Source organism: Leptinotarsa decemlineata, unplaced genomic scaffold (genome assembly GCF_025532065.1).
Source record: "Leptinotarsa decemlineata unplaced genomic scaffold, Ldec_3_MD MMD2_tig00000133_RagTag_RagTag, whole genome shotgun sequence".
NCBI classification, from domain to species: Eukaryota; Metazoa; Arthropoda; class Insecta; order Coleoptera; family Chrysomelidae; genus Leptinotarsa; species Leptinotarsa decemlineata.
The window spans coordinates 6,159,560-6,231,648 of NW_027412542.1; the positions used below are offsets into that span (position 1 = coordinate 6,159,560).

The window sequence follows — 72,089 nt, forward strand, 5'->3', positions numbered from 1 at the left end:
CATATAAAGTTTGTGGAAATCAAATCGTTGTGTGTTGTTTATGAAATTTCGTAATTTCTTTGATAAATTTTTATTTTTGTTACGAAAAATTTGTTATTCAGCAATATCACGAGAACAAGCAGCATAATGAAACTTGACTACGTTGAACGAATGATTTTATCCTTTGCTGTTTGCTTAATCGTTATTGTTCAAAAATAACAAAGTTTGAGTTGAAAAAAAAGCACATTCATTTTAGAAATTTTTTAGGCCTGAAATATTTTCAGCTAAATGTATCGATATAAGAACAAAATATCAATTCTCAAATAAAATCGTTTTAATCACCTGAATAATAAGATATTTCAGCAAGGATATTTGTTTGAAAGTATAATTTTTATAGACACAATGCTCGAAAATGTAAACAGAATACGTGAATGACTAAACTAGTATATTTCAACAGTAGGATTTCATTGTTGAAATATATCGTGCTTTCAAATGAGCCCTTAGAGCCAGCACCTGAGTCACCTGACTTACTTGACGTGGAGAAATACAATAAATGTACGTCGCGTATTCTTTTCGATTTCAATGAAAATACTACTATTTAGAATAATGTTTTAGCACAAATGATTATGACCTTGAGATATCTGGATATCATATATGAATTGTTCTTATTCAAGGCAGAGTTTGAAATGGAGAATTGTTGTCTTATTCTCGTGAGGTGTGACAATTCGTTTTCCATTTCAGTCTCTGGTATCTGTTCATTGTATTTATAAATATTCATTTAAGTCATCTAAGTACACTTGGGGTCTAGTAACCATCATAATCATAATATACAATTAAACTTGTGAATATGTGTAGGAGCATTCATGCCAGGTTTCATTATTTACCCAAAATAATATTTGAATATTTGATTGAATTCTTTCAATTCGATTAGGACAGTGATAGTGTTCGAAATTATGGGAATGATCAATATTCGTACTTAGTCAACTAGGCCCTGAGAGTCACGTGTGATTCAAGAATAATGACAGCTAGATGTTAATTTCATGGTTTTCAATTTTTTCGCTGTTGGGTAGAGGAGTTTTATTGCTGTAAACGGCCCAGCCTTCAATTTTCCCATCATTTTATCGGCTTGAAGAAAATAATCGCTAAAAATGTTTCCCTACCGAAACACATAGTTACTCGTACCCCTCAACTGTCCATGAATTGAACAAATGAAAAATATCGCGCAAGTCTAGGCTCTGACGTATTGTCGATGAATATAGCACTCTTTATTGTCAGATTTATTTGTTTAATTCTGACAAATATTTTGTTTCAGGAGCGTTACGATGTCCTCAGTGTACCAAATCCTATACAAACTCAAACAGTTTAAGAGCTCATCTGTATCTCGATTGTGGAAGAGAAAATGCATACTCTTGTATGTATTGCTCTTCAACATTCAAGAGAAAACAGCACCTCTTCAGTCACATGTCTAGAAAACATCGAAAGTCTACATATCCCCAATGACTAGTGCTACATCAATGTATTTTCTCATAAAGACTAGCTTTTTTTCTGAATCTCTGCTGTGAAAGCAAACTGTTTGATGTTTTTATTGATAGAATAAATACCCTTATGAAATATGTTTCATTTATATTCTCATTCATGACCTGCAAAGCGCGACATTTCATTTGAAAGTTCTAGCATATGAAAAGTAGAATTACCCTTTCCTTTCCGTGGATCTGCGGAGACAAATCGGTTCTTGATCTTTTATATAAGCTCAATAATAAGTGCTGAAGAGGTTTCCGAATTCAAGTTCTTAATTGGACGCCATCCACAGAAGTTTATAGAAATATTGTCAATATTGAATTCCCAAGGGTCTGTTTATTTAACGGCAAAGGCAATTCACAAAAACATATTTGACAAAGTGTGAAGAACTACAAAGTATTTTTGAATGCTCATGTCTAATGTCTACATTACAATTTATAATTTTACAAAACTTTTAGCTAAGTTTAAAGTACAAAATATCAAAGAATCCTTTATGTCTCGTGACTACATTACTAAAAGATGAAATAAATCTGGTACTTACAAAGAAAATGGTAAGACAAAGAAAAGCTTCGGAAACGCTATAACCTTCTCAATTGATTTTCAAAGACCTGAAGTGACACATTAAAAAGATCTAAGTTATTATGATTTTGATTTCCCAGCTACAGAATACGAGGAATTGGACTATTCAAAGCATAATTGGTTTGGAAAAAATTTATAAGAAAAATGTCAAGATTCCTTGTATCATTTTGTTTGATATGAAAAGATATCAGTTGAAGTAGTTCTGGGCAGTTTATCTTACTATTTATCATTTTGAAGAGAAAACTCAAGTTCATAGAAATTCTCCTATCTTCCAATGATTTTATATTTAACTTGGTTTAGAGTTGACTGTTCTCATATTCATTTCGAAGAATACCAAAGTGAAAAACACAATTCTTAAAGAATTTCTTCTGAAGTTTCTCAATCAAATCGATATTTACATTATAGTATGTGTCCCATGTAACCGAACAATATTCAAGAATGGATCTTACGTTTGTAAGGTTGGATGTATTTAATCATTTAATCTTGGATGGAAATCCCATCCCTTCCCGACGGGCGCTTGATATACAAAAAATATGGCACAAAGCGCCCACGCTTTTTTCACAATAATACTAGTATTTTTCGTTCGTTATTGTTTTAAGCTTATTTAAAAAAATATTTTTGACTTTTCAGTTCGATGTTCTTAAAAGGCGTGTTTTTTAGTTTTTTTAACTATATTTATTTTTCATTTTTTAGTTTCGTATGCTATAAAAGCGTGTTTTTTAGTCTTATTAAACTATATTTATTTTATTCAAATTTGGGATCATCCAGCCGTATATTGTTTAGAAAAATGACCATTGATATTTTACGACTCCGGAGAGGGAGCTTGAAATCAGACACCAAGCCCAAGGCAGCAGGCACGCGTGTTAAAAAAATACTCTTTTCAAATGAAGAAATACATTTAAGTTGAGTTCAAATTATATCAAGGAGGTTACGTACCCCGTCATCTGCCCGCGAATAGATCAAGCAATAATGTCGATATATCAAGGAGGTTATGAACAGTGCCATCTGCCAGCGAGTAGATCAAGCAAGGAGAGTTACATACAAGCATACAAACATACAAACGTACATACACGCTTTTGCTTGTTAAAAAGCATCAGGAGTCTGACTGACTGAGCAGAATATAACCGCTCAAAATGAATGTTGGTGGCAAAATTTTCCAGTACAAGAAACTACTCTTTTTCATCAGAAATACCTAGGATAGAATAATATTGAACAGAAATATATCATGGAAGTTATAAAATTTTTTTTTTGGAATTTTGTATTTCGAAGTTCACCATATCGTTGAAACCAATAAACTCTTCAAAAAATCTGAATGTACTGGATTGTATCGCTGATTTTTGATTATTTGTGGTATTTGAAAACCCAATAATATATACAGAGTGTGTCAATACAAAAGAAATAAGGCTCATTTCCTTTAGTTGGCGTTAAAAAATTGTTTTGTCCAAGGCTTACTTTTATTTCGAGGGAGATATCTTCCAGGCACTTTTTCAACCTCCCACCCCTTCGGCGACTGCTGTATTACACCAAATTCTTGGTAAGTAACTAGATTTCGGTTGGAAATTGAAAAATGTTGAATGTCATTGACTCATCACAATTTTCGATATACACCACATCACATTCATAAATGAAGATAGTGTTGAAAAAAATAATCAGCATTCGTTGAAATGATTCATTACTCAAGACCTGATTACATTTCACATAAGAGGATTGGTTCGTACCCCGACGGGGGATGGAAATGCTAAGGTTGAAGATATGCCTGAATAGGAAAAATCGGCCTTCTTTCGTTTCCATTAGTCCACATTGTGAAATTCCATCCTCATTTTTGTGTAAAAGGCACACATTTTCGTCGTCATATTGCTTCACGTGAATCATGATCTGATGAGAAATAAAAACAATATTGTTTTTAACAAATATTCATATTTTTTTAGAGACTATTGCAATATAGACATATCATTGACGTTTCTTCTATAACTCAATTTTGTGTCGTGTAAAACATCTGAAAATGAAACCTCTCTATCCTTTGATTTGTTTTTGTGGGTCACTTTGTTTTCCGAAAAAATTAATCGAACGGAAAAGCTGATGAACATAATTAGTGTGCCATACGTATTAACAACGAAAAATTTCTCATTTGTCTAGTGTCTCACGCACATATCTTTCAAAAAATTATAAACAGCTTTGTGATTAGGGATCAGTTGCTAGAGTTATTCATGCTGCTGAAAGACCTACAACCATTAGAACCCGTGCTTTGGAGGGAGCAACATCCCTAGTACTAGAACTATTGCTACAAATCTTCAGTGCAGCAGTTAGTTGGGATAGTAGTAAAATAAAACAACAATTTCATCCCCTATCATTAACAGTGCGCTCAAGCAATGTGGCCACTCGGTTTCACATTAAGAATAACTTTTTGTAAGGAGATACGTGAAAGAATTGTGTCACAACTGGATTTCAGTGACACCATTATAAATTTCCATAAAGATCCTCACACTATAATTGAATAGCGCTTTCAGTTTCAGTTTTCCTTAAGTATTTGAGTTGAAATTATTGGAAATTTGTCAATTCCTTGAGAAAGAGTTACCACCTCTTCTTGGAGCAGTTCCACTTTCAGTGAGGAATTTTATGTTTTTCATGTACGTCATGTTTGTTTTGAGGTGTGTGAGTAGTCAAACTTGATATTTTTCAATAGATGGATTAGATGAGGCACTCAACTTCCAAGTCGAGAATGGCCTCCAAGGTCTCCAGAATTGAATCTGGTAGATTTCATTCTTCGTAGAAATTTGGCATTCTCAGTCTGAAGCTACCTTTTGGCTGATGAAGATGATCTAAGAAATCACATAATCGCTGGATGCCACAAAATACGAAATACACTCGGAACCTTTCAGCGTGTCCGGCAGTAATTCTAAAGATGAACTTATTCATATGTTATTGAAAACATATGGTATTCAAGTAACACTCAATTAATTGTGGGATTTTTACTGAACATTTTATGAAATCGCAAAATTTTTGCTTTTTGACTGAGATACCTCGTTACAAATGTTGGTCTTCAGTGACACAACACTATTTTTTGATGAGTTGAATTAGGTTTAAATTGAAGTTTTTATGTCCTGAATGTCCTTGACTGGTTCAATTGTGCGCTACAAAAAAAGCACCGTTCTACTCATATAATCTATACTTCGGATGAATTATCACTAAAGAAAGTTATATGAAAAATAAGAAATGAAACTTCCTATGTGTTTACACCACTTGTATTTGTAACCAATGTTACTGGAGTTTCGACCTACAAGGACATTTTCAAACTAATAGTTTATTGTATTAGTTTGAAAATATTCTGGAAGGACAAAACTCCAATCAATCAATTAATTTGCTTATTATCAAAACAACAGATTTAGCATCGTCAAGGTACAAAACATACACATTAAAAGGCAAAGCATTAAAACTTGCAGTGAAAAAATTCACTTACGTCATAAGGGCAGAGAGCAACCAGCAGCCGTAACGTCAGTTACAAATACGAGTGGTATTAATGAGATAAAAACGTAGAAAGTTGTATTTCCCATTTTTCATGATGATCTCCTACCACTTAAACATGGCTACATACATCAATTTATTTCATCAGTTCGGACTTCCATTGTCTAATATAATATAAATTGATTTGAAATCGCTGAAAAAAATAAAAAGATTTACCGAAAATAACAATTTCATTAAAACAAAAAACTGAAATTACAAGGAAATATCATACAAGCTACAACAGAAAAATAAAAAATTGAAGTAATAATAAAAGCTGAATTGAAAAATAAAAATTAAAATTAAAAAAATCCAAACCAAGTTACGTCATGACGTTTCGATTGTTAGTATACACATTCGTCTTACGGTGATAACTGGACTTATTCCTCCGAGATCTGACTAATTATAGGTCATTCGGGTGCTTTCACCTTCACCTATCCCCTCTTTCCTCTTTTCGCCTCATTGGTTTTAGAGGAAGATGACCGTTTGGCGGGAGTTGGTCGCGGCTTCCTTGAATTTTCTCCTAAACCAGTGTTCCTTTTTGTGGATGATTTCAGCTTGAGCCCATTTGATATTATGTTGATGAGTGCAAACATGCTCTGCTATTCCGGATTTGCTGGTATCTTCTCGCTGTGTGTGTTTCTTGTGCTCAGCAATGCGAATTCTCAATGGCCTCTTGGTTTCACCGATGTATGATTCTCCGCACTCGCATGGTATTCGGTAAATGCAATTCTTGGAATCGCAGTCCGCGTTTGGTGGCCTGGTTTTTGAGAGGCTGCTAAGGATAGTGTCCCCAGATCTGAAGCAGGTCCTGATGTTATACTTGGAACCAATCCTTCTCATCCTTTCCGATAATCCTCTGATGTAGGGAAGTACAAGTACTGGTTGTGGCGGCTTCTCTTTCTTGTGCAGCTCTTGCTGTCTTCTAGCTAAATCCTGTTCTACCATCACTCTGGAGTAACCATTCTGTTGAAGGTTGGTTTTGATAATGCCTATTTCTTTTTTCGAACCTTCCTTTGTATTACAGAGTTCGAAATCACGGTCTAGTAGAGTCTTGATGATTCTTCTCTAAGTCGATTGATGATGGTTGGATTTTTGGTTCAGATAATGTCCTGTGTGAGTGGGTTTTCGATATACAGATGTTTCCCATTTAGTGTCTGTCCTCTTCACAACTACGTCTAAGGAAGGCAATTCGTTGTGGACTTCCTTTTCCATTGTGAAAGTGATGAAAGGACTTACGTTGTGGATGTGCTTCAGGAAAATGTCTAGTTCTGCATTCCCATGGTTCCATATTATGAAGGTGTCGTCTACGTATCTCAACCAGATTCTGGGCTTCTTGTGGGCTTCTTCAATGGCCAGAGTTTCAAACCACTCCATATATATATTGGCTATAAGAGGTGAAAGTGGCGATCCCACTGGCAGTATGGGTAAGTTTGTTCTATCTTTCTGGTCCCCATCTTCGAATAGCTTCTTCTGTATGATTTGAAGTGTTTCTTCTACAGGAACGTTGGTGTTGAGGCTTTCCACGTCGAAACTGGTCATTTGAGCCGCGTATATGTTGTCCAACAACGCATTTAGTCAAGCTAGCGTAGAGATACGTAACATATGGAAACCTCTCAAGCGAAAAACGACCAACTCTCGCCAAACGGTCATCTCCCGCTAAAACCAATGAAGCGAAAAGAGGAAAGGGGGATAGGTGAAAGCACCCGAATGGCCTATAAATAGTCAGGTCTCGGAGTAATAATTCTAGTTATCACCCGAAGACGATTGTGGATACGAACAATAGAAACGTCGTGACGTAACTTGGTTTGGAATCTTTTGATTTTTATTTCAATTTTTCATTTCAGTCAATAATATTTTCTAATTTTCAGCTTCTATTAATATTTCAATTTTATATTTTCTGGTTGTAGCTTTTATGTTATTTCCTTGTAATTTCAGTATTTTGTTTTAATAAAATTGTTATTTTTGGTTAATCTTTTTATTTTTCTCAGGGATTTCAAATCAATTTATATTATATTAGACAATGGAAGTCCGAACTGATGAAATACACCACGAAACATTGTCAACCACCTTCAAACAAACATCCATCAATTTTATTGAAAAAAGTCATATTTCATGTAACTTCTGTATTGTAATAATAGTTGTCAATCAAACGTATCAGGAGCTGACCTGTGAGGAATACTTTGATAGAATTCATAATCATATTTAATTTTTATAGGCAACAGTTATGGGGTTCAATGTCCTAAGTGTTCAAGATTTTACAAAAATAAGAACTCATTGAATACACATCAGTCGAGAGATTGCGGACGACCCAAAGCATACATATGTCGAGTATGTAGAGCCGTATTCAGGAGAAGAGAACATTTACGGGCTCACTTATATAGGAAGCATCAGGTGTTTGAAATGTTAGGTGACTGATCGAAAAGCAAATGCAACTACGAATTGAGTTTTTACTGGAACAATTGTGGAATTATGGAAAATTTCCACGAATACTTTTGAAAATTTTTCGTTTTGAATGACTTTTTTTCTTTATTTTGAAATAAAAAAACCTTTTCATGAACATCAATCTATTGAATAGTTTCACTGAGGATAAAATCTTTCAATTTCAAATAATTCTGTCGAAATTTACCTTTTTCTGAATAGGTTATCGTGCCGAAAGTAGTACTTTTTCTCAAGACTGAAAAATCAGAATTATTCGTAAAAATTGATATTTTGTCCCCTTATCACGCCTCTAAATTTGAAACTACTCGACTGATCACAAAATATTGATATTGTTGGTCTCATACAAATTTCGACTCGGGTAAAACCGTTATAATATATTTGTATTACGCATAAGGAGGACTAGAGGTTATTTTAATATGTTGAATACACTGACTCGTTACCTGCTGGAAATTAATAATCCTACCCATGACAATAATTGAGCAAGCTCATGCCAGCTCGTTATCGATCCATGTAAGTTCATAGGTAGTCTTTTCGCAACTTCAGAGCTCTATTTTCTCAAAATGGTCGATTTCCGAACATGCATTCAATAATTTGTCACGAGTTTTCCGTAGAATTTTGAAATACCCTGTATAGAAAACAATAAAGTGGGGTAAAATATCAACGAATACTATTTTAATGCAAATACTTCACTAAGTCAACTAAGATTACAGAGTACAATTCGTGGGTTTTAACAGATTTCAACAGACTGCCGTCACCCTCTAGGTCAGGGGTCGTCAAGTAGTTTTAGATAGGGTCCGGATACTGTGGGAAAATTTTATTGAGGTCCGGAATGAGGTGCTACTTATGTATTATTTTGGTTTCAAATCAAATTCTTAGTTATAGAACACAAGACCTAAAATTAATGTGAGAAACTACACCGACGGTCTTGAGCCAATTTGGTTCTCGAGAGGAACAGCAAATAATTCGAAGTGAATCTTCTATTGAGCGTCTGTTGATCTCGAACGATATTTATTAAAAAAAGAAAAATTTTTGAGAAGAGTGTTTCACATACGTACGTCGAACCAAACGTAGTGGCCAAATTTATAGGTAGTTTCTTGTAATTTTCATATTTTTCCGAGACATGTTGGGTCCAGAATTCTCATCAGGATACCGTTTCATACATTTGCAAAGACCCATCTTCTATTTAAAGTGATGGCTTTGACAGATTGAATAAGTTGACAGCCACATCTATCCATTCTGCCGCTACATCGTTTCTAAGATCGGCCAGATTCTCAATAACTGAACTATGTCTTCGTAAGAGTTCTTTTTATATTCAAGAATTGTCGGAAAATTAATGAATTTTTGTTTTGCAATATCGTTTTCTAAGATATCCAGCTTGCGACGAAAAGCAGACACTCTTTGTATCAGATCATATATCAATTTAACGTTTCCTTGTAATTCTGTGTTGAGCACATTCAAATATTTCAAAATATCTTTTAGGAAAGCCACAACCAGCATATTGCGCTTGTTTGTTATGAATTCAAAGTGCTTTCTGCGTATCTAAAAAAAGGTTAAGAGGTTACTTGTTCTTCAATTAGCCAGGCTAGATGGGAAACTAATGAAACCGTATCAGTTGTAGGTACTTGTAAAACAGGCTAGCTAGGAAACTCAAAATAAAATAGGTTCTAAATAAATTTCTATGTGGCTCAAAATTATTTTTCTTAATTAATTAAGGTATTGTATACCTTATCTACGTAATAATTTATACTTGGTATACTTGGCGGTCCGAGGTTCGACCTTTCGCTGTACGCAAACGGACCGCGGCCCGCTTGTTGCTGACCGTTGCTTTAGGTAGATATTAATAAACTGGCAACACTGTCGTTTCGTCGAGTGCAGTCGATTTCGTACGCTGAACATCGGTTATATGAGTGTTGTGGAACGTGACCTGAAAGTATTTTAATACGTACTTATTTCTGTGAAAGTGAAGCGATTGTATTACACTGTTATGGCGTGGCATAAGTAATTATAATTGAATTGTTAGTTTTGAAAGTGCGTGAAATCAAAATGAAGGTTGCTGTCATTGTTTGTAATAGGTAAATCTCAAGTTGAATATACACTCTTCTTCGATACTGAAGATTTGTATTATAATAACATACCTACTTATATTTTCGTTACAAGGAATAACATAATATAAATCATCTTTGAACATAACACATTCCCTCCGACATTCTCGTTGATTCTCATTATATGTGTACATAATTTGAAGTAGATATAATTTTTGGTAATGTGACATAAGACCTTCAACTTTCCAGCACAATAATTTCGATTATCGAAATATTATTGTTCAAACGTTCAGCTTCAACTGATTATTCAAAAAACGTATATTCTTAATATAGGTAGTTTATAACGCGACACATAGGCTAAATTTAAGCTGTTAACGAGAGTCAACCGGCTTGAAGTTGAGGAGACGTTAAATGTTTGGCAAACATACAGGGGCGATTCAATATTTTTATGTGATCTGTAATAAATGAAAGTTATATGGTATCAGAATGTTCACGTTTTGTATATTGTTCCAGACGCTCATGGTGTTCAGTAGTAACAAAAATATATATTATTTTATTCTGTCATTGAACTGCTATTACTCAGCAATGACTTTTTATACGTCGATGACAAGTTATACATGTTTTCGGAAAATGAGGGTGTTGCAGGCTCTGAAAAAAAAATAGTAATGGATCTGGTTTCGCATAGATATGAATTTTGTTTGGTGGAATTGAAGAGAACACCGAGATGCGTGATATTCTCTGATCGTCATTAAATATTCTCTGATCGTCAAATGCTACTTTGAATTTTGTACAAACGTTAGGTTTTTCGAATCCTACATGTAATTGATATCAACATGTTTTGTGTTACTTCCAACACTGTTTTTCAAAATTATATCAGTAGGTAGGTATGACAATAATTACAGTCATTCGTAATCTATCAGCAGACAGCGTTGTTTTGATCATCCATAAATCTCATCAGTGGTGCTAGGCTAAATCACGATTGCATTGGTGAACCTTATTGTACCTACTCATAATTACAGTACATGTTCAAAATGTGTTTCAGCCTGTTCAATACAAATTCTGAAACTCTTGATGAACTGTATTGTCACGCGGCTCAAATGAATAGGAATAATTCGTTGAAATACTTAACGAATTCTCATTTTCATGTCATTCTGTTAAGTAGCAACAGTATAATGAACCTTCGATTTTATTGTTCCTCAAAAATAAAATTTCTGGATGTAATGTTCGCTAATAGCAAAGATTATATTCAACTCCACTCGTATTTTTCTCAAAAAATGTGCTGATGTCCAACCTTGCTGAAACCACATTTCGTACATTATTGTTAACATAAAGGTTATATGGATTTTCGATACTTCAATAATGGTAGTTGGGCCTACGAATCCGTTTCTACTACAGAAATATTATTTTCTGTAATTTAATTTTGTATCGTCCGACAAACCGTATGCGAACAAGTAGTTGATTTGTTTTCAAAAGTCACTATTGTTTCATTTTTTTTTCTGTTCAATGTGCATTGCCTGTTGTCTCAAATCGTTCCTTCAATATTACAAAGCATTATATAAAAACATACACCATTCGAGTTAACACTTCCTTTCCATAATGAAAAAACTCTCTTTCTAAACAACTACCACAAAACATTAGTTTTGCATTTGTATGACATCGATTGCTGTGTTGCCAAATTATTTCATATTCATTATTTTTTCATCTCATGTTATGTATTCCACTTTCATTAAAAAAATTCATGGTGTTATATAATATATTTATGTGGTTAACATCTTCTGCCTGATATCTTCAGTCCTGATATCTTCGTACTGTGGGAATTTTCAAAAATATGGTTCACAGTCAGTTTGTTTCCACATAACTCACACCTAAGTTTCCTCTCACCACTGATTATAAAAATGTTATTCAGATTTTTATGACCAATTCTTAAACGGATTATTATATATTGGTTTCTTTTATTCTTCATAATTCTTTTATGAAATTCTGAAGCTGTAGATTTTACTTCATTGAGTGTAGCATCCGTTCAATTCCACTCATTATGACACATCTTTAAGGTATCTTTTTATTCAGATTTTAATGTCCTGGAGTATAACAACAATGTCACCTATGTCTGAGCTACAATTCTTGCATTTCATCGATTCTATCGCAAATTGCACCACAAGGAATGTAAAGTGTCCTTGGTGAAAAGATGTTTCACTTCTAAACAACTGAGGCAATCTGTACATATTTGAACATTTCGGTTGCCACTACATTTGCAGAACCAGATTGTCTGAAGAAAAGTATAGAGTTCTGTTGTAGAAATACTAGCTTTGCGTGGCAGTGTCCATTATTAACAGGTTCCTTTTATTTATTATCGTGCTTCCCGCTTGTTTTGGGAATTACTGTCTGAGTAACTTCAATAATACGATTACTCACTATCTCAGCTGCCGATTGTACATCTTAAATTATTCAGGATTGAGCCCAGCTCCCTTACCCTTTCGACGTGTATTCATCGGAAAGACAAAAGAGACAAAACTAACTGGAAATTGATGACGGTATGAAGGTCCTTAAGACATCCGTACCGGCCTTCACGGTGTACCCCTACCTGGCTGAAGTTTTAGGTGAAAAAGTTATTCATCTGTTAACAAAGGATATGAGGGTCTCATTCGATTGAGAGTCGGGGCCATACTATATCGAAAGGGATCGTCTACAGCATAATCTATAGATTTCCTAACTAATTATCGAGAGTTTCCGCATTATCGAGAACTCGGCGATTCCTCGACTGAATGGACTGCTGGAAAGCTGGAAGGCAGCTACAAATCTCTGCGGGTAGCTTGATTTTTCCTTGATCAGAGGGTACAGATTTGCAATTCATTCGTCGATTCTGGACTTTACGTTTTCGAAGTGTGGAGTCCAGGTGAGCCTACGGTCTATTAGAAGACCAAGTACTGTTACCGCGCCTGCCAGTCGATCTCCCTTTCAAATAACCTCACTTTCATGGCCGGAGAAGATGTCGTCCTTCTCATGGTTATTGCCTGAGCTTTGTTCGGGTTCACTAGAATCTTCCAATCAAGGTACGAGCGTTCGAGGTCGTCCAATGCATGTTCTGTATAGACTATCCCGATGGAAGACGCAAGGAGTGTCATCTCGTCGACATATAGATATACCTTCACACGCTCGGACCTCGAAAGGTCGCTGGTGTAAAGGGAGTAGAGCGTGGGAGAGATTATGGTCCCCTGTGGCACTCCAGTGAGGATCTCCCTGTTGTCAGACAGGGAGCCCTCTACTTGAAGGCCTTCCAGTATCAGAGCCTATAATTCAGTGGAGTGTTCCCTCCGGAAACCGAATTGCTCGTCAGGCAGAAAATTTCGGTACTCGACTTCTTCGTTAAGCCTTTGCAGAATGAATATTTCAGCCAGTTTAGCCGCCGAGGAGAGTAGACTGATCGGGTGATAGTTTTGTGGGAACAGCGGGTCCTGATCCTGTTTTGAGAGCATAACGACGTCTGCATGCTTTCACCTTCTGAGGAAGTACCTGAGGGCCAGTGAGCTATTTATTATGCTCAAAAGCATTTGAACGTAGTTCTCCGGAAGCCTCTCCATCAACCTATAAGTTATTTAGTCGACCCCGGAAGACCTTTTACCCTTTGCCCAGCTTCGACAGAAGCTGGGGATGCAATGGACCCAATTTTTCAACAGAATATCGCGGTAGATGTCATCATCATCGTCGACGTTAAGCTGGAACTAACGTTCCATCGTGTCGGCAAAGGTCAACGCTTTGTCGGCGGGGGAGTAGCACACTCCGCGCTCTCCGTGAATGGGCGAGGGAGCAGTCTGAAGGGATTCCAAGAGCTCCCTCAACCTTCCGTTTCGGAAGTCAATGATGGCCAGTTTTACTTCGTTGGCTAACCCGTTTGCTGCAATTCTTATATCTCAACTGACTCATCAATATCAGTAAGCTGTATCGGAGAGTTTAGGTGATGTTTGATTTATCGTTTTCAAGGCATGCATGGGAGTTGGAAAGTATTCAATGCTGTGCTCCTTCAAGCATATCCGACGACATAGTTGACTGAGGGTCGGTGAGCAAAAACAAGATGAGTTAGATCTGAGATTTAGGTGGATGCCTGCTCTATCGTTAAAGCGGACTAAATCTTTTCAGAAGTGAAAAGTTTTCTTTTGCGAGTATCGAGTTCTTCTGAACCCCCGTAAGGGGTTTTGAGCATTGAAATTTCCAACAAAGGGATCGGTAGTTGAAAAGTGATCTCAATTGTTTCAGTAACGCACATTTGTTATCTGTCAAATAGGTTTTGCATTATGTGAGAAGGAGGGGAACATGGTGCAACAACTTCCAGTTCAGATTTGATACGACCTTGTTGGTTAGGAATATTTTCTTTTACTAATATTGCTACTCCACCTCTAGCATATGTAACCTCTCAGTCTTCTGTTCTTGATAATATATGCATAATTGAAGATGTACGAAATTAAATTGTATTGAGGAATGAATTTGGCCTATGTCTACTAATGATAATCTATTATGAAAATATTTGTCAACATATTATTGGGAAATTTCAACACAACAATGCCTTATGTCGAGTTAGCGCATCTCTACCACAAGAAAACAGCATGTGTAGGCATGGATTTTCCATTAGATATGTGTTTCATCTTGTCTTGTAAATCAAACAAATTAACCTTACGATAGTTTTCAGCGCAATTCCCAGTGCTGCCCTTGATACTCTCCTAAACAGTTTATCTTCACCCCCATCAAGTGAGGGTTCTCATATGTTTCTGCACCCAGGTCGGAAAAGAACCTCACTTACTAACAACCAGCAAACTATTTTGCAAAATGCATTTAGCATTGACCCATTTGTGGACAGAAGTCGCCTGCCTGAATTGATGGAGGAAACTGGACTGGATCGAAAATGTATCAAAATCTGGTTTCAAAACAGGAGGCAGAAGCAGAAGAAGAAGCCATCATCTTTCAAGGGCGACCAGGCCTAATGCTCATCAGTTAATGATCAACCATCCTTGAAGAATACTTATAGCATCTGTAGCCTATAGTGAAATTAGTATTTCCATTATTTGATATAATAACAGGTATTATTATCATTTAGGTATTCGTTGTTCTAATAATCAAGTTTACTTACTGAATAGGAGTCAGGACACTTGTAGTAAGTATAGATTTTTCTCATATCTAGAAATTGAGGAAATGGTATTTTTAAATTACTGAAATTACTTATCTATGTTTCACAATGGAAAGAATGATTGCTTTACCCGTGAGGAAAAATGAATTATCATCTGATTTACTGGAAGGAAAATGTATTATAGTTTTTAGAACTTCAATAAGTACAATTACATTGTAGTTTACCTTCCAACATTCGCCTTGCTGCGCCTTCAGTTGATAAGCAGGACCAAAAGAAAACTGAACCAACCAGTACAGTCCTTCATTATATCACTATAATGAATTGCATTTCCAGAATGAACAAAAATAGGTTGATTGAAGATAAAAATAAAATGTATAAAATACATAATTTCTTCAGAAAACAAATGTAAAAAATGGAGATGAGGTGGCGATGGTATAATCTCATACAATTTTGCAACAAGATAATCAATGTTCCTTACAGTAAGTCAGTTCATTGTTGAATTTTCCCCAAATTATCCTCAACTCAATAGAAGTTTGAATTAGGAATTAGGTACTTGACTATAATAAAAAATAATATATCGTAACTTATAACAGGAACAAATAAATAAGCGTCAAAAAATTTTGAGAACTCATTGGATTTCATTGAAATCAAACAAAAATAATTATCTTACATTTGAGGGTTTCTTCTGAATTGTTTTTAAGTATATCTCGAACGAAATCTGTTATTGAATAAAATGTTCTTAATTTGGCCGAATTCAAGTACTATTTGAGCTTGTTTATTGATGACTTCCAAAATATGACTTTGGCATCTGTTTTTGCTTTGATTGAGATGAAAAATAATCAAAAAGGTAGTCACATCATCTATTTTCTATAACTTTTTTCGGTGTCCCGAAAAATAACCCTACTTCTGATTTTTTTTCAATAAAATTTAACAGTTAATGCGAATCACGTGACTACTATTTTTTTATGTTTTATCTTAATCGAAGCGAAAACCGATTCCAAAGTCAAATTTCGGATAACGCCACCATATGATGCGGACTTTATTGGTCACATTATAGAAACATCAACATTTTTAGGATTTGTTTTTTAGATTTCTTTATGTTGTTTGGGCAATTACTATTTTAAGCACACTCCACAGTACAAATTTCCAAATTTCTAAGTGAGAATCAACCTTATTCAACCAGTACCTTACATTAATGGACTTCTGTGTGAAGGATGACGTTATAATCTATGAATTTACTGATGAATTGGACTCATTTCATTTTTCCGTAATAGTTTTCTCATATGAGATAGAATTAGACGTGCCTGTTGAAGCTACCTATTATTGTTCAAAAATACATTCAATATTTTCAATATTCCTTTTCAATTCTATGTGTTATTCGTGAACGATTAAAATATCTTCCTTTCAGATGTCGAAGATTCCTCTTCTTTTCCTATACCATCACTTATACTTGAGCGATCGAGATTAAATTATGAGTCGGCTTACGTAAGGTTCGAAAAATGGTGTGAAGAAAATAACATGGGAGAACTTGACGAGAAAGTACTGTTCGCTTACTTTGAGGAAAAGTCGAAAGTTCAAAAATCTTCCTCGCTCTGGGCTCAGTTCTCAATGTTGAAATATATGATTTCAATGAAGAAAAACATAGATATCAGCAAATATACGACCCTTTTGGCATTCTTGAAGAAAAATGCAGTGGGATATCAAGCGGTAAAGTCTAAGAATTTGACAAAACAAGATGTTGATACGTTTTTGAGGGAAGCGGACGACCATACGTACCTCTTGATGAAGGTAATTTATTATTAAATCAAAGTGACAAGTTATTTAGCTTTATTTCAGTAAGAGTTGCCTTGCATTGCTTCTCTGCAATTTGTATTACAAAATTCATTCAACTATTGTTGTGATCTGTAAATAAATTTCATAATTCTCTTGATAACCCTTGATATACGACGTTTGTTCAAAAAATGAGGAAAAAAGAAATCAATGAGTCGTGAACGACCCTCTGGGCATTAATGGGTTGAAAACTAATACTGGTATATACTGAAAATGGAATGTATCTATTATTTTTTCGTTCTGTTGATTTTTTTTTCAATATTTTTCAGATAATATACATTGAACAGATCACAACAAAAACAGTTGTAAGCATGGCTGGTCAGTTGATTTTATTCAATTGGAATTTTGTTTTCATTATCATTGACATAAAACTAATTGAGTTTGTTTGGTTACAAGTAAATAAATGAGTGAATGAATGTATACATTGAGACAACTCATTATTCACCAGTAGTTACTTTTTGTTTAAGGTTGCCTTGATAATTGGTGTCGCTGGTGAATGCAATAGACACGAATTGTCTCACATGTTAATAGAAGATGTTAAAGATGAAGGCAGCTATTTCCGAATCACGATACCAAATTCTCTGACCAAATCACAACGAGAATTCATCATACTAGCGGAAACCATCAACGGCTTGAACTTGGTAGAGATAATTCGAAAATATATCAATATTCGACCATCTCGTGTTGATCAGCAACGTTTTTTCGTAGCTTACAGAAATGGTAAATGTGTAAACCAGCCCGTTGGTGTGAACACAATTGGTATTTATCCCAAGAAAGTGGCCTCGTTCTTGGGATTACCAGATCCAGAAGGATATATAGGTTATCGTTTCGGAAGAACGTCTCGTCGTGGTAGCAGAAAAACATCCTCCTTCACGGATGGATTCAACGATTGACTATGAAAACCCAAATGTAAAAACGTTAAGGATTGATATTGTGTCCAGTTTTTGTTGTTTATACACTTTTCAATGCCAGTTCAATTATGCATTTTCGTCCAGCAAAGGGAAGTCACAAGGTTTTTTGAAAATTATTGATGATTAACAAAGTAGGTAGTTGCATCACTTTAATATCAGATGAAATGTAATACATGTCATCTGGGATTATTTTGAATTTTTGTTTTCAATGAAAATTTTATATCACCTCTTCATTCTGAAAAATAACGTGAGATTCCAAACAAATTCTGTGGGTTGGCACCCTGTGGTTAGTCTTTGATAACATTTTGGTACATCACCTATATATAATATTTATTAATCTATCATAAAAACCAAGATAAATAAAGGATCTCAACTAGAACTGCACCAGTCTATATCAAGAAAACCATACATAAAAAACTTTTGGAAATTTGGCAACATGGCAAGAGACTTGATTACTTGCAAGATGATTCCACCAAGATGATTCAATATTATCCACGATAATAATTAATCAAGTATTAATGACTACAGATGAAGCTACGGTGTTGAAGAAACACGTCTAAAATATGAAATTTTATTGATCATCATGAATACTGTTAATAATTTCCATCAAGTAACGAGTCAGCTTATTCATAATTTCAATATATTTATTCAAAAGGAAACATTTTAAGTATACTTTTTCATTCTATGCAATATTTCAGCTGACATTCCTGAATCGTATCCAAGCCTTAATTCTAAGCGTTTTTGATATTTTCACGTTTCCATGTGTGGTGATAATATTTATATATGTATCAATGGCGTAAAATAGGCTTCAATGGACCGCAGCGTGTAAGTAATATCACGAGCGATAGCGAGGGATATCAACACGCCTACGTCCATAAAAGCAAATTACGCCAGAAATACATACAACATTTTATTCACCACCGGTATATTTGATGTCATGTAGGTAGAAACCTCTCAATACAATACATCAAGGCTGCCTTGCGGCGGCCTTGATGTATTTCTATCGTGTTCTATCAATGTAATTCTAGATATCAATTAAGAAGTGATGGAATGAATGTTATCATGGCAACTCAGTGAATTTTTCGAAATGATATTATATAGGCGAGTAGCCATAGTGATTTTAAAATGCATTCAAGCGACGAAGAAAGTGTGAATTGTACTCTATCAGAAATAAGTAAAGCATCTGAGGATGCGAAATTGAGTTTATAAATTCACTTTAGCGCCTGTTCAATGACTGTCTTGCCCGCCGGGCGGTAAAGTAATCCGAGGGTGCTAGAGTGCTATTTTACGCCCGCAAATCCGGGCGATAATGTGCTACTTTATGCCCGGTCGTGCATAAAATCATTTTTGAATGTGTATATGCAGTTTTTTTATCATTCAATCTGAATTGGATTCATTGTGAGGAATGTACTTTGATATTGTATGCTGATTCTCATAAATATCAATTAGTGTGTACATCTGCAATTTTGGAGTTTCGATTTGCGTTACGAAACTGTTCAACATTACAAATTCTCGGTTTTTGCAATGGCTTTTCATCGATCATCGATTGAATTCAATTTTTCGTACAACTTTTATTATTACCTAGCTATTGGAAACATGAGAAAGGTTTATTGAGGTGGATTATATTCAACAAGGAATTCAAAATGGAAGGTAAAATTGGAACCTATGGCGTAGAATTAATCCAAAACAAGCACTGCTGAACTGCAATACCTTTCTCGACGCGCGTTTCACCTACCAAGTTGGCGTCTTCAGGAAATTTACAGTTTTTCATCTTCTGAAGACGTCATTGAAATCCAATGCCATTTGGATAATGAAAGCTTCTGCATAGGAAAAATTCATATTCATTCAGAGCATAAAAGGTATTTTTTCATATGAAAACACAAATGTCAGTGGACTTAGCTATGAAAGAAGGTACGTATACTTTTGACATAACTGAAAGTGAAAATATCTCAGTTGGGTTTCCCAAAGACATTTTTGTATAGCCAAATATCCAAAAAAAACATTATTTACTTTTGAATTTTGGGTTGATGCCGTTTCAGTTGAACGTCTTGTATAGAATCATACAAACACGGTTTTGGGATTATATATTTGTTAAGCTTAAGGTTTGATTTCATTGAAATAAAAGATTTGTTTCGAAATTTGTGTTTGTTTAGTCAAAGGAGTATAGAACTTATTTGAACACTATAAAACAAATACGTTAGGTAAGGTCACATTTCGTTTTCAGTTTGATGGTTTAATCAATTGTTTCCTTTATTGAATATTCTTTTATTGTCTCAATTAGTTATTTGAGAACGGTTATTGGTATAGATATATGTATGGAAAGAAGAAATCTATCTGAAATCAAAATTCTCCCGATCCTCAAAAATCTTTTCAATGAATATAAAAGGTGGTTACTTAAATGAGAAAGTTTTTTTTTATTAATGGTATTTTATCAATTGGTATAATATACACTTTTTTCTCATAACAATCAATGCTTTAGATGAATTATCGGATTTATTAAACAATTCTTCGAATTTGATATTTTGTAACAGAATAAGTTCATATTGGGATAGTTTTCAGTGAAGAATTTTTTATAGAATGAATGTATTATTTTATCGATGTTGATGGTTTGAATTGTGGTGTGCTTACAATATCGAGTTTTAAAAAATCTTCATTTCAAAAATATTTTTTATGAAATTCTCTCGAAATTTTGACAATTTGTCTTGAGCTGTAGATTTGACAATCCCACTCATTATGTAATTTTTTTTGATGAATTTGCAATACAGATAATTTGTTGACAGTCAATTTTGAAGAGAATATAATTTAGATCATGCATAGGAGTTTCCTACACGAAAGAAAAAGGGAAAACTCTGCAACTATTAGTGCCAGCCAATAAAAAATATCACCATGGTTGAAACATCACACAGGTCAAGTTTCAATTGAGTGTTAAATATTTCTCACGATCTAGAAGACCATTCAGTTATTTTTGTTAATTGCACTAGCGATGAGCTTTCTTGTCATTCGATGCATTATAATCAGAAGGCTGAGGTACAGGAAACTTCAGTTGAGATACATCAGAATTAAAACATCTGAAAAAGTTTAATACTTGATTTGGCTTCGTGAACTGTTTCGAAAAAAGCTAACAATGAGGTGAAATGAAATACGTTAACTCATAATTTTTTCAAATGCCTTAGTAGAATCACGAATCGAGAATGAAAAAAGATTGAAAAATTGATTTTTCAGTTAGTACTATGTGTTATTATTAATAATAACATTTGTATACTACTACTAGCACATACTACTAGCTAAGCTTAAAAAACACAAGTTGATTTATTTTGGACTGAAATTGAAGTTGCTCAAAACCATTTTACACAATCACTTGCATCGGTTTCAGACTTTGGAATAAAATATCTACCACCACAACTAATATTACCTGAGAAGTCAAGAATTCAATATGAAACTGCTTACCCGAAGTTTGAGGCTGTTTAACGGGAAAACAGCTTTTAAACACTTTTTTTTTTGGCTTAGAGAAAACAATCATATAAACAGATGAAGAAACATTACTGACATATTTTGAAAATAAATCTGTAACTAACAAATCTTCGACATTTGGACCCTATAATCAATGTTGAAAGCTGTTATTATCATAAAAAACGTAGATATTAGCAGATAAAGCTATTGCATTTTTCAAAATAGAAAACTAAAGGGTATCAGATCAAGAAAGTTATCAGTTTGAGTAGAAATCATGTGAATTTTTTCTTGAGAGAAGCGGATGATGAAACACATTTACTGGCCAAGGAAATACTTCAATTATATCCATTTTGTCAACTGATGCACGAATTAGTTCTGGTTGAAATATTCAGTTGAAAAAATATATAAATGACTTAAGGTTTCGCACAAAAGTGGGCTCTGTTTCAGCCGAATTCATATTCAAGTGATTGACCGACATATTCAATTGTATATTCAACCCTGAGATGAAAGCTAACTTTCTCAACAGTATTTCGAATCATTGGTTCTCACACGAATGTTTATTGAGATAAAGTGATGAAGATTTTTATAAAACCGTTTCTAAAAATGAAATGTACTAGTTAATCCATGCCTCTTTCGATATACACGTCATACATTTTCAACCAGCTGTGGTGACCATCTGTATCTGTAGTGTAGGAAGGGTGAGTGTAGGCCCACAGCACTTAGGCCACATGTGACCCTTTGTACATCCTCCCTAGGAGTTGTTATCCTAGGTCATCTTCCATCGTGTCCTTTCGGCAGGTGTAGGCCTAGACTCGCCGAACACACCGTGTTATTAACGATAACTCGGCACACTCGCATAAGACATACCTGACAGTTTATCTTCGTGTTCACACATCCTGCATAGAGCTGTGTCTACTATCCCCATATTATTGAGGTGTTTCCGTAGTTGACAGTCAGAAATCCTACTGTTAATCGTGGATTTTTTCTGGTCATCGCCAGATATTTCTTCGGCGCCAGCTTCCCAGGGAGATCCTGGCAAAACTGCATTCTTTGACTATATTCCATCTTAGGGGTGTGACGTTTGGCTAGTCCCGCAATTGTCGAAGTCATCAAGATAAAGAGTCTTGTCTGCTATCAGTGCAGAAAATTGGGTTGCTTTAGATGAAATAACAGATTCCAATGAGTGCATTGAAACTTTTCTGAATATTTTTCAATATTACCACGAAATGAGCTTTCCGTTAATCAAGGTGAAGGGTGATAATTACCGGAGAAATAAAGAAGCTATAGTCGAGGTTAGCATTATAAAAGCCAAGACAGAAATTACCAACTTGAAGCATTTAATAGAGTTGAAATTACCAAATAATTAAGAATTAAAAGAACAATTCAAGTTAAAGAAATACGAGTATGAACAACTACTTATTAATAGGAAAAAGCAAGTGGCGCTGAATAATATTCGCGAGTCGTCTAATAGACCAAAAGCTATCTGGGAGCACATCAACACCAATACAGGAAGGAAGCTCATTTCTCGACACATCTGGGTAAATCCCCTACTACCGTGAATGGAAATTCACTTTTCATCTATCCTCCAACAGAAGAAGAAATAACTGATATAATAAAATCATTCAAGAATTCCAATTCATCTGACATATACAACCACTCAGTGTGTATGTATAAAGAAAACCTAGATGCATAACTAAAAACGATAACTCAGATAATAAATAATATATTAACAACTGGAATATTACCGGATAAACTAAAAATCGCAAAAGTGATACCAATATTCAAATCAGGAGATACAACATCGATATCAAACCACAGACCAATTACATTGGTCCCCATTTCAGGTAAAATTGCTGAAAAAATAGTTGCAATACGAATAGCCTCATTTTTAGAACAAAATAACTTATTCACGAGTTCGCAGTTTGGATTTAGAAAGCGGAAAAGTACTGCTGGGGCAGTTTTTGAGCTAACCAATTTCATACGAGAGGTATTCGAAGACAAAGTATCAACCTTGGCAGTATTTCTTTATCTGAGTAAAGTTTTCTATTGTGTCTCAAAAAATATTTTACTCGAAAAGCTGAAATACTATGGTCTCAGAGGTATATCTCTTGATTTGATGCGATCTTATATGACAAATCGAACACAACTGAGTCAGATAATGATTGGTTTAAGGCAAATAAATTACAAATCAATAAAGTGAAAACAGCTTCTATGCTATTCTTAAACCAAGGAAATGATGCTTTTAGGAATTCACTTGGACAGCAACTTGTCGTGGAAAACTCACACAGACAATCTTTCGAGTAGGTTATCTAAGACCATTTATGGTATTAGACAAGTTAAAATTAATTTAGGTAGGAAAGCGGCTATCATGACTATTTCATAATGTTATGACATTAGATTATTAAATTGGGGACACTCTATCTACTTACAGCCTATTTTTTTACTCCAAAAAAGAGCAATTGTAGGTTTAAACAGATTGGAAAGTTGAAAGCCGTGGTTTGTACAGCTAGGTATTTTGACGTTACCTTCATCAGTCATTATACAAACTTGGTATTCATAAAAGAAAATATCAGCAACTATGATTATAATCATAATTATGATACAAGAAATAGAGACAACCTGCTGATTCCACAACATAAATTAGCAAATACTAGTCGCAATTATCTAGGAATGAGACTGTTAAATAAATTACCTATTGAATTGAAAGATACTCACCTGGAAATATTCAAAAAGAAACGGAAGAGTATTCTGTTGAGGAAAGCCTACCACGAAGTAAATGATTTCGAATTGTCCTAAGTTAATTTGAATTACAATTCCTGTTATTTTTTCATTCTTCTGGTTAAATTTGTTTCAAATTATTACATAATACTCCTAACTCTTATTTATAAATATGACAGATTTGTTAATAATCTATATGGATCCTAATATGTTTATGTTTCACTTTTAAATTTTGTTCTATATTTCATGTGTTAGTAATCATGTTGTAATTTTAGGTTGTAAATAATTTATAATTTTCAATTGTATATATGTCATATATATGTATTTTATGTGACTTGTCCAGAGATCATGGTGTACCTGTGATCAATAAAACAAATAAATAAAATAAAAATATTTCTTTTGTGGCGATTGAGATACCAGCCAGTTCTATTTGAACCACGCTGGTATTTTTCTCATTCCCTACTTAATCCTTAGTAGTGATCTGTAGTATACTCCACATCCTGAGCCTTCTTTGTTTTTTGAGCCATCTGTATATATGCGTAGCATCTGACTCTGTGTTCTGTTTAATTTGTATTTTGTAGGGTTTATTAAACACAAACCTGGGTTCAATTGCATCACTGGTTATCTGCAGTAGAGGTTGTGCAGTGAGCACTCCTCGCCATAGGCTCAGCCTCAATTGAACCATTCCTACTTCGAGGTTTACATCAGCCGTGCACAATCGTAACATTGCCATTAACGCAACTTCCTTAACGTAAAGGTCCAGGTGATCATGCATAACTTCTTCAAACTTCACATTGACACCTATTCCATCGTGATTAACTCTTAACCACTAGGTCGAATGCAGTCATTGGTAGATATTCCTCGAACGATCTAACGGTGGACTGATACACCGTAGAGCATTGATTGTGAATTTTCCGTCTGTTGAGCAAATTGTTTCCTGTGAGAGACTCGATTATATACAAAATGATTAAATGAAAACGGAATAGGTCCGTTATTGGAAATTTGTCAAACACAAGGAATGTACATGGAACGTTCTCAACATAACGTTCATTATTATATGAAACAAGGGGGTTATCCGTTCGAATATTTTTCCAGAGTCAACCTTTTCAATAAAAAATTGACGGTTCCTTGCTTTCAGTTTTCATTTTGACACTGTGCTTGATACTTTATAATTTCTCTCCATTGTCTTCATTAGAGAAGACGTGGAGCTCATGGAGTGGTATAACTTCCCTCCAAACGTCCGATATAAGGCGAAAAAAATCCGTTCTAAGCGAGTGATTCGAAGACTTTTCAGTTTTCAACGACCTACTTAACTTTTTGGAAAAGTTTATATTTTTTCAAAAGGCTCTTATGGCTCCTTCTAGCTGAGTATCTTGCAGTTATTTTCCAAAACTATCAAGTAGTTTCCAAAATATGTTTCTCAATTTTTTCTTGTATGTGCATACATAATTTTATTCTCACTATATTCGTTTCATCACGCATATAATTCTTCTGTCTGATGATGTTGTACAACAGAAACATAAAATTTTGAAATATTCATGTCTCCCAACGTATATACTTACACGGTAGGTTCTAGTAAATGTCTGCTTTCCTGGCCAGTACTATAATATACATTGAAACATATCAGACCTATATTTATCGAAGATACCTCTCTCACAAAGACTAGCCTCGCAGATGTTTCTCATTCATCCAGCAGCCGGACCATGCCGAAATTAATCGAGTAGATCACCTCTCATCAGTGCACGAAAGAATCGACTCAAACAGCAGTGTACCTAGGACTCGATTGATTTCAACGCGGCTCGACCATGTGTATGAAACCTTCGTATAAGAAAAGTATTGTTAACTAGAAACAGATCCATCTCGTGAACAGAATGCAACCGACCCAATCAGCAGAGATTAAATGTTGCTCACAGTGAACACAAATTGAAAACTTCACTTGAATACTTTTCATGAAAGCATTGAGATAAAAGAGACAGGCTATCAAAGTTACTTGTGGTGTCTGGGTTTACATCAAGCGGGTGGATGTATAGAGTCAATAGCATCAGGGAATGCTCAGAGATGAAACTATGTACATTATACAGAAGGTAATATTCGAACTTTTTGAAGCATTCATAGTTGCTGAGGTGAGGAAATTTTTTTCGTTGAAACTAGTATTTGAAATTTATTTTGAGCTACCTTAGTTATTTCAGTAACGTGATTTCACCAAATAAAATAATCAAATAAAATAATCGACACTTTTGCAGAGTAGATTTTGGTAGCAACAATTTCCACTTCGTTACTGATATCTTAAGTTATTATTTCCTCCAGATTTCCATCAATATCTCAATGGAAATGAGAGACAAGTGTGTTGTGTTCAAAAAAATGAAATATTGAATTTTGGCTCTCTTCCAACAGATGCATGGTGTATGACAAAAAATGATTTTCTAGAATAATGGATCCCTGGATAATACTAATGGTTATAGTGAGGGTATCCGATAGAGGCTATATCGATAATAATATCGAACTTTCATTAGACAACTCTCATATTCGTATATGGAAAGGTTGCATGACGATCTTTGCTTACGAAAACCATATCAATGATCGTACCATGGGTTGTTAGAAGGTCTTCTCCTTTCATTAGGAATAAATACATATGGGATAAACGATCAGTCATGAGAAGGTTCGGAAATGGTTCAGAAGATGTTCCCATACAGTGGAACAGCATTTACAGACTTTAAGGGTTTAGGTCGTTATCCACCATCCATTGGAGATTCGCTGTCCATCAAATGAACAAAGTAACCCAAACAATTATAGATGCGTGATCACCACACACATTTGAATCTATTGGGTAAAATAAACAAGCCAATCAGATTCAACTGCCATCGGCTGGCGAAATTTATTCAAGTGTAATGATACATGGTCAGAGTGGTGAGTTACGTTTTATCGCATGTGGTGTTTACATATACGGTATTTTGAAGTTTAAAAAATTTTTAAAATGTAAAGTACTGATGCGGCTGAGAAAACTGCTAGTTTGTGTTCCTACATACCTAAAAAATTTTGCTAAACCAACCCGCATATTATTAAAAAAAAAACTCCATCTGGGTGAAGAATCCTTGATTCTTCATTAATGATCTTAGTAGGACTACTGCTTTTGCACGCTGCAGATTTACGATTTTGTTTGTCATTGATATTTGAGAATTCAATCTAGCAGATATTATTAAAAGTAGAATCGTTTGAGGAAGAAATTTTGTCTAAATCTAGACTTTTTCCCAATCACCATAAATACTATACTTTTCTCGACGAGCATTTCAGCAACCAAATTGGAAGATTTCATCATGTCCTGAAAAAGAGAGTATTGTATTTATGGTGATTGGTGCAATTGCTGGTTTTTGGATTTATTCTACGCCAGAGGCTCCAGTTTTTACTTCTATTGAGAAATTTTGTGACTGGTTTGATTGATTTGATTTGAAGGAAAAAGTGTCCTGAATTTGATAAGTAAAACTTGGAACTGCTGAAAAAAATATATCTATTTCAAAATTTATTTTCCTCACCAGCTCTTTTATTGAATTATTATTCAACAAAGGACAATCCTGCTCTTCATAATTTCATTCTGTTTATTCATCATGACCTTTTTTTACTTTTTTTGAGGTTGTTCTAATCATTGGAGCAGTAGTATCTTGCAAAGTAGATAAGCTAGTTTACTTTCGTGTGGTTGAGGTGAAAGGCGAAGGATTTTTTTTCACTAATCAGCATAACTCCATCCCACCAAGATTTTGTTATACTGACTGATTAAACTTGGAAGATTTCATACTCAAATACAAAAATCTCCGGTCAGCGCAAATCTGCCATGATCGTTTCTTTCTGGCTTACAAAAATGGAAAATGTGTCAATTTACTACCGGTAAATTGACACATTTTCCACGTAACACGGTAACAAAACAATTGGTAATATTCCTAAAAGAGTGGCTACTTTTCTTGGTTTACCGGATGTCCAAAGCTACACTGGTTACCGCGAAAAAAAATCTCCTCGACATGGAGTTTGACCGTTCACAAACGCGACAGAACATGCTGCTGAGGGTAGTGCTTGGCCATTACCGAACGCCACTGAACGTGGTGCTGTGCCAAAATTAGGCTCCAATTTGGAAAACTTCTACGTAAAAACTGAGTTGTGTCAAATTGAAATCAATGAAAATGTTCTAAAACTCACAAAGAGATTCGTTATTATTACAATATATTGATGAATGTCCAATTGTTAACGAATGAATGGTACTTTTACCTAACCGCGGTTCACAAATAAAATCACATACTCACTTTTCCACAAGACTCAGGTCCATGTATAGCTTCTAGTAAATTTTTTTATTTGATTACTCATTACTTTTGAACAAAACCTTTCAGACAGTGTCAAACAAAATCTTCATTATGAACGCAGGAGGTCATCATTTGAAATATTTAATGAACTTAATAGTAACGACCTAAACACATTCAAATTTTCAATGTACTTTTTCACAAAATTCATCATTCGAAGTTCATCATTCTCGCTTCAGGGTGTAGAAGTAGCGAAGTAAAAAAACCATTCATACACATGATTAAATTCTGATGAGCCAAATATCCCGAAACACATACCTATAGTTATCATTTTCCAAAATGATATGCCCGATGAATTTATCTCTTGTACTCATATCAAGACACTCGATATCCTTTATATTTGTATGATTTCACGGACCCGGATGTCACGCACGCAGCTATTAGGTGATTCCGTGATGATTTCGTATTTTTTTTTTGTAAATGCAAGATCTGTTTGAAGGTGGTTGACAATGTTTCGTGGTGCATTTCATTATTTGGGACTTCCCTTGTCTAATATGATATAAATCCCTGAAAGAATCTTTAAAAAAAATAAAAAGATTAGCTGTTCAATTGTTAGTATCCACAATTGTCTTCGGATGATAACTGGACTTATTCCTCCGAGATCTGACCATTGAAAGTGTTCGCATTGCCGAGCACAAGAAGCATACACAGCGAGGAGAAACCATCAAGTGGTCTCAGGCTGGTTTAGAAAAAAATTCAAAGAAGTCGCATATATGATGTCCAACAACGCTTTTAGCCAAGCTAGCATAGATATACGTAACGCATGGAAACCTATAACCAAGCGGAACACGAAAAACTCCCGCCAAACGGTCAGCTCCCGCTAAAACCGATGAAGCGGAGAGAGGGAAGAGGGGACGGGTGAAAGCACTCGAAGTCCAGTTATTACCCGAAGACGATTCTGGATACTAACAATCGAAACGTCGTGAAGTAACTTGGCTTGGAATCTTTTAATTTATAATTTTCATTTCTTGTTAATAATTCTTTTGATTTTCATCTCGCTTTAATAGCCCAATGTTTTTTATTTTTTGGTTATTGCTTGTATTTCATTTCATTGTAATTTCAGTTTTTTTGCTTAACATAATTGTTATTTTTCAGCTACTCTTTTCAATTTTTTACAGATTCTTTCAGGAATTTCAAATCATTTTATATCATATTATACAATGGAAGTCCGAACTAATGAAATGCGAATACAAGATCTGTTAACCAAAATCACATTATGTGTGGCTAGTTTCTGTCCACGGCCTCTTTTTGTAACCAAGTGTTGCGCATCCTTCCACTTGACTAATGACGATGGGCCAAATATTCTGAAACACAAATCTGTAAAGTCTCTACGCAGGCAGCTTCAGCTACTTTAGTTTCGTCCTGCTTGATATCCAGATCCAGTATATAAAAATGAATCCGTGCATATGTGTTGTTTACGGTACTGTTCACCGTACTGATGAAGGCTAATTGGTGATGTGCCGTTTGCATTTCTCAAGAGTGCTATGAAGTTTTCTTGAACTGATTCAATGAACTCATGTATACATTCCAGTCAAAATGGGCCACCCTGAATGAATATTGGTATTGAAAAAAACCTGAAACAGGTCAACTTTATTTTCTAGGGAGTATATATTACATACTGTGAAATTATTTTTCCGGTTGGTTATGTGTTGTGTATTCTTTTTTAAAGGTCGACATCATATCAGATGGCATCATCAGGACTTGCTGCTGAGATATCAGTCCACTGCCTAGAAATACTATTGAATATTTTATATTCTCTGCAAAGATTTCACTGATTGCAATATCCCCCTGTGCACAAATCCTGTCTTATTTGTTTATTTATGTTCATTTAATCCCTAATATGTATTAGTATTATTTATAAGCTAGCAGAAAGTCCAAAAAACAAAAACCTTCAGTGGAAACGAGAGAAAAAAAAAATAGAAAACAAGTAGTATTTCAGTCAATTTATCTTCTATGATAAGTTCATCAAAATTTCCTCACTTATTTCGAATCAGTGTTTCAAAATAATACCGCTTCATTTTCAGATTTTGACGAAAATGGAGATCTTCCCCAACAAGCAATATTACCTGAGAAGTCGAAGGTTCAATATGAAGCTACTTACTCAAGATTTGAATCTTGGCTCGAAGAGAACAATATCGAAGGCATAAATGAAAGAACGTTACTAACGTACTTTGAAGAGAAATCTGCAACTCATAAATCTTCGTCACTTTGGGTTCTATACTCAATGTTGAAAGCTGTTATAATTATAAAGAAAAACTTAGATATAAGCAAATTCTCAAAGCTGCTGGTTTTTCTGAAACAGAAATCTGAAGGATACCAAGCTAAGAAAACCAATGGTTTGACTAGAAAACATGTAGATTCTTTTTTAAGAAAAGCGGACGATGAAACATATTTACTGGCCAAGGTAATAATTCCATTGTATTCATTTTGCCAATTGATACACGGATTATTTTTGGTGGAATATTCATTTTTCCAACTGATACACAGAGTATTTTTGGTGGGAATATCTGGCCATACTGCTGAATGAAGAAATGTATCACGCACAGTTTCACACAAAAACTACATAAATGTAAGATAACTTGGTTAATGTAGAACTAGTTAGGCTTCAGTTAGAGGTCAAAGTTATTTCCAACTGCTTGATCGTGGTATTAGCCAATCAAAGGCTAAGCTGATAAATATAATTTTCTGAAAGGTAAATTGAATAATCGGCTCTAAACGGCATATTTATTTTCTGAAATCAAGTTATATTGTAGTGTAGTTCGATGTGTGTTCAGTTGAACATCGAAGCGATGAGCAGATGTTTTGCCGAGTACTTTTGACATATATCCCTTACAGGTTTAATTTGAGTTTTATAAAATATCAAATATTGCTGATGTATTCACAAATTTTTAAGAAACTGACTCAGCTATTTCGGTGACATGATCCGTATTCCGACAATAATCCCAGAGGGATCCATAATCTATAAAGTTCATGTAGACACCCTGCTGTTTCTTTTATTACCCAAACGTATAGTTGTGAAAGATTCAATTTAATTTCTAGATCATCTCTTATCCTAATCAGGTGAATTACTGTAATTTCTACAACTTGAGTCAAATAGTTGATACAATATATGTTCAAAATGACCAGTATACGACTCCTCTTTACCTCAGAGAACGTTGTTCACATGATTCTTGTTAGACACTTTTCAGTCTATTATTTCCTTCAAACCGACAAAATATAAAAAAAATTCAAGGCTAGGCCACCAAAACAGCCATAAAACGCTTTTTCCTAACAGCGATTTAACTGACAGCCATGAAATTAACATCTAGTTGTAATTATTTTTGAATCATAGGTGACACTCATAGGTACATCATATCTGTTTGAAAAAAATATGTTTGAAATCTGTTCTCTAAGTCATGACTTTGAATATACAGGGTGTTCCTTAAACACATGCTAATATTTAAGGAGGTAATTCTTAGACCCATTTTAAGGAAAAAACGTCCTATGGACGTATGTCCTTAGGACGCCTTAAGTTTTGAGATACAGGGTGGCAAAGTTTTCAAAAATAATCAGTTTTTTAATAATAACTGAGATAATTTTGTAGACATCTTTGGCATATTTGGTACATATGTTCCATGCCTCAAGGCGCATTTTCTGATGTACAATTTTCTTAATTTTCTCTGCCAGTGGCGTACGTACGAGTACGCCACTGCTTTATCTTGAATTAAAAATTATTTTAAAAATCTCCATACATTTTGGAGCACATTTGATTTGCTGGGTTTTCTTTGTCCGACGCATGGTTTTCGCCCAAAAAATTAAAAATCTCTTTACTTAAGGATAAATTCCTTAAAAATCTGATGCGGTATCGTGCATCGACTGAAAGCAAACTAAGAGATCAGATTTGTTGCAAAATAATTGAGGATCTAAAAGGTATTTGTTTGTTGTCAGATGCACTGTTCTCAATTAAAATTACGTCATAACGCAGCACCGCTTTATAATTTTTGAAAACATAAATTTAGTTATCCTAGAATAAATGACGTGTAGCAGAATTTATTTACTGCACCTCTTGGAAATATGGATTATTTTTGAAAACTTTGCCACCCTGTATCTCAAAAGTTAAGGCGTTTAGGACATACGTCCATAGGAAGTTTTTTTCTTAAAATGGGTCTAAGAATTACCTCCTTAAATATTAGCATGTGTTTAAGGAACACCCTGTATACTTTCGCCTCTTGATAAATGGAAACATTACTGCTTGCAATTTTTCCATTGGAGTCTAACCTCGAAAATTGTCGTTTACATGAGATAACGTCATGTTTTTCCATTTAAAACATATTGGTATACTTTTGAGTTACGAAACCTTGATAGTCGATGTTTGCCACCACAGACAATACGATTTTCAGTTGAATTGAGACTTGTTTTGATGATTTCACTACTTCCATCTCTAAGCGACTTTGACAATCATCCCAAAAAATTTTAATTGCTGGATAGTAAATTTTTGTTCTGAAGCCCCTGTAAATTGTCATTTGAATTCAAAATCTCCTTAAATAGGTTTATGAAAAGTTGTATTGTATCTTCCGTAATAATTGAAGAAGAATGATGAATCTCTCAGAACTGATGGACATGCTCAAAATGCACGTACCACCTAAATGGGGTTGGCCAAAGTGATATACACTGCCCGCCACTCGTGATGGATGAGGGAGATTTCAGTTAGTCTATTTATAATACCAAGGATAATCCTAGTCATCATAATTTCTTTCAATTTATTCATAATGACCGATTTACATCAATTTTTTTAAGGTTGTTCTCATTATCGGAGTAGCAGGATCTTGCAAAGTGGATGAACTAGTCCATCTGCGGGTGAATGAGGTGAGAGACGAGGGATCCTATATCCGAATCTGCATAACACGTTCCAACCGAGAATTCATTATCCTGGCTGAAACGGTTCGTGGATTGAACTTGGTAGATATTATACGCAAATACAAAAATCTTCGACCACCGCAAGCCTGTCATGATCGTTTCTTTCTGGCTTACAAAAATGGAAAATGTATCAATTTACCGGTTGGTAAGAACACAATTGGTGTTTTCCCCAGAAGAGTTGCCACTTTCCTTGGTTTACCGGATGCCCAAAGCTACACTGGCTATCGCGAAAGAAAATCTTGAAATGCAACTTGACCTTCAACGTAGAACCTGAGTAATATCAATTATGGAAGCAACTGCATAGGTTATCTTCACCTGAATGAAATGAAAAACCTATCATAAATTGGAAATTGATAATTTTCCAGTATTATTAGTAGAAAATAAAAACTGACAAATCGTTTCATAATATCTTTCGAAATGTTATCTTTATTTTTGATTACTCCTCATGATATTTCTCATCTTCTTTTTCCAGTATCTTTAAGACATATTAGAGAATATATGCTTTATCATCGTGTTTAATTATCTGTTAATTCGTTTAATAGGTTGATTTACATAGTTTGAAGAGTGAAAAGGTATTCAGCGTTTGTCATATCTAGCTTCCATTGAAAAGTTGAGGTGAAGGAATTGAGTAATAAAAAAATATATATTACACCGAGTAGAAATTTGGCGTACGGATGTTAGTTTTTTCGTGTCATATTTGGATTTGTCATATTTGGATTTCTATTGTCGAGTTACGTCAAAAGATGATCTATTCAATGAAAACTCGATTGAAGATACTTTGTTCTGAAAATATATCATTACCGATAATAATTTTATTATTTTCTTCAATATACTTTGTGATTAATATTTTATTCATTATTGTCAAATAGTATTTCGATAAACACCGGGGAATCCATTATTACAAAATTATATTTTCTCTTTTTTCTTTAAAACAAAAGTGTATTTCTGATGCACTGTTTGGAACTTTTGGTAGAGGAAGATCTTCCTCTTCAAGATGATCACTTGGTGATCGAAACACGTGTCGAGGTGTTAAAATAACGTTTTGGTGTTGGGATAAACTCGAGTAATATATAAAAGTGTATGTTATTCTTCAGTGTGTCAATTTGAAAACCTTACACCCGCTATATTTCGGCCACTTTAGTAAATTTGCTAGTTTTCGCTTAAATTATACCAACCCTCTAGCGAGGGTGGACACAAACCCTAAAATTTACAACAAATGGGGATTTGGGGATCTCTCATTTCAGAAGTCGTTCATCTAACTTTCCAAAAATACTACATACTTGATCTTTCTTATTAGCAGTTCGCCAGAAATCTGGAAACAAGTTAAGGTATCAAAAACACTACGTGATGTTATTTTGATTAATTGAAATGAAAGAAACTGAAGTTGTATTACATAATGGTGAATATTCAAAGTTTTTCACTTCTAATTTTCAGTAATGATGAAATATTCGGTTGAAAATTTTTATTATTAGGAAGGATATGATTCACCTAAACTATAACTTGTATGGTGGTCACGAATGATGCGTGAGTTGAAGAGTTATCAAAAAATGAAGATAAAAACGTCAATAACTAATTAGCTCATTCTACATATTTTACAACATTTCACAAGTTGAATACAATCCTTATGCCGTAGAAAACAACATTTTTGTTGTTGAATTATTCTTTATTTATCATTTCCCAAAACCAATTTCCATTCCACTATGTAATATTATGGAGAAAAAGTTTGCCTGAGCTTAAAACTTTTCATCATTATGATACCATTCATCATTATGTTTTCAATAACTGTTTTTATATCATTGAGATGGAGTCTGTCAAACTGTCATATTACACAAATCCCTTGTTTCCATGGTTCCACTGGGGTTGGTCATTCGAGAACTAACAATTTGACTCAACTTTATATATCCACATAACTTTATACTTTCCTGAAGTACTTTTCCCACTGTATCCGAATGTGAAAAGCAATCTATGACGTTTCATTTGAAAAATTAAGTTCGATACATTACACTTTTATTTGTCACTACATATAAAAATGGATAATTTGAAAGAACCTGATGCATTGATATCTCAAACTATCATATCATTTTTTTTGATAAATTCTTCACCTCGAACTCCTGTTGGAATCTCGGGCACGGGTAGATTTTTTCTACTTGTACTCTCCTCAGAAGATTTTTTTCAGAAGTTCATTAAAAGGGTATGAGCTTCACGATCATCTGACACCTGAAGACGATTATGTACTTGCCCAAGAATGTTAGGTTAAGATTTAATACTCACGCCGAATATCAAAATACACAAATTATGAATGAATCGAATACTCAAATATCAAAAATAGTATGCGTTGGGATACTTGGGATGGGCTTTCTAAAGGGGACTATACCGAACCCATATTTTCGATGAAATGCCAGTCACAGTTTTCCGTCCATATTCCACATAACTCATTATGTGTTTTTGAAAATAGTTTTGATTTTGGTGCGCACCGAGCATTGATAAAGAGTGTCTATTTATGAATAACCGAATATTTTTTGTTGGATAAGTATATGTATCAATATCCGGATTGTTAGGTCAATAAATTTGTTTGCATTCACTATTTTAGTTAATATATCAGTTACTGTTCCTCACTACCCCCATTCTTTCATTACTTGAATTTTTGAAAATTACAGTAGTGTATTTATAATACATGTTTTGGAAAAATTCGTATCGATTTAACAATGACCATTCAAGAAAATGATTATTTCGAATTGAAAATCGAAACATTCTCATTTCCCAGCTCATTTATACAGTGGGTTCTAGCAGATGCCTGCCGGAAATCACTATATACTTTCGTGGATAATACCATGACGAATATTATATTATATCTGGCAGACATTGGCAAGTTTTCCTTTAAAGAAACTTGCAGATCTTTTTCATTCCGCAGCAGATTAGTTTCGGAGAGGTATTCCTCATTAGTGCAGAATTAATTAACCCATACAAATTGATGTCTGGTATCTGACTGATTTAGCTGGGATAATGAAATAATACACACACATCATCTATGAAACAAGTTCACTTTAAACTCGATACAGTATACGATGAAATAGATACTTTTTTAAAGAATCATTTGCATTCACAAAAGAGACAAAACAGTAATATAATAATGATAATGAGGTGAGTGTTTTCGTATCGATTGACTATTCTAGGACATTTGAAAGTAAAATTATCAAATATCAACTGTAATTTTACATTTTATTGGTTTGAGTACTTCTGCTTGTTCTTTTCCCAAATCATATTTATCAAACCGAACTGTGTTAAAATAGAAAACTAAATATCAAATAGCATAGTGGTTCACCAAGGGATTCCACAAGGTAGTGTATTGGGACCACTTATATATACATTGTATACCTTCAATTTTCATAAACTTCTGACATATTTCTATTACATGTTTGCTGATGACACGCAAATTTATTATGCATTTAAATTGGAAAATATGAGGGAAGCTAATATAAAAATCAATCGTGATTTAGTAATCATCTTTAATCTTTCTAATGATCACCTTTTATCTATAAATTGTAGTAAATCTTCTGCTGTATTATTTGGTAGCGGTACTCAGAAACATGAAGCTTTGAGTGAAATGCGGATAATCTTAGGGAATTTCAGAGATAGCTGCAAAAATTTAGGTTTACTCATTAATTCTAAATTAAGTTTCAAAGCACATGTTACGGAAAAACTTCGAAAGGCCTACGCGTCGTTGAAGTTGGTATATCAGCAGAGAATGTATTTAAGTTTGGAAGTGAGGGAAATGTTGAGCGATACTATGATATTGTCCCATTTTAATAACTGTCACATTGTGTATAGTATATGTATAGATTGTAGTGACATACGTCGAATCCAAAAAGTTCAAAATGGTTGTCTTCGAATGATGTATCACATTAGGAGGAGAAAAAGAATTTCCCATAAGCTGAAATACACGGAATGGTTGAGTATGTATAACAGACGCAAATTACACGCTCTCACTTTTTACTTTAAAATACTAACTTTCGAAAAACCTGAATGATAACAACATTGTATACAATGTTGTTATCATTATAACTGAATTTTATCGTAGTGGCAGAAGACAAATGATATATTCATCTTAAACTTCTATAGCGATCCAACACTTCCAATCCTGACTAAATATCCTGGTAGAGGAATGACCAACTCAGTCGAACAAAGTAACCAATAATAATTGTTTCTCTTAAACCGTCTGTTATTTGTGAAATTTTACGTTTGTTTCAGAAAAATTAAAAAGATACTTTTGTGACATTTGTGGAAAGAAATACATTTATGCTTCATCACTACGCAATCATCAACGATTTGAATGTGGAGAATATAGGTTATCTTTCAACTGTGAATATTGCTGCAGAGCATTTTCTAGAAACTCTTATCTCCAGAGGCACTTACGTGATCGTTGTAAAGCCAGAACTCTTCCATAGATTGTATTAAATCATTTTGATTACTCAATGTGGTTTTCAATATTTTCCTTATGTCATTAACGGTTGGTTGTTGGTTTATCAACGAAAAGTAAATAAATTTTTGGGTGGAAAGTCAAATCTCAGAATGTTTAATGAATCGACTGATAAGATTCGTCTCTTAGATATAGTGAGCAACAAACTGTCATTCATGGGCTTCATCTCTTCTCAGCAGTGTGTCTCATCCAAATTTGACAAAGGTGATGTTTATTCGTTTTCAACATCAGAAATGGGAGTTGGGTCCAGTTGAGAGTACCCCACGGATCTATACTTGGGCCACTCTTATTTCTATTAAAAATCAAATATATATACAGGAAAATACCATATTTTGCAGTAACTGCCTATGCAGATGATATCAATTTGGTGATATCTGCCAAAGACACGAGTGAATCAACACAAAAATGGGATATACTCTGGATGTAATTTCAAACTATTTCAATAGTCACCACCTGTTTTGCAATGTGAATCCGCTTTCACAACTATCAGAATAAAACCAATGATATTCAGGTTACTAGCAATGACTTAATTTTGAGAAACAGACATGATGCTGTTAAATTCCTAGGCATTCAAAAGGATGAGAGTTTTTCTTGGACTGAGAACTGTGATCAACTTGTTTCAAAATTAACCTCATCAACCTATCTTTTCATCGAAACAACAAATATTAATTGGCTCTCCGTGGCGCCTTGATTTATTCCAGTGGCGCATTTGTTTTTTCAGCTGCAGGAAAACCTGCAGCACCACATCATCTGATGATCTTGATCTGCCAATGTCCTCTCTTCCATAGAATGAAATGTAAAGTGTCTGTAACTTGAGAAATGTTCATAAACATAAACCAACTCATGGCTGTTTATCAGGCCCAGGTCGAATCCAGGTTGCTCTATGGTGTATGTCTATGGGGCAACTCTGCCATGCGCAAAAATATATTTATGCAATAAAAATTGTTTGTTTAACGTTCCTCGACATTATTCATGCAGAAACATTTCCATTACATACGAAATTTCCACTCTAGTTGAATTATATATTTATGAGTTGTCAGTTTATGTTTTCACTAACAGGAATGACTTCATACTCAATAGTGTTATTTATCATAAAAAACACTCGGCAAATGCAAATGATACACGTTAGAGCGGCAACGTATAGGATAACTCAAGGTGCACCAACTAGAATTTACAATGACGTTTACCAAATGAAATGAAGTCTACTCGCATCCTTTAGTTGTTTAAAAAAATTGAAATCGTTTTGTTAGAAAGATGTTTCTACACTCTTGACGAGTTTTTGAATACAACAATGTGATTTGCTACTGTGTATAAGTTTCTTGTTCATTCTTGTATATATATTTTGTTTTGTCCTTTTATGTTTAATGACTATTTTCTATATATTTTTTGTCATTTTGAGGAAATAAATGATTTGAATTTTGATTTCATTTGACCGACCGAGTTAACAGAAAACTAACTCTTTATGTACTGTTTGTTGTTTGCAGGACCAAAATTACAGTGCCAGCGATGTCTGAGATATTACAAAACAAAACTAAAAAATGTTTGAAAGTTCATCGTACGAGATTTGGAAAACGCGAAAAGTGCAAATATTGTAATTTTCACATTCCTAAAAGGGATCTACTGAATAGTCATGTGAAAATAGTATTTACATTATTCGACATGAAAAATTATCGCTGGGGCAATGACAAAAAATGTTGTACAGCGTGTGACAAAGTTGTTATTTTTTTAATGGAATACCCTGTATATTATTGACTTTTCAGATTATTTGATCAAAATGGGAGCAAGTTTTATCACTATCCAATTTTATGGTTTTTGCAATATCTCTTATTTTGTGATAATGTAGTGTCAGTTTGAATACTTGAATTCTCAACTGGTGTTTTCTTGTTTTCAACCAAATCAATACTAAAAGGTACTAAATGAACACATTTTGTATTGCATTTGAGAAATATTCACTAACTTAAACAAGGTGTGTAAAAATTAAGGCAAAACAATTTCAATATTCAATGGCAATAACTTAATCCTATTGAAAGACATTCCCTAGGACATAAGAAGAACGATGTGGCCGGTAATGGATGGAGCTTCCACACTTTTTTACTGTAAGGTCTGTGAATATTTAAATGTTCATTTTCGAAACCGATGGATGGGAAGGAATAGAATTCAAAATTAGTTCCAAGGTCACCTGATCTGACTTTACTTGATTTCTTTTTAGGGAAACATTGAAGAAATAATTCATAATACACCTCCAACAACACCAGACAATTTGGAACAACGCATTATAGAAGCTTGTCTATGAAAGAGGATACGTTTATGATTAGAGTCTGATGGTGGCCATTTTGAACACTTTCGAACGAAATGTTTTCATTATATAATACATAGTATTCAAAATATTGAAACGTCGTTTCGTACAACCACAATGTTTCGGCAAATCGCACTTGCCATATTTAGGTGCTCTGCAATTTCAAGTTCAAAAATAGGAAAAATTCATGGACACAGCACAAAAACACGAAATCATATGTTTCCTGTAACTAAGTGTTGTGTAACTAACCTAGCACTGTACTGATAACGGTATAGAAAAAACACCTTTTTTTCTATGAAAACGGTAGGTACGAAATAACCAATGACTAGAAGTGGACATCGAGACACAAAACTTGGAGGCTTTTTTTTGACAAGTGATAATTTGGGCCTAATTTCTTTGATTCAAAATTATTATTCTTCATTTTTTTTTGGAAAATATGGAATGATATAAAAATATGTTCTTCTTTGATGACATAAATAATTGGTGGATTACGTTTTAGATTCTACAAGAACTCATAAATGCGAGAAATGTGGTAAGTCGTATCGTCATCCAGCAACTTTATGGAATCATAAAAAATACACGTGTGGAGAAGGACCTTCATTTTACTGCGATTTCTGTGTTTTTTCTTCAAAATATCTGCATATTTTACAGAGGCACATTTTAACCAGACATCAGAAAAATATTTCTAGAAAAGAATTATCGAAACGTTCGCAAGATGGACAACAATAAAAAAGTACGAATGGTTTCAATATATTTCAGGAATCCTCAAAAATGTTTTTATGTGTGATATGATCAAATTTAACTCAAAAAGTTATAATGAGCAAAAAATCTTTAGGTAAGAAATCATACTTTTCATGTATCACATTGAAAATTCGCCTAATAAAATTATCCTCAAATACTAATAGTAAAAACTGAGCTTTATTCTGTCGTCACTACGAAACATGATCCAAAGAAAGACTTTTTTCCATAAGCATTAGGTGAAATTGAAAACATGAATTTTTCCCCGGAAATGCTATGGACGCTGTTACTTTCTTCAAGCCATTTGAGGCTTTTTATTTCTCTACAAACACATAAGGAAACCCTGAAAGACTTACTAGGCCATATTCATTTCAATTCGGAAAAATTTTCAGGAAAATTCGACTGTCCGGAATGTGGACTATTTTTCATATGGTTTAAAAACCTCCACCAAACACATTTTCCTTTACTTATGATGCACCGTTTGGAACCTTTGGTGTAGTAATGAATACTACTGGAGTTTAATCCCAACACCAAACCGTTTTTAACACCTCGACACGTGTTCCAATCACCAAGTGATAATCTTGGTGTTTGAAGGTTTGTTTGGTGTTGAGATTAAATTCCAGTAATATACATTTTCCTTTACACAAATCTGCGAAACTCTAACCTTACTTACCTGAAACTCAGTCAATTATTTGCCAATGAATGAAAAGAACCAAATTCAGAAATCAGAAGCAAGTATAAAATACAAACGTAAAATATCGAAAACCATTTTTCAAAAATTCAAAATAATTCCAAAAAGTCGGGAGAGCTTGTGTTAATCCTGAGAAAAAGTAAAAGCACCTTTGCATTATTCGAAAATATATTAATTCAACACTAAGATGGATATGTCGGTAACCAACATACCGAAAAGTATTCTCAGGAACTACATAAACATAATTAAATTCACAATATCCACCAAGAAAAAATTCAATAAAAATCAGGCGATATAGACATGTATGTTTTGCACTTTCGCCACTATGGCGCTAGTAGCTAATTTTGAAATCTGTTCACCGAAGGCAACTTTGAATTGAGAAAGCGACTGATTCTATCTATAATGAATCTAAAATAAAAGGTTCTCGAAAATGGTTCTCCTTTGTATATTCTATGTGTACATTTTTCCTTTCCTACAGTCAACGGACTCACTCTTCTGTCTCTCTCTCTCTCTCTCTCTCAGTTACAGTCAACGAGATTCCATTTGTGACGTCTCCATTTTCGCCATATTTACATTGTTTGTAAAATTTCGTTTTTCAGGATACTCCTGTCGATTATGTGGGCGCGGATACAAGAGAAAACAAGGTTTATCGCAACACTTGAGATATGAATGTCATCAAGAACCAAGGTTTTCATGTCCTTTCTGCGATTATAAAGCCAAACTGAAGTGTAATTTGACCAAACATCTTACGATAAAGCATGGAAACAAAGGAAGCATTGGAAAATCTACTCGATGAGAATTATCAGATCTGTAACAAAATATAGATTCACGACTCATTATATATGTATCATATTCGTAATATTATATCAAAATACTCTGAAGAAATTATTCATCTGGACGAAACGTTTGGTATTACAAGTTCCATTTGACCACAGCCTATCAGCCCGAATTTTGTTTTATCTCTTTCTGGTAATATTATTATACTTCAACCTCTCCTATGGACGAATAATATAATAAGGAACCAAAATTTAAGGGAAAATATATTATCACCATCTCAATAATACGGAATCAATCAAATGAATGAGAATTACAATCAAAATTCCACAGAGTTGGAAATGTTTGATTAAATCTTCTCATCACAATCTTCAATTCAAACGTTCTCTACGTTAACAACAATAAACTTCCTCTCATGAAGCCCCATGCCCCCCTGGGTTGAGTCCCTACACTGTTATTGTGTGCAGAAGCTAGAATCTCGTCCATCCGCCCCCACTCATTGCTGAGTGGACTGCAGATGGGCACTTCACCAAGATTGACATCTGACCTACTGCGGTCGAAAGTTAGGTGCTTGTACTTTCTTCCTCTATTATTTTTATTTATCGTCACTTTACTGAATGTAATTTTTGCATGGGGCCCCCTCAAACTAACCGGAGACGAGTGTCTTTTGGTCGCAAACTAGTGTTTCTTTGTGTATCTGAGAAAAGAGTGAGTATTCCCTGTTGAGCGCTTCATGTAGATCACGCATGGGGTGTGATCGAACTATTTCGAAAGTTTTCTACGTTCCGTAGTGGATGTTAAGGTGCAGGTCCCGATATATGGATCTATTTGGTATATATCTTGGAGCTTTTACGGTGGCTCGCACGCAAGCGTTCATAAACTTCTGGATAGGTTTGTTCTGGTTCTACGAAATTCAGGTTCTAGGACGTCAGGATCATGCGCAGGTGATATACAGGGTGTCCCTGGACTTCCTCTTTTCCTCTCGGGCATGTATAGATGGGGTCAAAATATCACCAGTACTTCATATAACTTTTTTTCCTAAAATCCTTCGTTACCAAGTAACGGGCCCTCGAAGTTACAAAATGAAAAATGTTTTTCTTTGATAACTTTTCAAGTGAATATTCAAAATCATCCAAATTTTGGTAATTGACTAAATGAATGAATTCCTTCGATGAGTTTTCATGCAGGAGTCAGTTGTTTTGCTACAAAGTCAGGAACGGACTACCCGCGATGGTCCACACCCCAAAACTTTGAAATGACAGATATTTTTCAATATTTTTCACCAAATTAAGGTTACTTGGACAATTTTATGAATAAAAGTACTCGTGTGGAAAGTCGATCGGAGCAACGAGTCTTGATAAAAATGTAGTTTCACTCGACGACATCAAACCCGCTCGTCCACCATTATTTGAAATGAATAATTATCAAAGCAGAAATAATAATGATAACGTTAATTCCACAACATTTATCCTGAGATGTCTACCATTATTCGAAAATATTAGTTTTTAAGGAAAATGGAAATGATAGGTAAAATGTTCATAACGAATTTTTATAATGCAAACACGTTTAACTAACGAAACTCAAGAGCCTCAAGAGCAAACAGAAATGAAAAATCCGCTACAGAAACTGCTCGATATGACCACCTTCTCTCTCTATACATTTTCTTAGTCTGCGAAGACACCCTCTCTGTACTTGAAATAGCATTCCAGGGTCGTTTCGTATGGCTTCACAATGTAATGTTATTCTATTCAACAATGCATCTCTTGTGTGAATAGGTGTAGCGTAAACAAGGCTTTTCAGATGCCCCCATAGAAAGAAATCCAATGGATTTAAATCCGGAGACCGCGATGGCCATGAATATGGCCCACCTCTACCAATCCATCTATTGTGGAAAATATGGTTCAGATGGTCACGCACAATCAAACTAAAATGAGGAGGAGCGCCATGGAGATTATGAGAATTGATAACTCCATCTCTACTGAAACCTGCTTCATCACTGAATAAAACTCGATTAATAGAAGTCATATCCTCTCTTAGCCTATCCATGAACCAATTGGCATATTCCAGTCGTGCTGGAAAATCTTGAGGTGTCATGGCATGTACCTTCTGGATGTGAAATGGGTGGAGCAGTTGTTCCCTAATTATTCTATGAATAGTGGACTTGGATGTATGGAACTGTTCTGATAGATTTCTGATGCTCATTGAAAGATCATCAGCGACGGCTAGTCCTGATGTAGTACGTACAGTCCTAGGAGCGCCCTCACCACCTCGTTTTGGCAAAACTGTACCTACAATAATATCGAAATAAAACAACGTGCTCAAATTAATTATCAATTATGACATACCTGTCTCCCTCAAGCTGCGATCGACACGCTCGAATGTTTCTCTTGACGGTACTGTTCGATTGGGAAAATGCTCGGAATACAGACGACGAGCTTCTGCAGCATTACAAAATGCTCGTCCATAAAATACATGCATATCTGCATATTCATTGAATGTAAACTGTTCGGCCATATCAAAAAAATTCAAAATATCCTATAGAATATTGACAATACAATGATAGTCATATGACAACGCACCACTCAACAAAACAAAATCGCATTCCAGTTTCTCATTTTTTATCAAAACTTTCTAAAAGGTTTTTTTGTCAACATCTGTGAAAGAAATGGAACATAATTATTCCCTGGATATTTTTCACCTGATCATGTGCAGCCGTTTTTGTAGTTCATTCGTTTGCTTTTTATTAGTATAGTAAATATTTTTTCCGATGTGCGTTTTTTCAGCTAAATTTAGATTCGTGTTAAAGAATTTCTCCCATAAAATTATAATTATCAGTGAAACTCCTCAACAGTTTAGCTGTGAAGAAGAATTTGAAACATTCGAATGTTGAGTTTCATGAGATTCAGATAACTGATCAACACGAAACGTGATTATTCCACACGTATTATGTACATACAAAATATGGAATGAATTCGATATTTCATAGTAGAGTAGCTTGTCAGTTTAAAAACACCACGAATCTACAGAACTTGATATTTCTTTTGAAAAAATATCTGCTATCACAATTGTGACTTAAACTTCCATATAGGTACTGTACTTTTTGTTTACGACTTCATTTTAGCATACTTTGTATTATTCCTGTTATAAATGTTGTTGAATTAACGTTATCATTATTATTTCTGCTTTGATAATTATTCATTTCAAATAATGGTGGACGAGCGGGTTTGATGTCGTCGAGTAGAACTACATTTTTATCAAGACTCGTTGCTCCGATCGACTTTCCACACGAGTACTTTTATTCATAAAATTGTCCAAGTAACCTTATTTTGTTGAAAAATATTGAAAAATATCTGTCATTTCAAAGTTTTGGGGTGTAGACCATCGGGGGTAGTCCGTTCCTGACTTTGTAGCAAAACAACTGACTCCTGCATGAAAGCTCATCGACGGAATTCATTTGTTTAGTCAATTACCAAAATTTGGATGATTTTGAATATTCACTTGAAAAGTTATCAAAGAAAAACATTTTTCATTTTGTAACTTCGAGGGCCCGTAATTTGGTTACGAAGACTTTTAGGAAAAAAAGTTATATGAAGTACTGGTGATATTTTGACCCCATCTATACATTCCCGAGAGAGGAAAAGAGGAAGTCCAGGGACACCCTGTATATGTTTTATAGGGCGGCTCTCGCCAGCCATAGTCTCTACCGTATATGGGCCCAGAACGTTAGTCTTTTATCGAGAGTGACTCCCAGGTATTTCGCTTCGTTGGTCTACGGAATCTCTTGTCCATTGTTTCTTCCGGGTGTACCATCCTCCGGGTGAACAGTATAGCCTGACTCTTGTCAGGTTTCATACTGATTTTCCAAAGGTTGGCCTATTCCTCTAATCTGTCTTTTTGCTGTTGCAAGTATCTGGTAGCTTGCGCATGGCTAGTTGATCTCGCCCATCGAGCTGTGTCGTCCGCGTAGAGTGCAAACTTGTTAAAGTTGTTATTTGGCTTGGCCACGTTTACTGTATATGCCGAAAAGAGGTGTGAGGAAAGAAGTGCACCTTGCGGGACTCCTGCTTCCAGTAATGGAGATTTCTTGTCCTACTCAGCAGCGGCATCGCCGGTCGGCTAGGAAAGATTCGATTAGTGTTACCATTTGTTTCAAGCCAAAATTTCTCATTTTGGCCACTTTTGGCCAAATTCTGTCGAATGCCTCAGAGACGTCAAGGAGTATCGCTCCCGTGTGGTATCCTTTGCCAAGGTTGAAACCTTCTGTCGCATAGGTCTCTCATGAAGCAGTGTATGTCTAGACTCTATAGACAATAAAATGTCTAGGCCAATAATGTTTTGTGGTTTTCATTCACATGACGCCTGAAAATCGCAAACACAAGCTGGTGTCATTTTCTAATTGCCGAGTGTAATGGAGACTGTATGTTTATGTGTCAGATGATGTGATTTGTGATAAATGTGAGGTCATAGTGGTTACTGGTTGTATTTCATTTGTGATCTCATTTATAACCTATGACAAGTCTAAAAGCGGATTTACAGAAAACGGACTTGCTTGTGACTAGTTTCGTTTTCATAAACAGAAACAAAAAACTTGTTTCAGTTTCGAAAACAAACCTGAATTCCACCAAATGGACAAAAACCTATCTGACTCGCGTTTTTTGTTGTGAAATATTTTCTATCGTTTCCAATGAGCGTGAGGAGCGAAAGCGAAAGAAAATAACAGGATACTAGATAGGATCATTGTTGAGAAGACGAATAGATTATGAAACGGATAAAATTATGGCAGATTTGATAAATGATAACATCGGAATGAATGGAACTGACATCATCGTTTCGTTATTCTCTAGAAATGTTCAATCACGAATTTGAAAACTTATTAAATGTACAGGGAACAAACATTTTCAAACGTCATACATATTTTTTTATATCTGAATAGTTGCTTGTTCTTGTCGCCGGCCGTTTCCACATAGCGAACTCTGTTTACGAAAACACAGACAAACATCGAAACTTTTTGATCTTTCAGTTGTTATGGGATAGATCCTGAGAAAAAATATGATAATTATCTATTTGAGAATGGATGACAATGTTTCAAGTGTAAACAGATTTAAAATTTCTCGAAAAACAACTGAAATGGAAGTGAATGAGAGGTTTAAATTTTTGAAAATACTAAAAATGGCCGGACAGTTTTGTTAAAACAGAAAAAAATCGATAAAAATTCGTAGCATTCAATTTGTAAAGCAAACAAATCGATGTGACTTGAAATGAATAAATGGGTTGAAGTAACTGAAATATTGAACAACAAAAATGAAATAGAAACAAAAAAAGTAAACAAAAAATAATCAAAAATAAAACTAAGAAAATATTTCAAACTTCACAACGTTTTAATTGTCTTCAGGTGGTAACGGGAATAGGACAGATTTCTGCCAGAACTCGAAAGCATTGAATTTATACTCCTATACCTGACATCAGTAGTTTGTGCTACTGTAGATTTCATCAGTGGTGCTAGGCTCGGTCATGATTGCAATTTTAGAATTCACTACCTCTTGAGGAAAAACCTAAATTGACAGAAAACTCGTGGTTAAAATTATTTATAGGTTCCTAGATAACGTCTTCGTAAAGGAAGTTGTTATCGTCACATCTCATCCAGTATTATTTTTTTGCCTGCAACCTAGACTGCCTAATATAATTATTGTGAATAGAAACAGTGTTTTTTTTCGGATTCTGGTTTCATCTAGCTGTCTATTTTGTAAGTGACAGTTAGTTAGCTTTAATGCACCGTCGCTGGAACCCTCGTTAATTTTTGTTTTCTGTCGATCACGTAGATGGCGTATTCGTAGTGGGAGTCTTCATCGCCACTTTTCAAGTAATCCTCAATATTGTGAATGCCTTCATATTATCCAAGGAATGTGATACTTTTTCATAAATATTATTTGGAGTTATCCTGTGATTGACAGATTTGAATTGTGAGTTTCATGTGGTTAATGAGTAGCTTTTAATTCGATATTCCCTTTTTGCTAACCTAACAAACGCGATAGGCTGCTTTTTTCTCTGCCTCCAGGATAACTCTAACTATGAAAACTCATTCGCCTTGAAAGTTAACTGTCCCCATGTTTTTCCTGTAGATTCGCATAAGCGAAAACATGTTCTAGTAAATGACGCACTGTACGTATTATATTTGGTGTTATTCTGAAAAATAAATTGTGAAATAAGTGTATATTTTCATTTTTAATGAATGACTGAATGGCTTAAGAAGTCGAATAGTTCAAGAGTTATTTTATGCGAACTTATATTTGCCTTTTTCGATCATGCATACTTTGTTCCACAATTTCAGTTGGTAATTTTCTTCTCTATTTCAGTTGGGATATTTTTTTGTGGAAAATGTGGCAAACAATTCAAAACCAAAAGAACACTGCGACAGCATGACAGGTTCTATTGTGACACCCAACCATCTTACGAATGCCCGCAATGCCCATACAAGGCTCAAACTTCAGGGAACCTCAGAAGACATCAGTTTTTGCTTTCGCATACGAATAAAAAAAAGAAGTCAAGACTAACTCTTTAGTTTCTCATCATTTCTTTCGTTATCTAATTACATGGTTTGAAATATTGAATTTTTTTTTTTAGGTACAGATCTTTGATAATTGCTTATTTAATTTTGTTTTCCATTCGTAACAAGTTACTTTGTTTCGACAAATAAAATAGTGTTTCATGATTTGCATTTCTTGTATTTTCTTGTAACCTTAGGTTTTAACGAATAATGAAATGGAGGTGGGACAACTGATTTGAAGATTCCTAAACAATTTGAAAAAATAAATCCTCTCTCGAGGAATAATTCAACCCACAGAACAGTCATATGGCAGGTTTGAATATCCAGTGAAAAATGATGAGCTTGCTGAATTCTAAGTGCCTTTCTTGTTGGAAGAACTGATAGTTGAACGATAAATGAATTCACAAAGCTCTTCGTATGTGTGTTAGCCGCAATTGAAACCCTTGACGTGAAATGAAACTAGTGAAAACATTTTCCTCAGACAACAGTGTATAAGAGTACCGTTAACATCATCAGGTGATAACTGAAACCAACTACTCATTTACGAATTACGGCACTTTAAATATACCTAGAGGTGCTCTTTGGAACGTTTGGTTTGACCAACATACTTTTTCATTCTCCGTTTCCATTATCCTGTTTTTCACGTTGCCTACAGTTGTTAAAGTGTACATGCAGTTTTGTAAGTTAGTTTCATGATTTTTAGAAAATCCGGGCCAACCAATTTGTGTATTTTGGTTCATATGGAAGAACTATGAATTATGTCTTTTCTTCTTTGAAAAAAGTAGGGAATTTACGAGGACGCTCTTAAAATTTTCATTTCACAATCAACTCATCAAAAAACCGAAATGAAAATTCAGATAGTATTTTCATAATAATCAAAGTTCACAGTTCCTCCATCTGAACTGAAGAATGATTATGATCTGGTTCAGCTTTTCCAGCTTATGATCTAGTTTGACCCTTCATTTGATCTTCACGTCAAATAGCTAGTAGCTAGTAGGCAAGTTTCAGATATCATAGACCACCTTCCTCTGTCGTCTACGTCTGTGAATTTTGGAGCCTGACAAGGGATGTATGATGATTGACTGTCAGAAATGTTCAATTAATGTTTCAGGTACTCGTATTATATGCATTTATTTCAGAAATTTCACATGGCTAAGACCAGCCAGGATAGGTACGTAATGATTCAAACCCTTTCATTTGGCCACCATTTTCAAGCGCAATGATCAACTCTACATTGGATATGTACTGAAATTTTTTGCAGGATCCAACTGCTTTTGGCGCCACTGAAGTCATCATTGTAGTCGATATCGATTAGAGATTGGAGTTTATCAAGTTTAATCGCTCAAAATGTGTATAAATCCAAAATTTTCAAAATGTTGCTGAAAAAATGGTTAAAATGTATGATAATTTGAAGAAATCTCAAGACCATAAGTTTATAACGTTATTTGGGTATTTTTTTGATCAATTGGAACAGCAATTCAACGTTTCTTCTTTTAGAATTTGGTTGGAAACCCCTGCTCTGTTCAGGCTGCGGACGCTCTTACAGAAGTAAGGATTCTCTAAAGTACCACCGAAGAATGGAATGTGGGAAGGAAAAACAATACAAATGCATGTTTTGTGACCACTACTCCAAACGTCCATTCGATATAAAGAAACACTGTATAATGAAACATTCAGAGCAAATTATATCAACCAAAAACTGTTACGTCAAAATGTAAATACTACTTCAGTTACAAGTATATTATTTGTTTTTTCAAGTATATGAATATTCAACGAGAATTTTTTTAAGTATCTTGAATGATAAAGTGTATAACATGCTTCGTCTAGGTAATATGTGACCCAGAGTTAATATGACGTGAAATGAAAATCAAATTATTAATGGCTTATTCAGTAAATTGAACACTACTGAAAGTGAAAATGAAAATGAATGAAGAATTGTGCAAAAAAATACCATTGAAAAATTTGCCATTCGGGAGCTTTCCTTTTCTCACGCTCTTGTTGTTCAGTGCACCGTAGTCCGTTTTCCCGCTTGTTTAGAGGTTTCCATACGCTAGTCTGGCTAGAAGCCAGTACGCAGCTTCTTCAAACATTCATACGAAACTCAAACATTTTTATCAACATTTGCCTAGGTACTGGCTTATTACGTATCAATTACTAATTACCGACTTTTATAGCGTATCATAACGGTACTGAGACATTCAAATGTGTCGATAATTATATATTGTATATTTGTATATTTCACAACAAAATCGAGTATTTTCGGGAAAAAAAAGGGTTTGGAAGAAGGGGTGAAAGTAATTAGTTTCGAAATAAACTATTTACAAGGATAAAATTTCACTTACATGGAACACTGTCATCCAAAGTTATTTATTTTCCCATACGTATGTATCCGAATAGGCCGGCTTTCCATCCATATTTTCCTGTTATTTTTTATATTTTTCTGTTTCAAATTCCAAGTTCATGAATTTCTTTTCACAAAAACTCACTGCTCCCCTAATAGCCAATATCTCGCATGATAGCTTAAAAATTTTCCTCGTTCCTCTTTGAAATAGAAAATAATCATGGAAATATGATGGAATCGGCCGATACTTGATGAAAATCCATAACTAACGTATTCCAAAAACACTTTATTGTGAGATTTTCACTAAATTGTTTTACAAAAACGCAACACGTGTTTCGCCATACAATGGCTTCATCTGGCGTGTCTTTCAACTAATTCTACACATTCAATACTAAATATATATATAGTTTATGGAGTACCTGAAATCAAAGTACCTGTAAACGAAGTACCTGAATTTTATTTAGCTGATATTTTACCTGAGTTTCTAACGAATTAAATTACCTGCACTTATGTTCCATTTTCACATTTGAAAAAATATATTCAGTAACGAAGAGTTATTGAGTTCTAATTGATCATTCAGTAAATTACCCGAATTCCTGAATCTATTGATTTCTAAACATTCTAGATGATTAAGTTTCAAACTCTTCTCTTCTAAATGTAACACCTCGTACTCATGATTGAACTCATGTCCTTCTGCTAAAAGATGGTTTGCAAATGTGGAATTGGTCTTTCTATTTACAAAACTACTCCTATGTTCTTTAATTCGTTGGAAAAATGTTCTTCCTGTTTGGCCAATATACAGTTTAGGACAAGAGCCACAAGTCAGCTTATATACTCCTGATCTATCCGACACCAAAGTTTTGTCCTTATTGTTTTTAATAAATTTACTTAGGTTATTATTCGTTCTATAAGCTACGTTTACGCCTTCTTTCTTCAAAAAACGGGCAATATTCCTGTTTGGTTCCCCCACATATGTCAGTCTTATAACTAACGTTATCGCATCTTGAATATGGGTAGACCAGATCCATGGCTTGCTTTTGTCGTTTTTTGGAAAGAATGGAGCTTACAATATCTACCTTATAACCGTTATTAATCGCGAATTGTTTGATCAAATTCAGCTCTTTCTGGAAATCCCTATCAGACAGTGGAATATTCAATAATCTGTGAAGCATACTATTGAATGCAGCAACTTTATGCTGGTACGGGTGTACCAGCATTTTCAATCTTTTCATCTTTGATTTGATTTTTTGTATAGTTCGAACGCAAACCCCTGTGGCCTCACCTATTCATTCTGGAACTTTATTACTATTATTTCCTACCTTAGCATGAGGCATTCTCATTTCATCTGCCGTCGCTTTCACTAGCATACATTTTAATACGTTGTTCACAATTTCTCTGATTTGTCGACTGAAAACCTTGTTTTTCAGTTCACTGTTCAAATGCATTTTCAAAGACAACAAATAACTCAGTTATTCCACAGAATAATTTATCCACTCACTGTACTAACACCATGTTCACTATAAAAGTTCATCGATGTTATCAAGCTTCCGCTCCACTTTGCCGGCTGATCTTCTGCGCATCCAATATTCAGAGGCATCGATAGATGCCAAGCTGTACTTCATTCTGATGGAAATCTGAATGTGAGGAAAATTCAGATCGACTCACAATAAATTTTGTTCAACGACTGAATGTTGAAATAAGACAGTAGGTTATGGAATAGAGGCAGAATTAATGAGAAGAACTTGTTTCTTAGAGAGGTGTGTCTGTCCGAAAACAACTTTAATGTCTCATCTTTTCATATTCATTCTAACCCAAAAAACAAAATTATTCCTTCGCATGTGTCCATAATAAGGAGTATTGTTCATTGTTTTTTTATATTATATATTTTTATTTTATATTATATAGTATGGCTAAAACATATCTATAATTCATCAATAAAATCAAAAACGTTTCCAGACTTATGGAAGACAGCATAAGTGACACCTATCCATAAGTCTGGCAGGGTTTTTGATATTGAAAACTATAGGCCAATAGGAGTGCTGTATGCTATTGCGAAACTGTTTTAGCAGATCATCTATATAAAAGTGTTAACGGGTTTTGGCGAAAAAATTTGTGATGAACAGCACGGATTTGTTCCAAAAAAGTCGACGCCAACCAATCTACTAACATTCACTCATCACGTCCTCAACCATTTAGATAACAATAAACAGGTTGATGTTATTCATACAGATTTTAAAAAAACATTCGATAAAGTTAATCATGATACTGGAAAAGTTTCATAGAAATGGCGCTGATATCCAAGCACTCAAATTGCTGGCATCGTATTTGAATAACCGACACTTCAGAGTCGAATATGAAGGTGATTGTACAGGGAAATTTCGCGCAAACTCTGGAGTTCCTCAAAGATCAAACTTGGGTCCATTAATTTTTCTTATATTCATTAATGATCTAACTCAAAATATAAAGTACTCTGAGTGTCTCTTATTCGCAGATGACCCTAAATTTTATAGACGAAAAATTACAGGAATGTGTCAAACTACAAGAGGACATCAATAGTGTTTATCGATGGAGTGTGAAAAATGATCTTCCGTTCAATATATCCAAATGTTCTGTCCTGTCTTGTACCTGAAAACTAAATAAGACACTATACAATTACTTAATGAATGGTATTGAATTATCCAGGGTAGAGACTGTCAGATATTTGGGTATATACTATAACTACACACTCTTGTACAAACCCCATTTGGATTATATAGCATCTCATGCACTAAGAATTATGATATCAAAGTGATTACTACACTTTATAATAGTTTGGTCAGACCTAAACTTGAATATGGGACTTGAGTATGGCATCCTTCCTATAGTGTTCATAAAAATAGATTAGAAAAAATTCAAAACAGATTTCTGAGATTTTTATATTACAAGAAATATAAAGTATATCCGGATTATAATACAATTAGAACAGCAGCACTACGAAATGAATTTAAAATACCCAGTCTAGAAAATAGAAGACATGCAAGTATAGTGTTAATGTGTTATAGAATATGTAAAAAAATATAACTGTCCCAATCTCAAATCTTTACTGAATAAGAGAATTCCCAAAAGAACAACAAGACTCATCCAATTCTTTGATGTACCATATGTATCAACAAATAACTGTTCACCTATCATTACAATGATCAAAATAACAAACAACTTCCTGTTAATGTCAGATATCAACTTTGTTCTTCCTCCCAAACATGTTTATAGTGGTGTAAAAAAATACTTTTCAAGTTTAGAATAACAATGTTTTTTCCTTCCATTCGGCTTTATGTAGTGATACAATACAATACAATGTAACTGTATTCACGTATGAATATTAGAATTCTATTTATGATTTAGACTGTATTCACATTTTCATAAAAATAATTATTTTCATGTAATGAGGTTTCTACCTGTTTGAAAATAAATAAATAAATAAATATTGAATAATAGACATGGAACATATATGGAGGAAAATAATGAAACTGGTTTCGATGTGTACCCGATTTAAAATGTGAATATGCTATTTGACAATATGTACTAGTGAAAATTTTAAATTTAATTTTTTTGCAGATTATAAATGTTTTCAATGTGGAAGATCTTATGTACATTCAAGAAACTTGAAATTTCACATGAAGAGCTGTGGCCAAAAAAAATTCAAATGTGAAATATGCCAAATGAAATATTCTTCAAAATTTGCAATGAAAAGGCATTCTCAGAAAAGTCATAGTATTTATTGAAAAGTTGGTAGATTTGATGATATTTTCTTAAAACTTCGGGATGTTACATTAGGAATGAAATTTAATTTGTGCGCCTCATATTTCGAATTGATTTGAATGGATCAAATACAGAATTTTAAAAAAGCAGTTTCACTTCTAACTCAGAATTTTCGTTGCAAAATATATAAAATTGGGACAAGTATTTTTCGAATAAACATTCTTTTCTGAATTTGTAGATATGTTGTTTATTTATTAGACATATGACAAATTTCTTGTGTGATAATGTACTGCACTTCACAAAAATATAGTTTTTTCTCTGACAATTAAACATTTTAACTGAAACTTCAAACTGTACCGCACTTTCGACTAGACCGATATGCGAGTTGGTAGTGTTTATATATGCCAATGGAAGTCTTAAGAAGCCGATAGAATTATTCTTGGAGCGACGCGACATCTAAAGCGATCTAGAGTTGAGCGAGACCTTGGCCAAGTCATAGTCGGTTGACGACGACCAGAGGTGGCCGAATTTGGTTTTTTCAAGGGATGATTTACAACACTACTCTTTGAGGATAACTAGTTTTCAAGATGGCATTATTCTGTCAATGAAGATGTGTTGTGAACTCTTATTTGAAGATAATTCTATAGAAAACTAGTACTATGTTGCTGTATCGCTGCTTTTCCAATATTTTAACAGAATCATAATCAACGAACTTAGGCGTGCGCAGCGTTATAGAACAGTGCTTTCAAAAAATTGTTCTACAGCGCCATCTAGTGGCGAGTTAAAGAAAAATTGATAGCCTAAAAACCTTCCCTATGAAAAATCACTTATACATGTCAAGTTTCATCACGATCGGTTGAACGATGTAGAAGTTTATCACTTACCAACCAACCAACAAACATTCATTTTTATATATATGATTTCGGAAATTCGACTATTTTTTACAACTGAAAAATCTGTTTGATACTAATGTTAATCTCGGAGCCAACCGATCACATTTTTCCTGGCTCTCGTAAATACCAAAACAGAGCAGATGTAACTGCCACAACAGATCTGATTTATCGAACTGATTATCAAACACCTAGTAGGTGTTTTTGTTTCACTCAATAAAGTATTTCAGTATATTTTCATCAATGACTCTTTCTAAGCATAACTAATCGAATCTTTATATTTTACTATCTATAAGTCTTTGTTTTCAGGAAATCATTGCTGTACCATTTGTGGAAAAGGGTACAAAGTTGCTAGATCTCTGTGGAGGCACCATAGGTATGAGTGTCAAAAGGAGCCTTCATTCAGTTGTGACGTATGTGGATACAGAGCAAAACACAAGTCGAGCGTTACAAAGCACTTAGCTTCGGTACATCCAGAAATTGTTAGTTTATTCTGAGAGAAACAGTAATAAGAACATTTTAAATTCAGATGTATATATTTTTTTGTTGAAAAATACCAAGTATTTTACGTAAGTCTTACAGGTAGGTGTACAATATTTTGGTCCATGTCTACTTTCATGACACCAAAATTTCGTGTCCAATTTTCTTCTTCAGAAGTTTTGTAATGAAGTTTGTTAGAAAGAATTTCTTAAAAAGAGTAACTTTTATAAAATAATGATTAAGGTGTAGGATAGTGATACTATTTTTTATACTATTTTTCTTAGTTTCATATATACATTTATTATTCAATTTATAAATACCTATATTACCATCAATAGGGAATTTGTATGATTTTAAAAATGCATAACTGCTTATCCTGAAAAGTTGTGGCCTAATTCGAATGAAAACTTCAGTTGTTCAATCACATTAACTTGTAATAATAAATTTCTTCTGTCGGGTGAGAAAAACAATAAAATAGTTATTTATTGTACTTAGCCGTGTTTCAGATAGTTAACATTTTGAACAAAACCCTTTTCTTGCCTACTATGTTCCAGCTTAATCGACTTTACTGCTTTTTGTTTATTTTCTCATAAGGGTTTCAAAATCGAAATGAATTAAAAAATGAAAGGAATTGAACAAATGAACAGAACAAATTTTGTATATAAAAAATTCTTTAAAATCTAAAAGAAAGTTATTCAGTTGTCCTGTACTACATACAGTCTCTACTCCAGGACGGTGTAGGTAAGTTCTGACAAGTAGCGGTAGGTGGAAAGTGAAAATATCCAAAAAGGTTGATAAAAAACTAGAACAGTAACCTTCTGCCTTGGATTGCCTCATTAGTAACAACGCTCCCGATTCCTGAATATAAGACAGTCACAGGAAACAAAATGGACATTGAGTTTCGAAGTATATTTTCACTAATCTGGGTGGTGATTACTCCTGGTTATAAAACGCCTAATCTACTGCAGTCTCAACACAGGTTTATAGAAAATTTTTGGATGTCTATTTGCCTGAAAACGATGTTCGTTTCCATTCCTCGTTATGGAGAATTTCAAATTATTTTCGGTAAAATTTCTTTTTGATGTATGTTTCTTGCAGATACACGAATAAATATAAATTTGAAATTTGAAATTTGAGGAATTCAATTAGTATCTACCGATACTAATTCATTCATCAAGCTGTATATGGGTTTCATAGTCAACTTATCGTATCTCTCATTCAGAAGTATTTTCATAGAGAATATTTTTTGGTAATTCAGTTTTTTACGGTATAAAAATAATTGGAACTATTGAAAAATCTACACTGCTGTGAAAGGGGCATAATATTGTGTCCTATGATGAATTGAAAAGTGTTTCATCATGTCAAATCTGCTAACAGAAAAGTGGGAAGATTTAAAAACAAAACACAAGCACTACAGGAAAAACCTTAAAGCGTTCTCAGAGTTTATTCCACGTAAACGCAGAGAGACAAATCTCCCACCTTTCTTCGATGTTCCAGGCTATCAAGATTGCACGTCATGTTCGCGTCTCCAATCAGGCGGATGACTTTTTTCTAGATGAATCCAGCAACTTCAGGATATGTTTCATTCCAATTTGAAATCACCCTATTTTTGTTTTGGTATTGGGAAAGTGTATTCAATAGATTGATTACACGCCATAGAGGTTCCATTACGAACTATCTGATCAAGTATGCTGGTTTCTTTACTCTAACATCATAACGATGATTTTATGCTATAAAATTATTTCAAATGAGTTCAACAAAGCACTGAATGTGTATCGGAACATCGATTGTGTCTAAACTTGCCTGCTAGTTATTTTTGTTTCTTGTGATGCTTTGAATCTTCTTTAATCAGGTCAATCTAGACATTGGAAAGTACATACATTTACAAAAAGCTGCAAACGCGTGTAATTGTTCAAAACATAGTTAGAAATAAGATTTTAAAATTCTGAATGATTGCGATGCCTGGAAAAAAATTTATTCGAGGTCAAAGGTCAAAAACCTCGAAAAAATTGTTTTTTTCGCGATTTTCAGGAAGACGGTAAGTTTAATCATAAAATAACCTCAAATAAAAATTGTAGACCATAAAATTTTCTACCAAAAATGTGACAATACTTTTTTTCTTAGAGCCACCGTTTCTGAAATACGACGAGTCAAAATGTTGTAAAAGTTGTAATCGTCATTATATGCACACGTTTCCACGCCACCTATGAGGTAGTGTACTTGGCGCGTTTTTTTCAACGATTTTCCCCAGTAGGACTATTCCACAGGTCTGTTGTGATTCTGTCAAATTGAAAAGTTGCATAATAAAATATATTAGGGAGCGTTGGAAATTATAAAAGCGATTGAAATTGAAAAAATGTAAAAATTTATTCATCTGAGTCATAACCTTCAAATACTTCTTCTTGTCTGTCTTTTTCTTGGTCTTCTTCTTCTTCTTGATATTCTTCCTGATGTTTATCCTGGGTGTGGGTAAACGGCGTCAAGAGTGATGTATCGCATGTTTCCTCGTTGGTATCAAATGAATCCTCCACTATTGGTGATTCAGCATCAGAACATGACTGGCCTTGACAATGTGTACATGCCAGAGAACACAACAGTCCAACTTTTTTACAACCACATTTAGCGCTGCATCCCTTTTTACAGTTGCAAAAAATTGTGTTCAGAAGTTTTTCCGGCGCAGGTGGGAGTGAAGTCTGAATAGGTTCTGATGCATTGTCGACCAACTTCCAACCCCAGTCTTTTGGGTCTAGCTGATAACCAAGCCACACTTGAACTTGGTAATATACGCGGAAAAGATGTTGATGAGCAGCAACTGAGGTTGGAGGAAGGAAAGCTAATTGCACCTGTTCCTTATTTTTAGTGTTTTTTACGAATCATGCATGTCGATACTTATCTAAGCAGGTGGTTTTTTTGGGAGCTTTTTACATAGAAAGAAGGAACTGAATTTTGTTGGTGATAATTTCTTGTTGACTCGAATTACTTTTTTTAAAAACTTCAGCACATTGAATTAAATCTTGTTTTTCAAACATTTTAAAGACTGTTGCTTTACCCCTCCTGTGAAAGGCAGATGTCGTATCTCAGCCAGTTATTGCGTGTAAAAATAGTACATGCACACAATCGAACAGGGAGACAGATTTGGCTCAAGGTTACATTAGCGTACAAATTAAGGGACTGGAATTAATTCTACCTGATATTCTTATATTTATACTCATGTATAAATATAAGAAGAATAGTTTTACTCAAATTACAACGTCAAAGATGTATATACGTGGCATACTTATGCATATAATGACGATTACAACTTTTACAACTTTTTGACTCGTCGTATCTCAGAAACGGTGGCGCTAAGAAAAAATAGTATTGATACATTTTTTGTAGAGAATTTTATGATCTACAATTTTTATCTGAAGTTATTTTATGATGAAACTCACCGTTTTCCTGAAAATCGCGAAAAACAAATTTTTTTCGAAATTTTTGACATTTGACCTCGAATACATTTTTTTCCAGGCATCGCAATCATTCGGAATTTTAAAATCTTATTCTTGACTATATTTTGAACAATTACACGCATTTGCAGCTTGTTGTAAATGTATATATCTTCACTCTTATTTTTTAGTCTAATTTTACCGGATAACTAGAGATTAATTTCTAATGTAGAACTTTCACATTTGTTGTTGTCTCCTGAAGAAAAGTGAAGAAGCTAATGTAATGAGGAGACAAAATTTACTTCCTTTTTTGGATGTCTACCAGAATGTCTGATACAAACAAATTGACTTTCTGTCTACCTCTCATTTTCTTTCTCTTCAATTTACTCCAGCTAAGCTGTAAGCCGAAAGCTGAAATCAGTTATGTCTTTGTTCTTAAGTCATGCGTAAACACATTATTTTCCCAAAGGAGATATTGGTTTCCTTCTTCTTCTTTGGATAACTTTGAGTTCCACTCAAACCGTGCCGATTTTTATGTAAGGGTGCAGGTATAAAGTACATGTACTGGTGAGGTACAGGTATAATATTTGGAGTTTCACTTCAATGGTCTATTCGATAATTTCGTGAAAATGTATAACTGAAAATATCAATCAGGTATTCAACGTTTTTTATTCAATTTTTATTAGAATTTTCAGAAAGTCTTTAATCATTTCTCTATAATACGTATATGTTGGACAAGTTTTCATCACCATTCATTCCAAAAGGTGTTTTTCACCATACTTTTGCCATTTGAAACCCAATCATAACAGTGAATGTTACTGTATTTGTTATGTACTCTTCACTTGAAAATGAATTAAAATCGACATAAATGATTTAATTTCAGTGAAATGATAATAACATCAAATCTAAAAAGAATATCTTCAACACTTCAGAACATGAAAACTACAGCACCACTGAATCTGAACTGATACTCAGGTAGAGTCTAACAAAAATACTTTTGTTGGAAGGTGGTTGACAATGTTTCGTGGTGTATTTCATCAGTTCGGACTTCCATTGTCTAATATAATATAAATGATTTGAAATTTCTGAAAAAAATAAAGAGATAAACCGAAAATAACAATTTTATCAAAACAAAAAACTGAAATTACAAGGAAATAACATACAAGCTACAACCAGAAAATAAAAAATTGAAATATTGATAAAAACTAAAAATTAAAAAATATTATTTCCAAAAATGAAAAATTGAAATTAAAATTAAAAAAATTGAAAGATTCCAAACCAAGTTACGTCACGACGTTTCGATTGTTAATATCCACAATCGTCTTCGGGTGATAACTGGACTTATTCCTCCGAGATCTAACTATTTATAGGTCATTCGGGTGCTTTCACCTTTCACCTATCCCCTCTTTCCGCTTCATTGGTTTTAGCGGGAGATGACCGTTTGGCGGGAGTTGGTCGTTTTTCGCTTGATAAGAGGTTTTCATATGTTACGTATCTCTACGTTAGCTTGACTGACAACATATACGCGGCTTCCTTGAATTTTCACCCAAACCAGTGTCCCTCTTTGTGGATGATTTCACCTTGAGCCCATTTGATATTATGTTGATGAGTCCAAACATGCTCTGCTACTCCGGATTTGCTGGTTTCTCCTCGCTGTGTGTGTTTCTTGTGCTCAGCAATGCGAACTTTCAATGGCCTCTTAATTTCACCGATGTATGATTCTCCGCACTCGCAGGGTATCCGCTAAATGCAATTCTTGGAATCGCAGTCCGCGTTTGGAGGCCTGGTTTTTGTGAGGATAGTGTTCCCAGATCTGAAGCAGGTCCTGATGTTATACTTGGACCCAATCCTTCTTATCCTTTCCGATAATCCTCTGATGTAGGGAAGTACAAGTACGGGTTGTGGCGGCTTCTCTTCCTTGTGGAGCTCTTGCTGTCTTCTAGCTGAAGCCTGTTCTACCATCACTCTGGAGTAAACATTCCGTTGAAGGCCATTTTTGATGATGCCTATTTCTTTTTCGAGACCTTCCTTTGAATTACAGAGCTCGAAAGCACGGTCTAGTAGAGTCTTGATGATTGGTGAAGAGGACCGACACTAAATGTGGAACATCTATATATCGAAAACGCACTCACACAGGACAGTATCTGAACCAGAAATCCAACCACCATCAATCGAGAGAGGAATCATCAAGACTCTACTAGACCGTGCTTTCAAGCTCTGTAATACAAAGGAAGTTTTGGAGAAGAAATAGGCATCATCAAAAATTACCTTTCACAGAATGGTTACTCCAGAGTGATGGTAGAACAGGCTTTAGCTAGAAGACAGCAAGAGCTCCACAAGAAAGAGAAGCCGCCACAACCAGTACTTGTATCAATCAGGACCTGCTTCAGATCTGGGAACGCTATCCGTAGCAGCCTCACGAAAACCAGGCCACCAATCGCGGAGTGCGATTCCAAGAATTGCATTTACCGGATACCCTGCGAGTGCGGAGAATCATACATCGGTGAAACTAGGAGGCCATTGAAAGTTCGCATTGCTGAGCACAAGAAACACACACAGCGAGAATAGCAGAGCATGTTTTGACTCATTAACATAATGGGCTCAAGCTGAAATCATCCACAAAGGGGAACACTGGTTTAGGAGAAAAATCAAGGAAGCCGCGTATATGTTGTCCAACAACGCATTTAGTCAAGCTAGCGTAGAGATACGTTACATACGGAAACCTCTTATAAAGCGAAAAACGACCAACTCCCGCCAAACGGTCATCTTCCGCTTAAACCAATGAAGCGGAAAGAGGAGATAGGTGAAAGGTGAAAGCACCCGAATGACCTATAAATAGTCAGATCTCTGAGGAATAAGTCCAGTTATCACACGAAGAACATTGTGGATACTAACAATAGAAACGTCGTGACGTAACTTTGTTTAGAATCTTTTAATTTTTTTAATTTTTATTTTTTAGTTTTGTTAACAATATTTTTTAAATTTCAGCTTTTATTAATATTTCAATTTTTTATTTTCTGGTTGTAGCTCGTATGTTGTTTCCTTGTAATTTCAGTTTTTTGTTTTAATAAAATTGTTATTTTCGGTTAATCTTTTCATTTTTTTCAGGGATTTCAAATCAATTTATATTATATTAAACAATGGAAGTCCGAACTGATGAAAAATACTTTTCCCACATAACATGACTGTGAATCTTTTCTCTTGACGCTGTTTCCGCCTACCAAGGCATCATCAGGACACGGTGTTCATCTATTTCACCATTCTGGTTGTCCTGTTTAACATAGAAGAAAATGTATCAGACTTTTTTATATCTCCTTGAAGCTACACACCATTAACAGTATGATATCTTTAGAATGTGTGGACAATTTTGCTCGAAGTAATACTTCAGATCAGTAACATTATTAATACGTGAAACATTTTACAAGGATATGTTATTTTTAAAAAATGAAAAAATTAGGAATTTTATTAAAGAAAATTTATAGAGAATCCTCCCCATCAGAACTACCTTCATCTTTCTTTTTGCAAATCGGAAGGTTATTATAAAAGAATGAAATTGTTTAGGGATCCATTCCCGAATAGATATCATGACGTTTAGTGTTTTGAATTCTTCATCTTCGTAATTTACTCTGTAAAATATAGTGCTAGGATGATCAGCTTTAACTTGGAAATTAACAACATGTAATAACAGACTTTTTTTTAGTTTTTCTCTTATTATTAATAAAATGGGATTTTGGATGATTGTACAAGTAATCAACATGTTTAAAATCAGAAAGCTCTAGTTTAATGACAGTTGCACCTGTTCACCTTATTAATTGTTGCCAGTCCCAAGGAGTACATATTTCCATAGTTGGTTGCTTCCGTAAATATCTTCAAATTAGCGCGTGAACATGATCAGCTTCTATGTGTGTGTGACCCCTCAGTAAAAACGTATGTTCAACAGATTTTAAATTTGGACAAACTTCTAATAGCCATAGATACGTGAGCATTATAATAACGTTACGGTTCTGACTAGGGCAATTATCTGACCATATAATTAAGTCTATGGTAGAATCAGCAATAACACTTTCAGCCCATTTAATTAATGCAGATGCCATTTCATTGCCCCCTCTCCCAGCTTCTGATTCATCCCACACCATGCAATAGGACAAAATATTTGTTGAATCAAAATTAGTCAAGTTAAGGGTCCACATGGTCAAAATTACCAAATTATAAAAAACATAAAATGAAACATGAAGATTCGTGAAAAAATAGGTGCCTCATAGGTTTCGCACACAGACGCTGTGGGGGGTCGGCGCGGCCATGAGTGTCGAAGGAGATAAGTTTGTTTACCCTATTCAATTATGGAGATATTACAATTTCAAAACTAAAAATTTATGCAACCAACATAACGTGACTTACGATTTTTTACCACAATAACAAGTTAAAAGAGTGAAGTCTGAAACAGGTATGAACTCAATTTTGTTTGAAAGTGGAGTTACCACTGTTTACCTCTCTGCTACAGATATGCAGGAATGACTTCAGTGAAGAATCCCTGCACTGACATCTGTCGGATAAAATCCAACGCGTTGCATGGTATTAGCCAGGGGAGTAGTTGTTTTCAAATAGTTGTTTACCTACAGTGTAGGTAATTTGAGACTGCTCTGAACGAATTGTTCTTTTAGATACTTGGTGTGGTAATATGTGGTGCGAAAAAATTAGACAAAAAACTTCTGAGAGTCTAGTGATACCAAAGCATATGCTGTTATATTTCATCTGTACCAATGCCGGAGCGATGAGAATCATCTAGTTGTCTTATATCGCTTCTATAGTTGAACCTGAAGGAATTTATGTATTCAATAAATGTATTTTTGTCGTCGGCATTCAGACCAGTTAAGCAAAATTTTCCCATGAGGATACACTACAAAAACACACTTTTATCTATTTCCACGATATTTCTTTATTGTTGACTAGTTTCGGCTATTACACCATTTTCAAAACTAACTGATTACATTTAAATCTGAGTAATTTATACCTAAGTTGCCTATCCTATCATAAATAATTTGGTACCTACATTTTGTATACCTGTAATATTCATGAACATAACAAAACAAAGCTTTTGATATAATGTAGGTTTTGGGAACTGGATTATAGATTCAGGAGAGGACTATTATTTAGATCAAGTTGTTCGTTGAGGACAATAGAATTGGAATTTTTCTTTGACTTGTTTATTTTTTCGCATGTGTGAAGGATCTTTAAATTATCTTTATCTATTTTATGTTTCGAATTTTGAAGATGTTCGTACATTAATGATTTTTTATCCGAAATGACATGTGCATGGTACCTTGTATCAAAATTTCTACAAGTTTGGCCTGTATATATGGCGGGGCAGAATACAATATATTCTGGTTTAGATATGTAGATGACATATTAGTAGGCTTCGATGGTTCAACTAGACAAATATCTCATTACTTGAAATTCCTACACGATAAGATGAAATTCACCGTGGAGACAGAAGAGAACAATGAGATAAATTTTTTAGATCTGACAATATCCAAGAACAATGATAAACTCGACTTTAACATTTTCCGAAAAAACACATTCACAGATTGCACAATACCTTTTGACTCCTTTAACCCGATTTCATAGAAATTGTCTGCATTCAGGTCAATGATACATAGGGCTTTCACAATACCCCTTTCTGAACAAAACCTCCGAAGTGAAATCGCAATCATTAAACAAATAGCAGTTAATAACAAAATACCTACCACTATAGTTAACAACATTATAATGAAATATCAACAAAAAACGATGATGAAAAAATTATATTCAGTTTCCACAAGACCAGAACACAAATATGTTAGTATCAATTATGCCGGTAGAACCTTCGAGAATATTAAAAATTATCTCTCAAAATTCAATCTACAAACATCCTTCACATCCAACGGAAATTTAGGAAACAGATTATTTAATGCCAAACCTAAATTAGACAAAGGGAAGAGATATGGTATATATCGACTAGAATGTGGTGAATGCCCCGCCATATATACAGGCCAAACTGGTTGAAATTTTGATACAAGGTACCATGAACATGTTATTTCGGATAAAAAATCATTAACGTATGAACATCTTCAAAATTCGAAACATAAAATATGAAGATAATTTAAAATTCCTTCACACATGCAAAAAAGGGAAAATGATTAATCTGTTGGAATCTATGGGAATAAACAAGTCAAAGAGAAATCCCTGTTCTATTGTTCTCAACGCACAACTTGATTTAAATAATAGTCCTCTCTTGAATCTATAATCCAGTTCCTAAAACCTACATTATATCAAAAGCTGTGTTTTGTTATGTTCATGAATATTACAGGTATACAAAATGTAGGTACCAAATTATTTATGATAGGATAGGCAACTTAGGTAGAAATTACTCAGATTTAAATGTAATCAGTGAGTTTTGAAAATGGTGTAATACCCGAAACTAGTCAACAATAAAGAAATATTGTGGAAAATAGACAAAAGTGTGTTTTTGTAGTGTATCCTCAGTGAACATGAATTTCCACAAAATAAACAAGTCGTCAATCAAAGAAGTAAAATTTTCACACTAATATTTCGTACGCTCTGCATTTTCTTTCACCTTATCGTGATAATCTTTGGAATCAAAACAAAATAGCCAGTTATGATCCAATCAAATGATAATTATAATGATAATGTATATGTGGTACACCGCAGTATTCAAGCTTATATTCTACGGCAAGGTGAACGTTGCGCAACGTCTCGAAACAATTTTTTTGACCTGCATAAGGCCACTGAACGAAATAGAAAATGAATAATAATCATTTTTTTGCAGATAAAAGATTTTATTGTGACTGTGGAAAAGGTTATAAAAATGCGATAAGTTTAAATAGACATAAAAAGGAGTGCGGGTTGGAAAAGAAGTATTCCTGCAACCGATGTCATTACAAAGCCCATCGAAAGGACACCCTTCGCCGACATATTCTCAACATTCATGACGGTTTGATGAGTGGAGAAGCTGCATTTTCCGGAAAAGCTACCGAAATACGCCATCAGTAATTAGAATTATAGTTTTGTTATTTTTATAATATGAAGATGGATACAGACACGCAAAGGAACATTCTGTTTTGTCTGTTAAAATCTGTTTTTCCGCTAACCAGCTGTTGCCCCCCTACGAACGACATTTCTCAAAAGTCGAAACTTATGGGAGCTAACGAGGTCTTACATTTTAACGTGTGATTCCTAAACTAACATTGTAATGTAACTTTTGGACGTTACTTTGCGACAGGTTAACAGTGTAACGGTGCAATATTGCAGCGTCCAGGTAGTTATCGGTTTTAAGCGCATGAGTTTTCTTTTTTTCAGAAGACGTTTGCAAATATGAACCGGTAAGCGAACATTGATGCATTATTAACAGTTGATGGTGATATTTTCCACTAAGGAGTGGAGAAATATTAGGTTGTTTCAAAAGTTTTACTCGTTTCAATTTCTTGTGTGTAGCTCCATATCTCAATAAATATATATTCTACTGTGTCGTGTTACACACTAATCGATAGAGAATTTTGTACTATATATGTCGCAGCCAAATGGTTAAAATAGTCGTTCAATCAAATCTAGCTCTTTGACTGAACAACGACAATCAATCACACCGCTAGCTTTTTAATTGAATATTTGAAGCGCTCAAAACGTTCACTACTACATCTGATTTAAAATCCGCCATCTAATTGAATTAGTTCCGCGCTCACCGCGGCGCTGAATGCTTGTATTTTTAAATAGTTTATCTTTTGAAAAAGAAGGCTGAAAAGTTGCCCTTTTCTGAAATTTGAAGGGCCGTAATTTTGTAAATGAGAGAGAGCGCCGCTTTTTTCTTTCGGATTCGTAATCTACGCATCAAAATACGTAAGTACACTCAAACATTTTTTTCAAAATCGCCTGGTGCCCTCAAAACGAATATTAACCGTAACGGTAAATATTCCTATTCTATCAAATCACATATTAATGGTCACCCTAGTAAATTTGCCATTCAACCAGTTGGCTGAGCGTCGTCTAGCTGTAGTGTTGAACGTTGCAGTGAACAAGTCAGCTAAACGACGTATAGCCGTGTAATTGAATGGCGTTGTTCAATCAAAGAGCTAGCTGTTAGTGGTCTAATTAACAAGTTCAAAAACATGAAAAATAGATATAAAGGCCCTAAAAATATGAGCGATAGCTCATTCGATTCGGAATCACCTCTAGAAAAATGTTTTTGAAGGATTTTGGTGCAGGTAAAAAATTGCAATTGTTATTAACAAAATAAGATTTAACAAAATGGTATTTAGTTTTTCGTTAATAAATCAAGAAATATTATTATATAAGCAATTTTGAGAAAAGCTCGTTGAAGAGGAGGAAATTTACGATAAAAAAGTCTGGGCTCCTGAAACTCTATCTCCATTATTTATAATTTCAATTTGACTTTGGAAATAGGGTTCCGCGCGGCTGTTACGGCATGCGCGCGCTGACGCTAAAGAGAGTTTATCAAAAGAAATAATTTTTATAACATGAAATGTTATAAACTTTCCCACCGGTGGAACCTTTGCCAAACAGGACCAGGCAAAAACGGCCTTCGTCGACTTCATCGACTTGCGAGCACTGAATTTTTATGCTGACGGAATTAGTCGACTTGCGTTACGTTGGCAAAAGTGCACTGATTCAAATGGTGCTTATTTCGATTAAATTGAATAAGTATTCACTGAGATAATACAAGTCAAAGTAGACTCATAGAAACGGATGAAACTTTCGAAACAACCTAATGATTACTTTATATTCATTGAAGTTCACAGAAGACAATGTTTTGAACATCTCAAGCACCCAGACAAGAACATGTATACTTTGGAATAACTTGTGAAAGAAATGAATATATCGGTAGATGAGTGTAATGAATTTAATACTTTGCAGTCAGGCCTTAGAGTAGAAAAAGCATAAATCAAAATAGTTAGAGATAAGGGACAGGTTATTGTGAAGAAATAATATACATGATGATGACGATTGTGGATACTAAGAATCGAAACGCCGTTTTTAATTGAATTTGCAGTTGTTCAATATTTCAATTTTTTCTGATATTCCTTTTATTATAATTTCATTTCACATTTTTATTGCTCAATATAATCGATATTTGTAGCTAATCATTTCAATTTTATTTGTTCTTTCAGAGATATGAAATCACCTCACGAACATATTAGACAACGGAAGTGCAAACTAATAAAATTCACCATGAAACCACTTTTAAACAAACATATTTCACATAATTAACGCAAGATTTGAATTAGCCGCCATTTGTGCAGTAACGTGCTGGATATTTAAAAAAAATGGCAGCTGACAGTTTAGGGGGGTTATACGATAGAACATGGTGTCTTCATTATTGAAAGTTTTGGATATATCCGAAATAGTATTTCAACTTAATCATCCGTAAAGAGATTGATTGAAAAATTTAGAGAGATTGGATCAGTTGGATACACTGAACACACTGATCGTTCAAAAACATGTGGATCAAATGACAATATCGAAGCAGTGTGTGCGAGTGTTGCATCAATACGACATCGTGGACTGGAATTGCAAATTTCAAGGAGCTCTCTGCACATTGAAGATCTGGGTTCCATGCTTACAAAATTCAGTTAACACAACAATTGAATCCTAATGACCTCACACAGTAAAAAAAGTTCATTGAATGGATTATTGAATATTAACAAGTAGATGCTGATTTTTTTAAAGACATAAGCACTACGAAAAATCCTCGAGGCGCTCTCAGAGTGGTGCCTGTACCAAGTCACTGGAACACCTTTCGTGGAAGTATCTATAAAAGAGAGACAAATCCCCAACCTTTCTTCGATGTTCCAAACTATCGAGGTTGCAAGTGATGTTCGAGTCTCCAATCAAGCGAATGGCTTGAACTCCATACATGAGAACAATGCTCTAAAGAAGGTCTGATCTGAGCATCAAAAATTGCTCAGGTGTCTATAGTTTTTTGGTTCGGAACAAAGCTTTTAAGAAACATCTTTTGCAATTCCAGGGACATGATTGTGCCAAGACATTGGTGTCCATTTTAACCCTCAATAAACTCATCGAAGTAAAAAGCGGAATTGTCTGTCCTGAGATTATTATATCCGGTTTGGCGACATTTATCGTTTTGGAGAAAACTGTGCCTGGGGTTTGGTGGCATTGAATTGAACCTGGTTACTTTTATCCCCAATTCGAAATCACTTCTAGATCCTCATTGAGATATGCAACCTCCTGCTGCCGGTGTTTCAATTACCAAGTCATCATCTTCAAAAGGAAGATTAATCTTCAATCACTTTGTGACTAAAACACGTGTCGAGGTGTTAAAAATAAAGGTTTGTTGTTGGGATTGAACTCCAATAATATTTAAAATGCTCATGGAAAATTTTGATAAAAGAGTGCATATTTGCACGCTGTGTTATTCCATAAACAAACCCTATATCCTATTTTCTTCATAATTCAATAAAATATAACAATAAAAATATCAAAAACTGCGTTAATTCTTGGACACCCTATAAAAATAAAGCTTAGTTTTGACTCAAGAATGAATATGTGACGTTGAAGAGATTACAATAATACCTTCTATGACTGAAGAAGTCTTCCGTAAAGACATTTCTTTTTTTTTCCTCAAAAGTCCTGAAATTATATACCGTCGCCATGTGTTATCTACAGAGCGTCCCAACTTTTACGCCCTTTTGATAGTACAGATTTTTGGAAATCAAATTATTCAAATGCAATTTCCTCTTCTCATGTTCACATTTTTGTTGTGTTTTAACTAAATAGTGCATAGCCATGTATGTTGCAGCATGTGCGTATTACTAGAATGAAATAATGACGGGACGACGTCATGTTTCGTACCTACTAACGATACGTGACAAAGTTCTGTTGCAACAGGAATTATATTTAAATCTTTTTGGAAGTGTAACAGAAATGATACGCGCTGGAATTACGATAAAAAATTATGTTGCATGTCTGTATCCAGCTCAAAATTTTGAAGTCGCTAAACCTACGTCATTATATCATAGCTAATATTTTGAAAATGAATGATGCGATATGTAGTTAACAATATATGCATATTTGCTTGTTCGATTCTCAGTGAGGAAAATCAAGAATAGATTTCCTAGTATATGTAAAATTATTCGCTTCCCAGCCAGCAAGTGCATACATTCTTCACTATAACGGGTGTTCCAGCAAAAAATTAATGATGTTTATATATATGAAAAAAATCATGTTATGAAAATGCAGCGGGAGTTGCATTTTGTCGTTATAGCAAAAATATATTTTTGAATTGAAACAACTATTTTATTTTTCAGTCTTGTTCCCCACTCAACACTATTTTCATTCTAAATTACAATGTGCCGTTGTCAAGTTTTTTTTTTCGGAAAAGTAGGGAGTGAAAAGAGGTTCTGAATGAAGAAAGTGTATTGGGCTTGTTTCATGCTATTGAAAATGATACTGGTTTGCTTATATACTGATGGAGTTAAGGATTAGAGGTATATTATACTAATCAAGCTTAATCGGACCAAGATCTCTTTATATTTGCAGAAAAAAGAACAATTCGAGGAGCAAGAGTTTAAATTGGCCGCGTGTCTGTTAACCAATAAAATTGATCGTGTTTACAGCGGTGTTGCCAAGTGAATTGGTTTTTAATATCCAATCTTCTTTATTATGTATAAACTTATATACTAACTATAAATTGTTGTAATATTTCATCCAGATATCTGAAGATATCTGGATGTAATATTTCATTTTCAAAAATTTGTTAATTAGTGTTTTTCAAATTATTTCTAATTTAGAAAATTACCTGTTTAATAAATTGATGGATGAAGCCGTTACTACGTGGTAGAAGATCATCATGAAAAGTGAGAAATAAAACTTTATATGTTTTTTTTATCATTTGTATGTGTGTTTTACCCACCTGTTGAAATCTGAATTTTCAAAATATGTTTTGTCTATATATTTCTTCGACTTGAACTTGCAATTTTGTAATATTTTCATAATTATTTTGAGAAAAATAACGGAATGAATGAATGAAATTTGCATTACATGAAAGTTAATTCAAATTTTTTTTCAGATGGATATCCATGCATAAAATGTGGAAAAACCTACAAATCCAGAAACTGTTTATATCATCACTCAAAGGTGTATTGTGGAAAAGAAGCCTCAATATTCTGCCCACATTGTCCATATAAAGCATTTATAGCAGCTAATTTGAAAAGACATATTCTGTTACGCCATTCAGATAAGTGATTAACAAAAACTTAGCTGAAGAATTCACCCACATCGCTCTCTGAAAAAATATTTTTTCGAACCTGAACAAAAAAAAGTACACCTAAGTTCTGTCTCGAAT

The 72,089-nt window shown here is 34.3% G+C and overlaps 1 protein-coding gene and 1 long non-coding RNA gene across 5 annotated transcripts; both read left to right on the top strand.

The window, feature by feature from the left end:
* Positions 1 to 9,884: 9,884 nt before the first annotated feature.
* LOC111502628 (uncharacterized) lies at positions 9,885 to 40,838 on the top strand. Of its 4 annotated transcripts, none has more exons than XM_074172618.1 (4): positions 9,885 to 10,088; positions 16,583 to 16,962; positions 17,472 to 30,830; positions 33,203 to 40,838. In XM_074172618.1, the coding sequence occupies exons 2-3, from the start codon at positions 16,693 to 16,695 to the stop codon at positions 17,895 to 17,897; spliced, it is 696 nt and encodes a 231-aa protein (XP_074028719.1). In that variant the 5' UTR covers positions 9,885 to 10,088; positions 16,583 to 16,692; the 3' UTR covers positions 17,898 to 30,830; positions 33,203 to 40,838. The 4 variants fall into 4 exon arrangements, with proteins under 4 accessions (XP_074028719.1, XP_023012526.1, XP_023012534.1 ...); XM_023156758.2 differs by having other exon boundaries at positions 9,887 to 10,088; positions 14,733 to 16,962; XM_023156766.2 differs by lacking the exon at positions 9,885 to 10,088 and adding an exon at positions 13,688 to 15,127.
* Positions 40,839 to 42,320: 1,482 nt separating this feature from the next.
* LOC111502624 (uncharacterized) lies at positions 42,321 to 49,013 on the top strand. Its single transcript, XR_002721753.2, has 2 exons — positions 42,321 to 42,493; positions 48,652 to 49,013. It is a non-coding gene; the product is annotated as an uncharacterized lncRNA (long non-coding RNA).
* Positions 49,014 to 72,089: the final 23,076 nt, after the last annotated feature.

Bases quoted from the DNA above. Each gene is read 5' to 3' on its own strand.
- LOC111502628 (XM_074172618.1), top strand. From the start codon at position 16,693: ATGGGAGAACTTGACGAGAAAGTACTGTTCGCTTACTTTGAGGAAAAG. The intron at 16,963-17,471 runs GTAATTTATTAT...TTTTTGTTTAAG, and splicing joins ATACGTACCTCTTGATGAAG to GTTGCCTTGATAATTGGTGT.